The 60,948-nt window shown below is 36.5% G+C and overlaps 6 protein-coding genes and 1 long non-coding RNA gene across 9 annotated transcripts in view; 3 read left to right on the top strand and 4 right to left on the bottom strand.

Annotated features, from left to right (window-relative positions):
• The first annotated feature begins 433 nt into the window (after nt 1–433).
• Nucleotides 434–2,315, top strand: LOC103989513 (desmethyl-deoxy-podophyllotoxin synthase). Its single transcript, XM_009408381.3, has 2 exons — nt 434–1,340; nt 1,430–2,315. The coding sequence occupies exons 1-2, from the start codon at nt 447–449 to the stop codon at nt 2,063–2,065; spliced, it is 1,530 nt and encodes a 509-aa protein (XP_009406656.2). The 5' UTR covers nt 434–446; the 3' UTR covers nt 2,066–2,315.
• Nucleotides 2,316–3,882: 1,567 nt separating this feature from the next.
• Nucleotides 3,883–14,428, bottom strand: LOC103989512 (uncharacterized). Its single transcript, XM_009408380.3, has 11 exons — nt 14,013–14,428; nt 8,409–8,531; nt 8,175–8,271; nt 7,988–8,023; nt 7,716–7,903; nt 7,507–7,609; nt 6,302–6,483; nt 6,144–6,221; nt 4,843–4,945; nt 4,681–4,774; nt 3,883–4,453 (listed from the first exon to the last, which is right to left on the bottom strand). The coding sequence occupies exons 1-11, from the start codon at nt 14,393–14,395 to the stop codon at nt 4,134–4,136; spliced, it is 1,707 nt and encodes a 568-aa protein (XP_009406655.2). The 5' UTR covers nt 14,396–14,428; the 3' UTR covers nt 3,883–4,133.
• A 5,409-nt stretch (nt 14,429–19,837) lies between these two features.
• On the top strand, nt 19,838–21,136 carry LOC103989510 (protein RGF1 INDUCIBLE TRANSCRIPTION FACTOR 1). The gene is made up of 4 exons (XM_009408379.3): nt 19,838–19,970; nt 20,066–20,311; nt 20,400–20,540; nt 20,621–21,136. Exons 1-4 carry the CDS (start codon nt 19,968–19,970, stop codon nt 20,957–20,959), a joined length of 729 nt encoding a protein of 242 aa, XP_009406654.2. The 5' UTR covers nt 19,838–19,967; the 3' UTR covers nt 20,960–21,136.
• Nucleotides 21,137–22,373: 1,237 nt separating this feature from the next.
• LOC135615640 (uncharacterized) lies at nt 22,374–36,146 on the bottom strand. Of its 2 annotated transcripts, XM_065114443.1 has the most exons (6): nt 35,598–36,146; nt 31,494–31,580; nt 29,745–29,927; nt 29,536–29,622; nt 29,381–29,452; nt 22,374–24,441 (listed from the first exon to the last, which is right to left on the bottom strand). In XM_065114443.1, the coding sequence occupies exons 1-6, from the start codon at nt 35,796–35,798 to the stop codon at nt 22,534–22,536; spliced, it is 2,538 nt and encodes an 845-aa protein (XP_064970515.1). In that variant the 5' UTR covers nt 35,799–36,146; the 3' UTR covers nt 22,374–22,533. The 2 variants fall into 2 exon arrangements, with proteins under 2 accessions (XP_064970515.1, XP_064970516.1); XM_065114444.1 differs by lacking the exons at nt 31,494–31,580; nt 35,598–36,146 and adding an exon at nt 31,376–31,450.
• A 770-nt stretch (nt 36,147–36,916) lies between these two features.
• Nucleotides 36,917–43,710, bottom strand: LOC135615639 (putative glycerol-3-phosphate transporter 5). 2 transcript variants are annotated; one of them, XM_065114442.1, is made up of 2 exons: nt 42,608–43,710; nt 36,917–37,295 (listed from the first exon to the last, which is right to left on the bottom strand). In XM_065114442.1, exons 1-2 carry the CDS (start codon nt 43,536–43,538, stop codon nt 37,018–37,020), a joined length of 1,209 nt encoding a protein of 402 aa, XP_064970514.1. In that variant the 5' UTR covers nt 43,539–43,710; the 3' UTR covers nt 36,917–37,017. The 2 variants fall into 2 exon arrangements, with proteins under 2 accessions (XP_064970514.1, XP_064970513.1); XM_065114441.1 differs by having other exon boundaries at nt 36,917–37,565; nt 42,608–43,703.
• A 4,511-nt stretch (nt 43,711–48,221) lies between these two features.
• LOC135613685 (transcription factor ILI5-like) lies at nt 48,222–49,004 on the top strand. The gene is made up of 2 exons (XM_065110722.1): nt 48,222–48,481; nt 48,576–49,004. Exons 1-2 carry the CDS (start codon nt 48,380–48,382, stop codon nt 48,729–48,731), a joined length of 258 nt encoding a protein of 85 aa, XP_064966794.1. The 5' UTR covers nt 48,222–48,379; the 3' UTR covers nt 48,732–49,004.
• Nucleotides 49,005–58,559: 9,555 nt separating this feature from the next.
• LOC135615638 (uncharacterized) overlaps nt 58,560–60,948 on the bottom strand; it is a 3,457-nt gene continuing 1,068 nt past the window's right edge. The window contains exons 1-2 of the long non-coding RNA XR_010488088.1: nt 59,306–60,948; nt 58,560–59,155 (exon numbers count right to left, since the gene is read on the bottom strand). The exon at nt 59,306–60,948 is cut by the window's right edge and continues 1,068 nt beyond it. This is a non-coding gene — a long non-coding RNA (uncharacterized LOC135615638). The remainder of the gene's footprint in view (nt 59,156–59,305) is intronic.

The raw sequence follows: 60,948 nt of genomic DNA, 5'->3' as shown, positions 1-60,948 counted from the left end.
TAAAAAAGATGATTTGTGAAACTAACACGCTCGGAGTAGGAACACGTCCATGGCGGATTGCTTGTGGCGAAACAATCGACTACAAACTGAAAGTTGGCGTAGGTAGAGATTCTAGAAAAAATAATATATATAACAATTATTTATCGTATTTTATAGTTTGTTCTCATTGTAAAGTAGCTGCAGAATCTGACCGCCACCATTGCGATCCCATTTTTTTTTTGGTTGTACCATCGACTTTGTTCCAGATGAACCAGTCACAAAACATGGTGAGTCGATTTCCACCCCGGTTTAATGCCATATGTCAACTATTCTAATTCAACTCTGTGATGATACGATAACGTCTGTCATTACGCAATCGGGAAACTGCACGCGAAACTCATAACTGTCATGTCTATAAGAAGGGTGGACGGGCCTGTGGTGTCTCATTACCAGAAAACTAATTAAGCATGGATCTCACCAGCACAGCCTTCCTCTTCTCCTTTCTCGTCCTCCTCGTATCGCTCCTGCTACTCAAGAAGAACAGGTCCGGTCGAGGAGCTCGTGCCAAACTGCCTCCTGGTCCATCTAAGCTCCCTATCATAGGCAGCTTACACCATCTCTTCAATGCCCTGCCGCATCATTCCCTCACTGCCTTATCTAAGAAATTTGGCCCCGTCATACTCCTGAAGCTTGGTGAGCTCCCCACCCTCGTTGTCTCATCTGTCGAAGCGGCTGCTGAGATCATGAAAACCCACGACATCAGCTTCGCCTCTCGGCCCACCAACCTGACTCTCCAGACCGCCACATACGGTGACAGGGGCATCGGCTTTACCTCGTATGGATTACACTGGAGGGAGCTGCGCAAGATGAGCATCGTGGAACTATTGAGTCACAAGCGAGTCCAATCTTTTCGCTTTATCCGGGAAGAGGAGGTGCATAATCTAGTGCAGTCGATAGTCCTGTTGTCCAACACCGGTTCCACTGTGAACCTCAGTAGGAAATTTGCGCTGTTGTCTAATGACATAGCCGCACGGTCCATCATCGGGAGCAAGTGCAAGTACCAGAAAGATTTCCTACGGATAGTGTCGCAAACGCTGGAAGCTGCCGGAGGCTTCAGTTTGGCGGACTTATTCCCGTCATGGCCGATAATTAAACTTCTCAGTGGCGCAACTTCCAAGATGCAGAGGTTCCACCGTGAAATGGACGCGATCCTGAATAGCATTATTCAGGAGCACAAAGAGAGGAAGTCCGAGGAGCAACCGGAGGAGGAGGAGGACTTGGTCGATGTGATGCTGAGAGTTCAAGCTGAAGGTCGCCTGTCATTCCCGTTCGCAGACGAGTACATGAAAGCTATTATGCTGGTATGCTTTTTTTGAAACCCTAATCTTTCCTTACAGTCGCAGTTTCGAGAATCTAATTTCTGGTTTCCTTTTGCAACAAACACGTAAAGGATATGCTCGGTGGGGGTAGCGAGACCTCCGCAACAATACTGGAGTGGGCCATGTCGGAGCTGATGAGGAATCCAAGAGTGATGCGGAGGGTGCAAGAGGAGGTGAGAGAGACTGTCGGAGGAAAGGGAAAGGTGACGGAGAACGACATCAACGGAATGAACTACTTGAGACTGGTCATCAAGGAGACTCTGAGGCTGCACCCTCCTGTTCCTCTGCTGCTCCCCCGAGAGTGCCGGGAGGCGTGCGAGGTTCTTGGTTATCAGATACCAGAGAAGACGAGAGTCTTCGTGAACGTTTGGGCCTTGGGAAGGGATCCTCGATACTGGGACAATGCCACTGAGTTTGAGCCAGAGAGATTCGAGAGTAGGAATTCCATGATCGACTTCAAGGGAACCAACTTCGAGTTCTTACCTTTCGGGGCAGGCAGGAGGATGTGCCCCGGGATGTCATTTGGTTTGGCGAGCATAGAGCTTTCCCTGGCTTGCGTTCTCTACAATTTTGATTGGGAGATCCCAACGGGAGATGAAGGGAAGCCTCACGAGTTGGACATGAGCGAGACCTTCTTGCTTACGTGCCGGAGGAGGTCAGACCTCTGCCTGCGTGCCATCCCTCGCATTCCTATCTCCGTGACCTGACCTTTATCCAAAAACAAACACTCGTAGTCGTTTCTTGTCCTTTTCATACATGCACTTCTACTCAGGAGTCTTCATCAGTGTCGTCGTCGTCGTCGTTATTGTCATCGTCGTAGTAGCATTGTTACAGATATGTGTTGCACTTCATATAAACAGTGTTGATAGGTATGAGAGGCTCTTTCATGTAAAAGCCTCTTATGGGCAATTTAATATAATGAAATAATATTAAATTAAATAAAAAGGTCTCTGTTTTGATTTTTGAAATAATTAAATATTATTGTCAGTGATGAACGTTACGATAAAGCATAGTTTGGATACCGTAAAATTTCATCTTGATTTGGCTTGTTTTCTAGTCAACTGTATCTCCAGTCCAACTAAGAGACATTACGAACCAAGATAAATATAAGTATCCAAATAAACCAAATTCGAACTTTACAGCTTGTTCGATCATTAGTGGTTCTGTAAAGTTTCTCTTAAACACATAAGCTAACGCCTGTAGGCATAACAGATCCAATTTGTATCTATCATTCATATTCAACATGGTATATCTATTATTGGAAGCGTAAGGCAAAGGCATCTAATCATCAAGTGCATAATAGGATAACCTAACTTCAGTATCACTTTCATGCTTCACCAGTCTTAAAACTTGTAAAGCTGTAAAGGTAACAATGGAAAAATAATTAATTAATTAATATCTTATGTCTTGATGTCTAAAAAAAAAACAATTGAAAGTTAATATAACAATCAAGATGGAAGATTAGTACAACATTACTTTTGGTCAAGGAAGCATTTTCATGGCGAATCAACCAGTATTTTATTTGAAATATGGATTTTCAATGTCCCTTTATCCCTTACGTTGACCTTTTACTATGTTTCACATCTTTTTGCCTTCGGATTCAGTTGGCTCTTTGATTTGCGATCAGACGAAGGATGTCAACAAGTTTTTGCTTACATTTGATTCTGTCGTATCTGAAATTTTTTGCATTTTGACTTGTCGTATTTGAAAGCATGAAGCACAAAGAAAACCTTGTATTGGATTTGAAAGAATGAAGCATCTAGAAACCATCTTGTAAGTCAACTTATTACTTTTCTTAATGAGTCCTTTTGTTTTCTGATCGGGATGGATGGCTTAGTTTGTGCTAGTTGTGCTATTCACCCTACGGTGAAGATATTTTGTTAGAAGCTATTGCACTGTTGTCTCGTAATAAGGGATAGAATAGATTCACTACTCTTGTGATTTCTAGTAATGCTATGTGTTTGTTCCCTATGTGGAAATGTAGCTCGGTCTTCGATTCACACATTCTTTTGATAGAGAGGGCAATCACTTTATCAGGTCTCTTTGATCCAAGAGGACAAAGACATCCCTTGGTCAATTTTATTCCCTCTCTCATCTTTAGACAGGGTAGTAGTGTTGCCATTTGACTGACTAGTTTTGCCACATTTTGTAAGTGTGACAGGATCTGAAGTTCCTAGGGAGTTGTCTTTTTTTGGTTTTTGCTGTGCTCCTAGAAATGGGAAGGAAGAACAGCTGATAGACTGAACACCAGCCATATAATCTATCCCGGAGATCAACGACCATGTAATTGACTGCTACATCAGGTTCTACCAGAGGCCACATCATGGCAGTTTTCAAGGTTCATTTAGTTCATCTAGATAAGCTTTTCCTGGTGGGCTTTGAAACATGATATGTGCTCTCAAAACATTTTATAGATTTCTTTTTAATCCTTATTACGCTCCATATAAGAAAATCGCCACGAAATGTTTTGTCGCCTACAGTAAAAATCCTGGAACATTCACTTCCAACCAAAGTGGAGTGTAAATTTAGCGTAACAACTAGTTTCAGCTCTTTCCCTTAAAGCAAGATATTTTAAATATAGAACACCATATATGACCTCTCCGCTACTGGATGCACAGTGCCAGACATACATAAAAACTCTTTTGGAAATGATGATTACAGAAAGAGAAAAAAGAAACCTTAAGGCTAATTAGAAAAGAAATCACACTCGTATCTTTTATAATAGTATGTTACTTATTTACTGGATTCTCGAAGAACCTGTGTGTGTCTTATTTCCTATGTTGCACTGGCTTTTGAATCCAGAAGGGCCAAATACTCTGCTATGGCCTCTCCTTCTTTCATTACTTCCATGTCGTAGTCTGCCAATGGATCACCTGTCAGTTCTTTCGCAAGCTCGTCTTCCATGACTTCGTCTCTTGGATATTTGTGTTCTTCTCCCAGATCCATTTTATCATCATTAGTTAAAGCAGTCGATGGTGGCTCTTGATCATCTTTCGGTTGGTTGATTGTAGCATGCTGGCTGTCCTCTGAATTTGCTCCGACAAGAAGTTTCAACGCATCCTCCTTGGTATGTGACCTTTGCACAGCATCCACAACTGCAGTCGAGAATAGTTAATTCCGAATGCAAGTACTGGACAGTGTAACTCGAGCTAATGGAGATCTATGATCAAACATATGGAACTTGCTGTTTGTGAAAATAAGTATGGTTAGATAACTAGGGCAGAATTAGATGCCTGGGAGTCACCATGAGAAGGGCACCCTTGTGAAAAATAAATTCATGAAACACTTGATTGTCTAAGGAATAAATCAAGCGATGAAATACCTGATGATCGGTTATAACCCAAGGATACTAATTCCTCAATGTCTGCACCTGATGAACCCGATACTCCCAACTTCCTCCTCTTTTCAAGTCGACTCTGGAAGTCAAAAGGTCATTAGTTAGTGAAAATAATAACAGAAAAGCACTCTGAAGAAAACCAAGTACCTGAAGGGCACAATTTCTTTCAGGATTTGTCAACAGATCTAATGCTTTTTGAACATCATTTTCATTCACCCTGAGAGCCTCTGCAGCAAGATCTCTCTCAAAACTGCAAAATAGATTGACAAGTAGTGTACATGTAATGATCCTAGACACCAGAGAGCAATCTGATAAGTGCCTGACACAATCTAATGTTCCACAATCCATATAAGCAAAGCCATTACATCTGTCACAGTCTGCTATATGCCATGATTTATTAGTACTGAAAATCATGTAACGATTCCTTCGGGAGAACACAACACAAGAAATAGAAGACAAGTCAAACTTTAACTAGAAAGGATTTTCTTCAACAATGTTACCTCCCCATCTAACAAATTATTAAGAGCCCAAACATGGAGCTCATCTTCATTCTTAAGTGAACCTTTTTTGTGGCCTCAGCTAAATATGATCAAATTTTCATCAATTAAATCTTGAAAATAGCAGATTTACCACCTCCACCTCAAAGTCATACCTTGTTTGTAAATTTGCTATGACTTCGAAACCACTCGGTGCTCATGCACATTGGTGCAGTTGTAATCAGCATTCAAGTCCTTGTAGGGAACTGATTACTGCTATGAACCAAGCTGAAATCAGCCACATTGCTGTATAAGCTTGTTAAGCAAATTAGGATATTATGAAAGATGTGCGTCACAGATTTTACGTCTCCTAGCTGTTTGGTCATTAAGAAGAACCACTTTGCCAGATAACACTATTAAAGTAGTCTAAAGAAATGTATGTGGCAAAAATCAGAAAATCAAGTGAGGGCCAGTGTATAAGGGCTACAAGGAATCTCTGAACTCTGTTTATTTTAACCTAGTCCTATCTTACTCATACCCAATGGATTAACCTTAAAAGGTGGAGACCTTTAACTAGCATTTAAATTTAGTACGAAATAATTCCTGGAGTCTTGTGGAAAACATAAGAAGATTACCTAGAGATATGAGGAACATGCATTTATTCTAGGTTAGCATATGCTATATCAGATAGTCACATATTTGAAACGGTGCAAACTTTGTCTATGAGTTCAGGATATTATTACCGGTGCATATGGAAAAATATGATGTAATTGTTTTTTGGTACAATGAACCCAATAGATAATAAATACGAGGGAAAACTCACATCAGATACTTGGCCTTCCAAGGTTTTTACAATTCAATAACAACAAAATATTAATTCAGAAGTAGCAAGCGGCATATGCTCTGTGATAGAATATGTGATACTGGTAGAAATGAAAGATCATAAAGGATCAATAGCATTTACTTGCTTACCCAATAGATACCAACTCATTTAACTCTTGCAGATTAATGGGCTTGTGTTTGGGGGTTGCACCATAACTCTTCTGTTCTCTACAAGTTCATACAATCAGCAACAATCATTAATTAAAAAATAAGATGAAAACATTCTATGGCAAGGTATAGAGCTATACAAAATCTCCGCTTGTCGCTGAATGTTCTCCTGTTTCCTGAGTATTTTCCTAGCTTGCTCTTCAACCAGGAAATGAACTGCTGATTGAACATCTTGACCAGTCATTCTTAGGGCCCTTTTTGCTGCATTTTCTTTGTAACCCATTCCCATAAGCAGTGACAAAGCTTCATCGGGTACTTGAAGCTAAAGGTATTGGCACATTGAATTAGTATATAAGATGTTCCTTAAATAAGTGAAAAAGGAAAATTCCACAGCTATTAACGAAATATGATAAAGTGGATTTCTTGTCAATCATTGAATAAATTATAAATGCACACATTCATATATACATATGTGTATATTGACAATTGCATATGCACGAGAATGACATACAAAATTTCTCCTTCATCTTCATCTTCTCAATGTTTCCTTCCAATATGCTCGAAGTCGTCTTTTAGATATTATTCTATGCATATTTATGTATGATATGCAAAGAGAAACTACCAAGGTCGAGTTGACAAAAACTTGATTTCTAACTATCATATTTAATAATGACACAAGTGTTCAACCAGAAAACATACTTTAAGAGTAAATTGAAAAATTAGAGGGCTCAAACATCTCCTTTGAGGCCTTAATAGAGTTCACCACAAGAATTGTTCAGATAAGTCCTAGTTTGCTAATTCCCTATTCATATATGCAGATCATTTTGTCATGAATGATAGGTTTTCTCTTGATAAAAAGGTAAAGATCCTCACTGATAAAAGACATTGCCCCACTAGTTCTACAACATCTGCTATATGTCATATCCTATTTATTAAAATTTTAAATCTACTTATGTAGGTTTTCTCTTGATAATATGCTAAAGATGCTCATTGATAAGATCCTTGTTCCACTAATGCTACAAATACTGATATCTATTAATCAAACCATATCCTATTTATCAGGATTTTAAATCTACCTAGTACCTATGCTATATTATACCAGATCTTGTGACAATATCCAGTAGTAGGAAAAAAATTAAGTTTTTTCTAGAATTTCTGAAGCTATTGTAAGATATAACCACCAGGAAACAAAAATCTATTTGCAGTATTAAATTAGGATGCCAATAAAATTTTATTGGATATTTTCTTGACAAAATATGAAGAGAAAATAGTACCAATAATAGACATATCAATAGTAACAATTGATATAAAATGTTATTCTCAAGCTGATAGAAATGTAAGGGACCTGCATATATTTGGCCTGTGCAGAGCTTAAAGCTTTACGAGCTTCTTCATACTTGTCACTATGATAAGCCACTACCCCTTCCAAGAGCTCTAGTCTCAGATATCTGTCTCAAGAAGTCACAAAACAAATGTGATTTAATAGGAGAAAATTCCAAGGAAACCATTGAGAGATGTAATAGACATAGTACATGTGCTAAAAAAGAACCATACGTGGCAAGTTCTGCTCGATAACCAGCTTGGAGGAGCCTCAAGCGAGTTGAATCTTTACCATGGGAACGTTCAAAACCTTTTCTAGCATTTTCTAGCCGAATTCCAGCCACTGCTAAACACGATATGTCCTGGAGCATGAAGTAGCACCACACAATATCTAGTTGAAGTATCGGCACGTTGTCAATCATCTAGGTATCAGCAGCAAAATGGCCATGGACACATGTTAGAAAAATGTTTTACATGCCAAGAAAAAACTCAATGACTTAATTTACCTCAGTAAGTTTAGGATCACAAAGAGAGAAAGCCTCCTGCATGTACAAAGCTAAAATGGTCAATTTCATGCATATTGTAGTAGTTCCTACAACACAGAATTTTCCTTGCATATTCTCAATGAAGCATAATGGAGTATTGTCAACGTTCTTGACAGATCAAAACAAAAATACAGTTAGTGCAACTAACCTCTCCCATGTACAGAACATCCAAGGCCTCCTTGAACTTCTGTTTTCTAACGAGGCTTCTAGCATTTGTGTGCAGCATCAAACCCATCATCAAAGCCCTGTCAGTCAATATCAATTCTCTCGTTATAATGATTATCATAAAGAATTAAAAATTCTGTATAAAAAATATTCTATTCCACAATATTATACAAATATAAAAGTATAAATATGATTTTTTACAGAATAAACGAGATACTTTTTATCTGATTCAGATCCCAACATCAATTTTTGACCATTCTGATCCTCTAGTTCTATATTGTAGTCCTCCAGAGGAAGTGAACCATCTGCATGCCTTTCACTTAAAGCTTTAGCAGCATCCCTGTCAACGCAGAGGCATGAAATAACCAACAAGGATTAATACTAACATCCAATTTGACTTTGAGATAAAGTAAACTTATCCTTCACTCCATGGCGAAAGAACAATGCATTATAGAAAAGGAAAGGACATATATCATAATTATTCTCGTGGAATAATTATATTGTAATTGTTAATTATAAAAATAACTTTTTCCTCAAGAAAACAGTGGATTATGACTATTGACAATTTGACTAAACTAAGACTTGACTGCACTTGTAAAATGTCATACCGAATGGAATAAGTGATGGAGATAACTTGAAGAGCTAAAGATCCTTGGTTTTAAAATGAACTAAGTCAAGACCAAAAGTATAATTTTAATCCTAAATTATCTAGTGAATTTTCTCAAGATATTTTTCTTAAACATGTATAGGAATAGATGCTTGATACGACTAAAACATAATAAGTTAACACTTAACAAAGGTTGAGTATCTCTGGTTCTAGTGCTTGGTTATCTATGTTTTTTGCTTGTGGTCTTGGCATATTGATTAAAGCTTCCTCCATTATTGAGTGCATAAGTTTCTTAGTCAGTCATTGGGTTTCTCCCCAAAAACCATAAAAAATTATGCAACTCCTGTGTTTCATGGTTATCAGTGATCCTTCAACAATGCAAGCCCCTATAAGTCAATAGTTCTGCTTGGTCTTTAACACATTGTTCAAGGATAGCTGATGAAATTACTGACAACAATTTAGCAAGCATAAAGCACAAGGAATGATAAGTAACACTTTTAAGTGTAATATTGACTATTGAGAAGGCTAATACTAGATAACGTCTACAATGGTTATGCATTGCAGAAAAAGACAATGTTAGTAAAGCTGATGTTGAAGCCCTCAAAGCAATGTTCCCAACTCCAAATGCAATCTACAAAGATTATAAACTGCAGAAAAAACAAAGTTAGTCAAGCTGACGTTGAGGCCCTCAAAGTAATGTTCCGGACTGATAATCCACTTCAGCATTTAAGATTGAAAATTCACTGACTCTTACTATAAGATAATTAGAACATGCTCCCTACCCTAACTGCATTGGAAAAGGTATAGAATGGAAAATTATTACATGTGATAACTAAGTTTTTAAGTGTCCTATTGTCATGTCCTTATTCAGGGTTGCCTAAGGATTGGACTGCATGAGGTTAAGATCTAGGCCAATCCTTGCAAGAAGGTATCGCTTAGATGTCATCACGCCTTAGGCAATCCCAACTAAGCAGGTTAAAAGGGGAGTAGAGAGCTATTGGAGAAGGAAGGTGTGGTGGGCAATCGGGGAGGAGGAAGGAGAGGGGGTTATTAGAATCTAGGGAGGCTCTGAGCATGGTGGAGGAAGGAGAGGTGGTTGTTGGGGTTTGGGGAGGTTCGCACAAGCGGAGGAGAAGGTAAGGACCGCGAGAGGGCACTCTTAGAGAGGAGAGGAGGAGGGAGAGGGGGGCCATTGGGGTCCATGGCGGCTCGACAGGGAGGGGTAGGGGGCAACAATGGAGGAGAAGGGATGATAGAGAGTGAGTTATCACTAGAAGAGCCTGAAGATCCGCTCAGCACACATAAGTCACTTGCCAACTTCATTTGTCGTAAAGAGGAAGATGTTAACGTCGTTCACCATTGGAGAGGAAGATGTTGCCACCATCAATTACGTTTTCTAGGGGAAAAGAAACAAGGTTTCATGCGCGAGGGGAGGGGGGTAAAGGGAAAGGTTTGGTGTGTGTGAAGGAATTGGGCTCACATTGATCTGGTTTGATCTCAATTTGGTTTGGTCCAGGCTCGACTCAATTGGATTTGATTCAAGCACATGCTTGAACTGCCCGACGCCATGGCTTAGGCACGTGCATGGGTTGCGCCCAATTGAAGGTGCCCTCTTAAACTTGATATCGGGCGCTTGGCCTCACCTCATCTCGCCCAGGTGCCTAGGCAAGCGCTCGAGTACACAGTGACTTCACAGTTGGGATTGAATAGAGATGTGGTGTGAGTTAAACCTTCCCCATTTCACCTAAATCTTTGCCCCTAAGATAGGGATTTTAGTGTCCTACATGTTGTACCTATTCCTGTGATACCTATTCAAGCTAAGAATATGTTGCAATAGGCCCTGTCCCAAGAGAGAAAATGAATGCCAAAGGTGTGATGCTATGTGTGCAAGAATATAATAACTAGATATACTACATGGGCACCATCCAGAAGGGGCTCATTCTACCGCCATCATAACCAAAATCACATGCATCTTCTCTTAAAATACATTGAGCCCTATTAGAGTCAGTTACATGATCCATTCCCACTATTGAACTCTACAATGAGCCATATCACTACAAAACTTAGAGCCATAACATCAGTTTAGTCTTCTTCTATCTTGTATGACAAATTGAAATTGACATGCCTTGTTTAACCAAAGCATTTAAATATGCAGCTCCTACAAAGCTAGGACTTGAATGGGTTAATGTATAAAATCATATCCTCTTGCCAGCAAAGAGGTTGTTATTGTGAAAATCATCCCTAAGAAACAACCTTACGATGATGCCAAGGTTGAAATCCCCAAACTCACTTAAACAATCATCACTTATCTATCCTTGATGAATATTAATCCCAAAGATTTCTTATTCTAGATATTCTAATAACTCATAAATTCATCTCAACTAAAGCATTTCTGATTTGTTATTTTCTAATTGACAAATATTTTGATCAAAGAAACTGTTGACCTTACAATCTATTGAAGTTTCTTATTCAAGGGGCACAAAGTAACATGTTTCTCCACTTTAACCAAGTTTGTAGGCTCATTTGAAAACCATATGGGCAGACATAATTTTATGAATATGTTAATCTAAATATTTCTTATTCTAGCTATTCTAATAACTCATACATTCATCTCAACTAAAACATATCTGATTTGTCATTTTCTAATTGACAAATATATTGATGAAAGAACAAGCTCAAATGCAAGCTCATTCGAAAACCATACAGCTAAATGCAGGCTCAAATGAATGACAGCTAACCCAAATAAAAGATGCAGATCATATTCAGATATGGAGTCAGAGACTTTAAACAATATGAATCATTGAAAAGAATCTTAAGGATATGTTTTTATCCAATTGCTTTATAGTTACACATGAGAAATAGCAAACATAACCTGAAACTTTCACAACATACTTTCATATTGGTTACATACAATTAACAAAACAAGGAAAAATGTAGAACCTTACACATTGCTTTCATACAATTAACAAAACAAGGAGACATGCAGTACCAAAGAAGGTTGCTACAAGTCAAAAAAAAATTTATTAGAACTTGTTGGAAGTAATATGAAAGACTTGAATGAGATGATGTTTTGTGACAATAAAAATCAAACTTAAGTTCATTGAAAAATTTCCAGAGATCTTTGAACACAAAAAGATAACTTATGCTAGGGGTCAAAATGAAAGGAAGGAGATCAACATAAAAGAATTTGAGATTTACTTTACTTTAAGTGCAATAGGAACTCTAGTTTTAGTCATTTATATGGATATTAGACAAAAGGTGTTCTACCATCCTAACAATCATCAATCAAGTGTTGCCCCATAGATGCCATTTTGCAGTTGCAAGTTGTAGTCTACAAGGGAATTTCATTAAGAAAAAGGATCATGATTCTAACTGCTAATCAAACAACAGGTGCATTTTTCAATTGAAAATTAGAAGCGATTAAGCCTTTAAGTGACATGAGATGCTAATTTCAGTTTACTACTATATTTTGAATGACTTGTAAAGTGTGGCGATTAAGCCTTTAAGTGACATGAGATGATAATTTCAGTTGACTACTATACTTTGAATGTTTTGTAAAGTGTGAATACAATTTTTCGCATTAGCTTGAAATATTTGCAAAGGATTTTAAGATGGATGTGAGGAGTTACTAGGAAGGATAGGAAAAAATATTTTACTCGTGAACAATTAGATAGCTTCAATAAAGGATAGAACGAAAGAGAATCTTTCAAAACAGTATGGACATATGTAAGGAGATCTATAGATGCTGTAATTATAAGAGATGAGATAATTACTATTAATGGCATGAGGAAAGATAGAGGGAGACCTAAGAAAACTTTCCTAGAAACACAAAATAAAAATTTAAATGCTCTTACTTTAACTAAAGATGTTACTTTTTTATAGAGCTCAATGACAGCAATGGATTCATTTAGCCATCCCCAAATAGTTGGGTCATTATAGCTCATTGTTGTTGTTTGTTATTGTTGTTGTAACTTGAATATTTTTGCTGCAAGATATTATAAAACTTTTGAACAGAGAATTGGATCAATAATATTTCAAGGAGATAATAAGGGTAAGGTCTAATGGATGACCAAATATTTTGACTTAAAAGCCTCAAGATCAGATCTTTTTGAGCATAAGCAACATATAAACATGGATATTCCATAGTCAATTGGAAAGGTGAATAGTGTATTTGGCTTAGGAAGATTAAGGCTAGTACTCCCAGAAGGAACAAGATTGTTCGGTAACTACAATTTCTGGATCAAAAGTAGTAATAAGACTACAGTCCATAAATCCACAAACATGTCTTTTACATGCAAGACACGAACGAGGCATGTGTATATTGATAAACAGCATGAAGTATAAAATATAAGACGTCACCCTCAAGATGCACTTGTGTGCATCTGAACATATTTTCAAGCAAAGGAGACCTGAGTTAGAAAATGATACCATACTTCTCTTTCATGTGATCCTTATTCTTATATCTCATCAAGCAATCTTCAACATGGCTACACAACTACACCACTATCCAGACTTTATCCAGAATGTAGTGTGGTTCTGCAAGCCAAATTCATAAAAATAATACGAATCCATTTTCTTTTTGACAATGGTATTAGCAGCTCCCATAGTTGGATTCATGTTGCTCTTCTATGACCTACGTGACTAAAATTCAAGCATAAGAATAGCCTCTGATTGCAGAGATGAGGTTGTTGACAATTGACCCTCGTTAGCATCAGTGAAAGCTACGAGTTGGGCCATCTTATTTTATCAATAGTTGTCTCAAGGAAGTTTCTCTGTGCAATGTGAAATTTGAATCAAATGACTGATGTAATTTTCTCACAAGTCAACCGTTCAATGACCCGGTCAACAACCAAAATCTATACTAGATTACAGATTTCACCCTCAACCAAGAAAATATCAATAGTTCTCTCTTAATTGTTTGAGCAATCGGTATAATTACAAGCATTCAACATGAAAAATGTTTTTCGCCTATGTCCCTAAGCAAGAAACGAACTACACAGGCCTAATCTAACACATATTTCAAAGAATTCAAGTGGTCTAAAATAATGAACCGATTTCAATCAAAATCCTCATTTAGCTAAAGCATAACCAACAGAATAATTCACAAGGAGCAGAACCTCATCTTTACAAAAAGCAGCGGACGGAACCGAAAAGAAGAAAGGAATTAACGCAATAGAAGTAAAAGATGGCAAGATCAAGCGATTGAATTCGCACCTGATTCTCGCAAGCTTCTTCGCATGCTCGGCCTCAGAGGCCGCTTGATCATTGATCGCTTTCCCCCGGTCGCCACGCACGACGGTAGCGAGCACTTTGGCGTTGTTCTTGAGCCCCAACTGCCCCAGCGGCTTCGCCCGGCTGTCGTCCCTCAGGACCTTTCCCCCGCAGATCAGATTGACGCAGTCCGGGGCAGCGCCCGCCCGCCGAGCCACTTCTTGGCGGAGCATCGGCAGCGTCCATGCCTCCAGTTCAACCTCGATGACCCCCGACCACGCTCCGGCGATTCTCACCTTCGCCTCCGCCTCCGACTTCGGGTCGCCGCTGCCGACCGACGGTGACGCTGAGGTCGAAGTCGTCGTCGCCTTTTCTTCTTTCTCCATCGCGATTCGCAACCAACCGGTGAAGCCTTCGAGGGTTTTATAGCCTTACCTCTCTCTGCATAAAGTTCCCCGAGAACTGAAAACAAAATTATAATTATTCCTAGTGATATATGAAATTACTGTTTAACCCTTAATTATGATACGTAGATTCTATAGTGTAACAAATTAATATTCATTAAGGATCTTTTATGTGAAAAATCCCGGATTTTGGCAATAAATGAGATGATGAAGATCATGAGAAGAGAGATCATCAAAAACCTAATATCTCTATGAGAAATCCAAATATTTTTGTAGCAAATAATGAGTCCAGGATTTTTTAATTCTCGATCGAATAAAAATCTTATTTTTGATTTTTTTTAATTTGATCGATCGAATTTGATAGGGTGTTTTACAAATATATCTCTATAATTAAAAGAGATGGGCTTAAGAGACTTTCGACGCATCGAGATCCTTATTAAAGTCGTCTTGAGTGGGCACGTCATCGAAGAAGACTTGGTTGGGAAGTCTCTCTTCTTTAGGATTCTTGGGTGGTAAGTTAGCCTTCCAAGTACTCATGCGGTCAGGGAAGCAAAGATTAGCGAGAACATAATATGTAGTCTACGTTCTAATTGTATGAATCATATTAACAATTTTGTTAATACGTCTAGGCTTTGAAACAAAGGTAATCGAAAGGTGCTCTTTTAGGGGTAGATAAGATTGCATAATTAAAGTCATGCTCACCTTCCTATGTAGGTTGATGATTAATAAAAAGTGGAAGAGTGGAAGAAGTGTAACACTGTGACTCGATCTTACATGGAAAGTGAGGTTATGTTAGTAGCAAAGTTATAATAAAGTTAGTAGATAAGTTATTCTTAAACTACAGCACCTTAGCACCTTAGGTAAGCCAAGCTGGACCACGATGAAAAGAGATAAAGATAATTAAAAATAAAAAGTAATGGATGAAGAAAATAATGGCTTTCTCCAACTAATTAATGATTCACGTCCAGATAAATTTTACTTTTATGGTTGTAAGATTATGTGATCCTATTTAATTAAGTAAGATATATTATAGATATGATTGGATTCTTATGGTTATTGGTCAATAGAAAAAAAGTCCATGTTAAAATAGGATTCCTTAGGAGATAACCTGGGAAAAACTCTCCTAATAACTTATCATAGACTTCTTCTCTCGCCTATAAATAGATTCAATCTCCCTCTCCCCTAATTCCCTAATCCATCAGGTTCTATGAAAAGATAGGAAGAGAGGAGAAGGATCTGGATCCTTGCAGATCCTTGCAGATTGATCTTGTAGATCAGATAAAATTTATTTTTCTGAACAACAAGAAAAAGGTACATATCGTAATATTGTCAGATCTAATTTATTTGATTTCAATATTGACATAAAAATTTTTCGCATTACAGACAACATAATTACAGATTTTATACTTACAATAGTTTCTTCTCTCTTCATAGGTAAGTTGTGGTTTTGCTTTGGTTCATCAAATTGGTGCACCATCTCGAAAGTGCCTTATCAAATACCTCTTTAAAAGCTATTAAGCTTATCAGTAACTCTGAAAAGATCTTTGCAGCAATATGGCTACAAGCAGGAAGAAGAAGGGCTGCTAAACTTGCAAACTCCCTTCTATCTTTGTTTTCTCTTTTCTTAACTTAGGTTACAAGGGGCATGACATAGATGCTTCAGTCATATTGGATTGGAGTTTGAATTCAACTAAATTTAAGTGAGACTTGAGCTGATTTGAATATGATTCTTTGAGCTCAAACTTCGACTTGATCTTGGTTTAGTTTGATCACGATCAAAAGAAGTCCGATTGGAACTCTAGTTAGGCCGAATTGAAGTTTGTCGTCAACTCTACTAAATCATCCCTAACATTGGTCATGGCTAACCATTGGATGACCAAACTTGATCGAAACAGTGCTATCGGCACCTATTGCTTGATAGAAGATAAGATTTCTATAACTATACAATGAAATCTTTTCATTTCTTGAATAAAGCTTTTCTCTTCTTCAATAAAGCTTCTTCAATAATTGTTCTTATCTTCTATTATTTTCATCATGGTATCAGAGTAGTGAGAAAAATGAAGTTTCGTTCTTGCCTTTGGCCAGCGACCAGCGTCGTTGAGAAAAGCGAAGCTTTGCCCTTGTCTTCGACCAGCGACCAATGTCGCTACAACCACATTCCTAAGAGGCTCCACGGCCAATCCTCATCTTCCTCACCGCGGTAGCCTTCACTGATCTACCAAAAGTCGGTAGACTTAAAGAGAATGAAGGGCGGACTTAAGGAGAACGAAGGGAACGCCAATGCCCTCACAGCAACGGCAATCGCAACAGTAGCAACGATCTGCTCTTACCCTACTCACGAAGTCTCTCCTAATTTGTATAAATAGGAGAGGGAACATGTTAATGTATAGAAGCATTTTCATTTCTTCAATAAAGCTTCTTCTCTTCTTCAATAAAACTTCTTCAATAATTCTTCTTATCTTTTATTATTTTCATCATTGCTCCTAAAAACAATATCTACCAACTTTTGACACTCCACGTGAACTCGGGTTCCTTGATTCCCATCGTTAATGCTTCTGGAGTTGTGATGCTCATTAATGAGCCTGAAGACCTTAGCTAATGTGCTTGCTTGTTTAGAGGCGCAGTGCATTGATAGCTTAATAGAGGAGCTATATCTATATGTTAGCAGATATGTTAGGATTCGATATATGAGGCCTTGGTTTCTACGGATTTGCCTTTAAATGCTAATATTGCACCTCCCTCCACGTACCAACACCCGACACAAAGGCACAATGCTCCTGAGGAGGGTGATTTGGCCGAGGGTCTCTCACCTTATGCTTCCCCTTTGAACACCCTGATGGAAAAGGTTGGCTATGTTCTATGGAGCTTGACTATGGAGTTGTCGGAGGACGGATCTGGTGGAGTGGAGATATAATCAATTAATCTACTAGAAGATACCTTGTTGACTGAGTCTTTCAAGAGTTGTAAGGCTACGATGGCTTTGAGGGCTAAGATTGTGGCTATATAGTTGAAGCCAAAGAATGCTTGTGGTTGCAGACAATATTCTTTAGAAGGTGTATTGACGAATGCAATTGTCCCGAATGAGAAGAGTAATGTTGTGTCATCTTCTTCTAATTAATGAAAATTATTAACTAGAATTATAGGGGGGCTAACTAAGGAATATCTAAGATTTTTGTTGATATTTGTTTCACCAACTATAATCCAACATTCTATTTCTCTCCTGGAAGACAAAGAGACCAATTTTGAGTTGAGTGAGGAGGAAGATAAAAGGCTAATTTATTTATAATAATCTTTCGAGCTATTCTTAAACATCCAAATGAATTTTGAATGATTATTATAATACATAATTTTATCATAATCTTATCATTTCTCACAAAAAGTTAAACCATATTAAATCTATTAAATTTAATGATATTGTTTTTGACCAACCTTAGGAGATCAAGGAGAAGTTTGTTGATTTTTACTATAATTTATAGTTAGATCCGATAATTATTGACTTTCATATCGACAACTATCGTCGTAATGATCTAATTAAAATCTTTCTTCGTAGTGAAATTTAGGATAAGATAATCATATGATTAAATTTTATAGAGGTTGTTGACTCTTGTTTAATCATTTTTATTCTATTTCAATATTGCATGTTTGGTAGGTTCAAACTTTTATCACTTTTATCTCTAATTGTCTCGAATCCAAATATAGACTAGACTTAAGGGTTTCTTATCGAATTTAATTATCATAAAACAATCTATTTTTCTTCTAAATAGAAATATTCAGGATAATATTTTAGTGATCTATCTCATTCCACGTAAAAGTTCAAGAGCAGAAATTCTTTAATTATTATTAAAATATTTAGATAAGTTTATCTTGAAAAGCTATTACTAATATTATAAATTGGAGAGCTATGACTAAATATTAGACGCGCATATTTTCTTGATTTATATTTTTATGTCCTCTCTCGAGTCTGCACTTAATTAATGGGAACCCTCTGAGATGGTATTAGTTGTCGGGTACGCAGTGTCATTGACAGAGGAAGCCATCAGAGTGAACTGACCTTTGCGGCACCTGTGGGAGATCACAGCCATTACCACTCTCAAGCTGACAAAGCGAGATTAAAATCACCCAGTTGGACAGGTAGGTGATGGAAAGATTTTGCTCCCATCATCTCTCACGGCTGTAAAGCCACTGTCCAGATGATTTGACTAGCATTTAACTGTTTACTGTAAAATCATATAGTTGTTTACTGTTCAAAGCTTAACTCATTACATGAGATGGGATTGCCGAAGGTTTCTCCCTAATCCAAAATCATTATTGTGATGCATATATTACCAAATCCAGCTTCTTGGTCAGAGGACTGCACATACTTGGATTTTGTTGTAAATATAAATCGAATACTTTTTTCCCTTTCATAAACTATCGAACTATACCACCGATTAGAAGGGATTCTAACTCTAGTCGTAAAGATGAATGTTAAACAATTCGATGTTTATCTATGTTAGATTATGTGATTCTATTTAATTAGGTAAGAAATATTATGAATATGATTGAATTTTGATTATGATTATTGGCTAATAGAAAAGAAGTTCAATTAAGATAAAATTCATTCGGAGACATTTTTGATGGAAGAAATTCTCACAATTACTTATTTTAGACCATTTACTTTCATGTATAAATAAATAGAAGAACACATGAGAGACTATAATAAGAGTACGTGACATAGATGAAAAAGATGAGTCTAGTTCTTCTTGTCGATTCAAATTTCAGATTTATATACTTATACATCAGATAAAATTTATTTTTTTAAACAACAACAAGAGGTAGGCTTCCTAATATTGTTTAGATCCATTATTGTTTGATTTCATATTCTAATATGAAAATTTTTTCACATTACAAATAACATAATTATAGAATTTATGCTAACAATCTAAACTTAAATTTTATACTCAAAGTTCTCTTATCTAAATTAAGCCAGCATTATTATCTCCAAAAGATTCACGTAAGTCTTGGCAGAAGCAACGACATGAAGTTGATAGAGATGAAGGTTGAAAGTTTGCCACAGGATGCGTCGAGTTTAGCTGTCCATGGACCGGGCACCACAATCATGGTCGACCTCCTATCTTCTCCGGTAAAACAATTGAAACGAGAGCCTCAAGTTGTTGTCCATGGCAAAGTCCGAGGCAGTGTCTTGGTGAGCCTCAGAGCCCCAGGCAGTGCCGCGCACGAATGACGAGAGAAAGAATTAAAACTCCTCGGGCTACTGCCTCTCTTGGAGTAGTTTACAGGGCAGAGCTCTCCGGCCAAGGAGAGGTTGAGCTTTGTTAATGGACAGGCCGAGGGGACATGGAAACAGCCCCCACGTTCTCCTCCTCCCTTGCTTTCTTTATTGCTCTCCCCACCCCCACAAGACTCTCTTCCCCTTGACAAAATGTAGTGTTCCTCATCACTAGGGTATTAGGATATGCCCTGTGCACTCTTCATAAAGACCTCCTCTAACCCTAACACATCCCCTTCGGTTTCGCGCAGTTCTACTTCCTCCTCCTGAGTTGCTGAATTCAAGATGGTCTGCGCCCTATTCTCTTTACATCAGTGTATGTTGACAGATTCAGCTGATCAGTTTATTGATCAATTGCTTTCCGGCTTCTTCGTGGTCATCAGGAAGCTGGTAAGCCGGCGTGGTTGGAGGCCCTCGATAAGCAAAGATTCTTCGTGAGCTGCTCCGTGCACGAGAACGCGAGGAAGAAGGAGAAAAACATATGTTGTTTGGATTGTTGCACGGCGATTTGCGCCCACTGCTTGCGGTCTCACCACGGCCACCGGCTTGTGCAGATACGGCGATACGTTTACCATGACGTCGTCCGGTTGCAGGACCTCGACGAGCTCATCGACTGCTCCAGTGTTCAGGTTACAACCTATAAAACCAGTGTTGTTTTAGTAGAGCATATAATCCGTGACGGTATCTAAATGATACAGTCTCATCTGATGCATGCAGTCGTACACTATTAATAGCTCGAAGGTCGTCTTCCTCAAGAAGCGTCCACAGAGTAGACAATTCAAAGGATCAGGAAACATATGCACCTCCTGTGACAGGACCCTCCAAGAACCTTACGTTCATTGCTCACTGGAGTGCAAGGTCGGCAACACAGTAAACCATTTTGCGGGTCACATGGATTGAACGATAAGACTCGATCCGATTGTCTTTTTTGCTTGCAGGTGGATTACATATCAAGAGAAGGCAAGGATTTCTCGCCGTACCTCAGGACATGTCGATCACTGCAATTGAACCCTGAGCTCATCACGGCGCCAGAAGCCGATGCTGGTGGAGATGATGGAAACGAGACGACACGCTCGACCGTCGTCCAAGGTGAGGATGATGCTATGTGCTCGTCGGACTCGGAGAATTTTAGCATGCCATTTGTTAGTTTCATCCGGAAGAAGCGAAGTGGGCTACCATGTCATTGTTCGAGGTCAGCTAATAGAATGAGTCACGATGGCATAGCTGCAAGCAGCAGCAGGAGGAAGGGCATTCCACAGAGATCTCCTTTGTGTTAGAAGAAACTGCTGCCATTTTTGTCTGCCATCATCTTCTTGCTGCATAATAAACCACTCGTTGAGGCTGTAAGTTTAGTGTGTAAATGGCATCACGTGACCCTCAATTCCAGGCTTCCATGTACAGTTTCCGAAGAGCCAGTTAAAAGACCACTTAATTAGTCTGCATGAACTAAAGAACTCGAGTTTAAATGTTTTTGGTTTCCTTCTCTCTCCCTTCCATGTGTTTATGGTGTGGCCGATGTTTACCGTCATTACAACTCTTGCACGCTTTGTGTATCGTGCCCATCTTACTCTGCCATGTCCGACTGTGAGGAGTGAGCTTAATTTGGCATGTTCCTGAAGCCATATAATTTGGAGCAGCAACAAGCGCAGCTGGGAAGCTCGGGAGTTACACTCTTACCCCATCACGAGATTATTAGAACATAATACCAAATACAAAGACATAAGCGCTTTGCTACATGATAATTAAATAGTAATAAAATAACAATAAAATGTATTTAAATAATAAAACAGTAAAATACCTCTATTTTATTAGATAAATCCGGATCAAATCATCAACATTAAACTCCATATATTTTCTGTGTTTGTTGGTAGCTTCCATGTACCTCTAATTTATGGAAGAATGAGATTCCACTGTTTAATATTCTTACCAATATAGTTTGTCGTTTATAGATAATGCAAGCGGTTGAAATTAAAAAAAATATTCAGTTTCCTTCAAAAAAAAATTCTTCAAAAATGATTAAAAAATTTTGAATCTCGATCAACAATAAAACATGAAACAGTATTATACTAATGAAATATTCAATAAAATTTTATATACTTACATTGATGTTTTATGTATGATGATTCATAAGGCTACGGAAAAAAAAAAGATAAAGGAGGAAGAGTAGAAAAAAAGAGGAAAATAAATTATTAATTAAAATTTTTAATATACTTACATCGACGTTTTATTCAAAGGAGAAGGCCACCGGAAAAGAATGATAGGCCCTAAAAAATGCTTGTTCTCACACTTCAAACAGAGCTGGAGAAAAGCTTACCGATGACATTTCCAAAGAAAAACAAGTAATCCAACCAAGTTCTAAAACAAAAGGTTATTCAGGACAACATTTTAAACTAATGAAAGTCTCATCTACGCCAGCCAAATGAGATTTATTTGGAGAAACGTTCTGAGAAATAGATTGAATTGACAACCGAATGAAGAAAACACCAAAACATGCCAAGCCCTATGTGTTGACTATAATTTCGTCCGATTCCATCCTCATCATATCATATAAGAACTATGTTTCATGAGTTCAAATCGAGCTGTGAAAATATAACAAGTTGCCAGAGCAGACTCGTTTTCCTGGATGAATTGTTTTCCACCAATTTCATAAAGGAGCTCTTCCCTTTGCCTGAACCAGGGCTATAGTTCAACTACAACGAATGTGCAGCGCCGCCGAGCCTATATAAGAAAGAAAGCTTATTCTACAAACAATTGTTTGTATGGTACATTTAAGATTCTAAAATTCCAATCAGGTCAAAAAAAGAAGGCTTCACTAGGATTATGAGAAAACGTAATTAGCTGACGGGTACAATCATTTGCTGCCCATTGTAACATGAGCGGGGAAGAATCTGACATGTCTACACTGTCTCAACTTAACTACAGCATCTGGTGTTCTCCCTGATAGAAGGTCCACATAGATGGCAGCAAGCACAGCTCTTGGATTGGTGGGCAGTGCAGACAGGGCTTTCTTCACCAACAGGCTAGCCTGTTCAACATTTCCTTGTACTGCAGAAATTGCAGCAAGATTTACATATAGCACTCCACGAGCCTCTTCAGGCTTCATAAACATCATACCTTGGAATTCTTCACTAGTTTTGGCATTATGTTGACCATTTAACTCGTCGCCATCCCCATTTCTGTCTATTCTCCACTTCTCCCTTTCTTCGTCACTGTAAGGCAACTGGACGTCGTTTTCTTCTAAAACATAGAATGACAAGTACTCAGCTGCTTCTTCTGGTCGGTTCAGATAGCAAAGTGCTTCAGCCGCATATACATGACTCAGAAATATGTACATTCTAGAAGAGTCTGACAATTGCCTAAGTTCTTTTGCAACAGATAATGCTTTCAATGGATTTCCTAAACTCAACTCCACATAAGCTAGATTCCCAAGAACAGCCTGCCTTATCATGTTGTTTTCTTTTCTGCATATTTCCTCGTATGAAGAAAGAGCGCTCTGCAATGTCATGTTCAAGATTACTCCTCCCTTGGTTTCTTTAAAATCGCCATTACTAGCAGGCATGGAGGCTGATGCTGCACTAGATGCCTTTAAATCACCTGCCAACACATTATTGTGGTTCCAGTTCTTGGCACTTGCAGAGGTTTCATGATTGGAATCATCATCTTCGTTTCTAGAGAATGAAGCACTCGACTCTACCTTTCCATTATTATTCAGTAAATACAGAGCATTAAGGAGACACCGCCGAGCAAAAGGAAGAGAGAGTCTATGTTGGCCATCAGAGGTGATTAGACCATCCTCTACTGAGCGGTCAATATATTTATGTGCTGAGCTGAAGCCATCAATCACCAACCGTCTCAATCTGCCAGATCCAACAACATGAACCTTAACCTCCTCCTCATCTGATAATGAAGAACCACTCTTTCTCGGAACACCCTTTTCTAGAGCTGACACGCAGCATTCAGCAAATCGGAGCCAGAGAATGGGTCTGTTACAAAATATTGGTTGGGTCTTATCAAAACATCGAGCTGCAACCAATGGCCTTCCGCGCAGCAAGTATTGCAAGCCACAGTTGTACATTATAAAAAGTGATTTATCCTGAGAAAAGTTAGAAAGCTTTAGTGGCTTCTCGGACCGCAGGGACACAGTGCATTCTAAAGCTTTAGAGAAGAAAAAAATTGAAGTGTGATGTTTCCCAAGCTGGTGATATATGCACCCCATATTGTTGTTGAAGATACAAAGCATGCCTGGCTCAGACCTATTACTTGATGTCATCAGTAATTTGATGGCTTTCCGATGGTTGCCACGAGCATATTCTAACTGAGACTTTAAAAGGAGTGCTGTAGATGAATCTCCAAAACGTGCTATGTTCATGGCAAGCTTGATTTCACGTTTGGCAGCCTTCAGGTTCCTTGCATGCAGCAACAATCGAACCTTGTAAAGATGTAAATTTAGCTTCATATCGATGGCAGATGCTGCTTGGTCAGCTGATAATTTCAAGTTATCAGTTAGGATGAGCCTCTCCAAGTTCTCAGCACCAGTATCTAGTTCTGAATACAAGGTTTCATATTCTACTGTCTCATCAGTATTTTCCGGAACATTTCCATTGATGCTTGATTCTGCAAAGGAGACATCTGGAGCAGGGATGTTACTTGTACTAGCAACTTTCAATCCTGGGTTTGTCTGTTGTTGAATGCTGCTTCCACAATCTCCTTGTCCTACATGACCAATACCAAAAGATTTTTCCAGGTACTGAATAACATCCTGTAACATAAAAATAAATTCTTTGAACAAACCAACATCCATGCCCACACAAATATTACTCAAATCCATAGATCATAAATTGGAAAGATAAATCACCTAATCACATTATAAAGTCAGCAAGATGTAAAATTATATGTAGCAGTGTATGACCATATGAGCACTTCTATAATAGGTTCTAAAATGAAAACTTTGGTGCCAGCCTAAATTTCGTTGCCATGAATTATCACCTGAATTATAGGTTCTATAATAGGTAACGGTGGCCCATCCATGAATTATCTCCTGACATGTTAACTCAAGCAGGTTTTGATGCCAGAGGGAGTGCCAAAGAAATAAATAAAGGGAAAACTTTATGCGGAACTAAAATTAAATGCGTAAGGCGCAGGTATTCAGGGTAGCTTTTGAGAAGTTTCTTGATCCATGTTAGCAGCAGTGATGCAAGACAATGGATCCAGACTCTCTAAACATATGTGCAGTAATGAATGAAACGATTATTGGATTATTCAAGGCAAACAGGAATGTAGACAATAATCCCAATTGTCACAAATATGAAGTTAATATGAGCATGATAGTGTCAGCCGAGAACAGAAAAGAAATATCTCAAGCAGCACAAAAATGTAAAGATTCACGGAGTAACATCAGGTTGTCAACATCATTACATTACCCGGTATCAAAGACTTCGAAACTTATGCAATTCACATGCTTAATCTAAAGCATTATATTAGACTGCTTGTCATAATTATATATATTGAATTTAAGATGAGAGAACAGTAACAAAACATATCTAAAAGAGTTGGCATTTATTGTTGTCGGGTCAGAGAAAACCTGCCGATATTCTTGCTGTTCGGATCAAACTAAGAAATCATTTGTATACAATTTTGAGGGCTAGAGTTTAGGGTTCTAGAAGCGTGTCAAAGGTGATTCCAAATGGACATGGAGCCGTAGAGCTGATTAGACTCTAGCTTAGAGGAGACAGTTTGATAGGAAACATGGTGCAAGATAAAATGAAATATGTGATGTTGGAAGTATTTAGTTGGACTCAGGATGCTGATTTATTGTTTTTATTGCCAATGTAAGGAGAACTGCAGTAATATGTCAAAAAATGACAAAAGTTGTTGCAAAGAATTCCAAGTGTTGTATTAAAGATTGAAGGAAGGGCATGGCAAGTTTTTCACATACATGATCAACCATAGAGGGTGAAAGGGTGTGAGAGATAGGCTGTTTGAGGGGATAAAGAAAAAAAAATGAAGATATCAAATGAGTCAAGGAGAAAAATAGGGAGGTCGAGAGAAACAAAATCCAGAATCTCTCCAGGATTTCACAGATTATGAAAAAAAAAGCAAAAGCTCAAACACATGCTGATTCTTGAAAATCACATCCGGAATGAGCCACTTACTAATGCCTTCAGTATAAAATAAATCAACAAAGACCAAGTACGGCAAACTCAGACAAATTCCTCAGCAAATAACAATGAATTCCATCCAAAAGCATCACAAATAAATCTCAAGTAAAGATTTATTTTCTGTGGCTTGAATCCATGCTGATCAGCTGGCATGGTTCTGTCCCATAGCATGTCAACCCATTATCAAAATCCCATCATAATTCAAAAATTCAAATCTTGGAAAAAGAAATGTCGAGAACAGAATAATTTAAAATGGTGAAGAGATAACAGATGAAACCCCACTTGATTGATCAAAAGGCATGGCTCAGAACCAAAAAAACAAAAGATCAAACATGCCATGCTAAGCATCATGCTAGTTCAAGGGCTTGATCTCAGACCAGAGATAGGCATTCATGTGAACATCGTGTTGGCACAATACATGCCAATCGGCAATGGCAATTGACAATGCAGACATCAAGATGTATCATCTATCCAAAGATGTATCATCAGGCCAATCGGCAATTGGCAATTGACCAATCACGTAGTTAATCAATCATCTTAAGAAAAGACTACATAGCTCCAAAATTCATGTATCATCTATCCAAACATTTGTTAGAAATTGTGGGTAATGCATAAATCACTACTTCAAGATGGTCTCCATCAACTATTCCTGAATAAAATTGAAGTAAAATTGTGTTTGGATTGACTACAATGATGAAAACAACAAGAAGCCAATGAAGAGGTATCTGAGTCAATTGAGCTAAGTTAATGACAAACCTTAAGAACTATAGAATTTCGATTAAGTAGGACTAAGATTGAATATATGAAATGTAAATTTAGAAACACTAAGAAAAGAACCAAGTTAGGTCAATCAGTTTTAACAGTGAGTGATAGAACATCACCTAAAAAGAAAAGTACCAGAAACGATAAAAAGATATATTTTCTTTTAACTAGATATACTTTCTTGCACTGAGCTAAGCTACAAGAAAGATATACGTAACTGGAAATATCCATTTAACCGACCCCAACTAGTTGGTGGACATTAAGCTTCTTCTTGTATCATACTTTATAAGTTAAAAACATATAGACTATATATTTAGTAATAAGTTAAATATAATTTACATACTAAATTAATAATTACAACTTACCTATATTATATTTTATATATTATATATGTTAGTTTATCAGATAAATTGGATACAAAAAATATAATTCAATGTACAGTCTTGGTTCACAGCCAAAACCAAACTGAACTAAACAATCATTATGAGCTGGACCACTTAAGACTTACACAGAAATTTGTACAGTATTCTTGAGCCAATCCAGGTAATTCAGAAATCGACCAAGTAGACCAACTCATGTTTTATCAACTGACTAGGTGTCATTAAAAAGACTAAATCTGCCCAAATCACTCCTCTTATATTAACTCGGTTCAACCCAATTCATTATATAAGCATATTAACAGTGCCGAGCCAACTCTCGTACCAACCACGATCCAACATATTATTATATTTATCCAATTCATTATCTCTATATGATCTCTTCACTCCTCTCACCTTTAATAAGCTACGAGACTCCAATAGGGCACATGCAGATGGCATTGGTCAATCACAGTGGTGATAGCAGTGATGGCGGCCCCAATGGCCAATGGTGATGACAACAAAAGACAACAACAACAATGGCAAATCAAGAAGTTAATCAGTCTGCTTTTCCACTTATTTTCCTAGGTCCACTCTCCCACTTTTCGTACCTGCCCATCTGATCTCCTTCACAAGCCCTTCCCTTCCCATTTGATCTTCCTCCCTCTATCCCTTTCTCTTCTCTTTCTTTACTTCAACTTTTCATCTTTTTTTATTCAGACAACGAAATTCCAAGCTGAAATCAAATAATCTTTTCCAAGATAGACTAACTTAATTCATTCCCACCAGATCATTGATTATTGGCAGCCAACTTCTCAGTAACCCAAGTAATTGAGATACTCAGATTACCAAGGGTCAATCCCCATAGTCATCTACTTCTAAAGTTGAAGTACCAGATCAAGGGGTCAATTACCACAAGACTTTTTTAAATAGTTATTTTAGAACTCCAAGAAATAAAAAATACATTGGCAACAAGAAAAAAGAAAGTAGATCATTTACTTAAATCCATCCATTTTGGTCTAGTTACATACTGACCCCTCTGCTATTGCTATTTACAACATGATACCAATTTTTTCTTCAATTTTACATCCTCTTTCTGTGGCAATAGGCATCAACTTTAGCCAAATATTATAAAAATCTAGAGTTTTGTTTACCCTTTCCAAAATCAATATTTGGAAAATATGCCCATATAATTATGTATCTCTAAACTTCCAGTCCAATCCCTCTACCCACAAATGGCTGAATCCAATCTTCTCAAATTGGCTTCTCGATCATCGTAAAAAGATTGGTTGATTCGAAGTCAATTCCAAGTATTAAACCTAGACCCACAAGGAGGAACATTCAAATTGAAAGCTTAGATCTGAGAATAATATTGGAGAAAGATGGGCACTTATCCCTCTTGACTGCAGCAAATTGTTGAATGAACTTCAAGCTGCTATTACAGTAAGTCTCTTTCAACTTCACATAACAGTGGAATAGAGCAAAGGTTGGCAGAGTAAGGGACGAGGGTAGTTTGTGTTAGGAGGAAGAAATACTGGGGAGGAAAGTAAGGTAATCCATCTACAAAATACAAGCCTAATTATGGTACTGTACATTTGTGACAAGCTACCGAAGGGCAAAAGCTTAGGCAGCAGAACTGGTTGGGAGTGGTCCACACAACAAAAGGAAACCATCAGTGTCATTGTAAAAAATAGTGAAGAGAGAAGTTTAAAGATTTAATAAAACAAATGGAGGGTCAGTTGTACAAATAATTAGTGCAGGTTACATCATACTGAACAACTACCTCTATCCCAAGATATAAGTCAAACATAATCATCAAAGATCTTTGGAGAAAAAAACACGAAGTGCTCTTTTAAGTCAACGAATGTGTTTCAAAGTCATTAATTATACAAAGGCCTCAAACAATAAGAATGAAGTTCCACTTATCATGACAAAGGCAAGCTAACTGTGACCAACATTTTGCCAATGTCAAATCAATCATGCACAAAATTATTGACCCCATTTATTTATCATAGCTTTAAATTTAAAATAACAACAGCTAAATGTGATCATAGCATGCACAAAAACAGATATTACAACTTTATACAAAAATGCATAATAGTTAATGGTTTCAGAGTTCAGCTTATGATGAAATTGGTGCAACTCCAATGGATCAGTCAATTAACTCCAATTCTTGTTTCCTTTATTTTTATCAAGATCAACATAATTATTAGCAACCATACTATTGGTAGTGTATTTGATGAAGACACAAAAAATTGAGATATCGAAGGAAGGATCCCAGCATCTCAAACGAGAGCTCTGTATCATAATCAATACACTCAGACAATGTGTATCGCAACATTTTCATGTTGTGCTCCACACCATAGAATGTAGAACCTACATTGGGGCAGCAAAAGAAATGACACCTCAGGTGTAAACTTACTGCAGCTTTTGAAATGTCTTGGCAGGCTGATGCAATATCCAATAGAAGAAGGCACACATTAAGAGCTATTCTCTGCAAAAACAAAAAGAACTAAGTAAAGAAAAAAAGAAGAATCACCATATGAATACATAAGATGAATACGAACTGAGAAAGACCTCATCAACAGGCTCAATATTCTGAAATAATTTTTCAAGAACCGATAATGCATGTGCATATTCATGCACATGGTAGAGAACGACAGCCTGTGGAGCACCAAAATTAACAAACATATCAGAATGCTTTGATTTGTGCATTCAATGGTGCTGGTAAAAGGAACTTCTACTCAAAATTTTAAAAAAATAAAAAATAACATAGATATACATACAATGTTCAGCATTATTACTGAAGTGCCACACTCCTCTGCATAAAGAATTCTGCCACCATTTATAGCAGAAATTTGCTGTAGTGAAGCATTATTCACTTTAGATCCAGAAATCATAACATTCCCACTACCATTCCCACATTCGACCTGTTTTCCAGAAGAATGTGCAAGTGCTTCACTTTGCTCCTATATAAGAGATAATTAGTCCAGAAAAATAAGCAAGTAAAGTGCGTCAGATAATTATTAAAAAAGATCTATCACTTTGGATGTTAAAAACAGACTCTCACTTACAAGTATAAAATGTCGGTCCAAAGAGTGAGATAGATCATAGAAAAATAACTAGACAGGTAATCAAGACTTTATTATCATTTACAAATTTTGTCCAAATGTAGAACAAATGGTGAAAATATGCAGTCTGAAGAAACATAGAAGATTGGCAGAAATCAAAGGAAAGGTGATAGATGACTCCCAAGTAACCACAATAGCTTCTGGTATAGCAGAGACAAGAGACTTCAAAGATTACCTATCATAAACCTCAAATTTACAATTGATAGCTAAAAAGAATAGTTGAATAGGCACGAAAAGAAACACCATGCTAGTTCTATATCAACAGAGGGCAGAGATTTTGTGGAACAGTTTAAAGTCACTGGAAAAATACATCAATGTTCATCTAAAAGAGTGATTTTTTCAGGAAAATCACTTCAAAACAAGCAATGAAAAGTCTGTTACTATAAAGAACTGGAAAATCATTACACAACAAAATTGCATCACTTGAATTTCTTAATGCGTATCTTGAAATCCAGTTCATCAGAAACACCTACATCACATGAATTAAGTGTATAACTATTGGGTGTCATGCACATCCAAGAAGCAAATCTTCCTGACGTGGGAATACAATCTAGGCGGTAGTCTTGTAACCACATCCTTGATTGGTCTGATCATAATTCATAAGAGCAACTTAATTCATTTCTTAGATCCCATTAGGCATCAGTAACTCACCATACCTCAAATGATAAATGTTCTTACCATAATTATCCAAATAGTACTTAGCTTTAGTTACAAAAATCTAAAAGAATTATATAATGATTAAACTTGTGTAAGTATATATTATGCCTAAGCTTTTCTAAACTAGAAACAATGTACAAAATTCCTCCAGTGGAGTGAATGGAAGGAAACACTTTGAGCTTTCTTTGCCAGAACCTAATGTAATGGTTGGCATTTCTAAAAACTGACTTCTTGGACCCTCCAAAAGTCAAAAACAAGAAGGGAAGCAAGGAAGTTTCAACAGTGGGAATCCTTGTAAGCTACTTAAACCTTAATGTTCCATTTGTATCCTTCTATTACATCAGAATTGATTCATGCTATATATATATATATATATATATATATATATATATATATATATATATATATATATATATATATATACTTTAATAAAATGCTAAACAATGTATTATTAATTGAATAAAATTTGCTTAAGTTAAGACTGTGTTAACATGACGAGTTTTTGACATGCTCTCTGAGATCAATAGTTAAAGCCGACAAAAGAAATAATCTTGCAACAAATCCATACAAAATAATAAGCCTTGATTATCAATATGTCAAAAATTAAATGCAAAATTAGCATTACTTACTTTAACCTTACAAAGGAACTAAAATATTGTGATGAATATATGATTCCAAAAAAGATTCTTCCATTAGAATGATAAAAAACCCAGGAAGTGTAATCAACTGTAGAACGCCATTACTTACTTTAACCTTACAAAGGACATCAAGCAGATTCCTAGGATCAGAACAACCATCTCGGTAGTGTTCTGCAACAAGAATGTTATGAACAACCTGAAATTCAATACAAAAATGCCAACTAAGATTACACACTCACTTGACAACAAATCAGCACACCAAAAGTACTAATACTCTTTTATATGCAAGTCATCAGAAAAACATAGTACTGAATAGTTCAATAACACAATATAAGTTGAATGAATATGAAGCAGATCTTAGGACACACACATTCTAATTTATACATATTCAATTACGGAAAAAAGTGCAGTTAAAATACTCTTGCTCCTCCCTCCTGCAGAAATGACATACCACATTTAATCAAGCACAAATGCTACCAAGGAATATATCTTAAACAGACGAACAAAAGGTTTTCAATTTCATGGCAAACCTCCAAGCTTGTAACATGCAAAAAATAATTACCAAATCAAAGGAACCACAAAAAAGAGCTTACAATGTTCCAAATTCATGTAATGTAAAGGCTCTAAGGTGATTCATGTAAACATTGAAAAGTAAAGATGTGACAAAATTATACATTAAATTAACGAAAATTTCTATATAGAGCTAATGAACCAAAATTTTGACATTAATTAGTTTATTCTTTTAACACAATGCACCTAGATAAAAAATATTTATAACTATGCAAAATATAGCAATCAACGTATGAGAAAAAAAAAACTGAATACACAAAAAAGAATCAACTTTTTCCATGAACATCTGCTCTCTTCCATTAAAGGACCTTGAAAATTACAAGGAATGCCTGAGGCCTACACCTCCTGGATCAAGGGCATCAAGTAATAAAAAGAGGGAAACATATGATTAGAACTCAAAAGCAAGTTCACCTGCAATAAAGTTTCATATTAAATTATTTGGCAGCTACTGAAGATAACCAGAAATATATGAGGGAGAAGGGAGGAGAGAAAATAAGTAGTAGTTGCAAATAAAGATAAGAAATCCATTACAGCATCCTCTTCAACAAGTGGTTCTCCAATATAAGGTGAAAGAAAGAAGGCCTTCCCAAATATTAAAATTTTAAAAAATACATATTACGATTGATAAATATGATAACAAAAAAAATGACACATTGATATAAAGTACCAAGTTACAATGTAGGAAATAATAGCAGATATCAAAGTTGAGATGTTCCTACCTAACATGATTTATAATTTTATATAGAGGTCCTGTATGCACAAGTTCGAATCACCAGCAACACAAAAACAATCTCTCCACATGGAGATGTCAGGGAGGGCTTAAAAATATTAGTAATATTTAAAATAGAGAAAGACGAAAAGAAAAGCAACAATAAAGAGAATAAAATAGAACATCAATATAACAAGGAAGAAATGCTATGAAGTGCAGCAGACATGCTGTCGGCCATATTAGTAAAATTGATAATCTAACAAAGTCATAAGTAGTTGAAGTCCCAAAACTAACTTGGTCAAAATGCAGATTCGAGAGAACTGATAACTACAAGATTTTGTGTAAGAAATTTACATACATTTGGACCATGGATATGAGCTGCAATATTTAATGAAGGGTCAGGGGGGAGGATAGTGGCAACCAACGGCGAAATGAAGTTGGTCGATGACATAAGCTCACACGTCGAAGAAATGAAGCTACAGAAGGCGGCATAGGAGGAGAGGCTCGAGGTCCGGTGATGTAGGGAGGAAGAGGCACATGGTCTAGAGATGTAGGGTAGAGGAGGCTCGCAACCTGCCGACATAGAGCAGAGAAAGCTTGTGATCTTGTGGCGTAGGGTGAACAAAGCTCGTGATCTAGCAGCGTAGGGTAGAGGAGGCTCGCAACAGGGCGGCATAGAATGGAGGAAGCTCGCGATCCGAGAACATAGTGCAAAGGCAGCCTGTAGTAGGGTTTCTGATTCCTTACACTGGGTCAAGCACGTGGGCTCGGGAGTGTGTGTGTGGAAGGGGCGTGTAAATGCTATGAATAGTTGGTTTGGTTGAGCCAACTATGTCAACTTGGTTGAACCTGGACTCATTTTGATCAGGCGCCCGCCTGAGTCGCCCAGTGCCTAGGCCCAAGCGCACGCTGGAGGGGCACCTCCTTCAAACCCCTCGCTTGACCCAATTATGAGGAGCTCGGGCCTCACCTCACCTCGCCTCGCCCGAGCCCCTTTTGAAAACAAAATCCAATCAATAGGTACCGATTTGGATGGACAAATTAACAATAAGCAGATGGTTGATTCTCGAAATAGAAGGTGTAAAAATGGAGAATTAGAAGCCAGCCAGAAACTTTAAGCCTTTTTCAGAACATTGTGAGTCCATACTTATTAAATTATCAGTTGAATACCTTGAAGATTAACAATAATAACCAGGCCCCCTTTTGACATATAAGACTCTTGATGTTTTGCAAGTGCTTTGGTAAGCAAGAATGATGCTGAGATGGAGAGGAAATAAGTGGAATGGATTAAAGGGAAGATAAACAAGCTCACCACCCAAGAAAGACATCCAAGGGAGATGTTAGCCCCAAAGAGTCTAATGAGATTTAGGAACTCACCACTCTAAGGAATCCACCTAAGAGATGAGAACAGAAACCACTTGAGAAACATTGTGCGCACCCAAAGCTTCCAAGACATGATATATATAGTGGTAGGCTTTGATCGACCCTCCAATGATTAAATCTAATCAAAAGAAATGAAAACTAATTAAAGACTCATACAATAACTAAAAGTCATCTACGAACTCCAAAAGGTGAGCATTTTCTTCCAAATCGGATAGAGCAGTCATTATGACTTTTCCAAAAAGGAATGAACATAACTTCTTTTAGAAAACTTTAAAATTGAACACCGTAAAATACCTCGGCTTCCTAACTGAATAAGCTTTCTAATGATGTATAATTTACCTCATGAATATCTCAGAATGAATCTCGAAATTAATCTGAAATAAGTCTCAAAATTCTGGTTTATTAGACAACTAAGGGACCACTGACACTTGACTTCTCTTGATTCAAAGTTTAATGACACTCCTGTGTCAAAGAAGTAGCCAATTACTGACTTCTAGTGCACTATAGCTCTGAAAGGATCACATTTGAATCTCACAACACTACAAAACTCAACAGGAAGCTACACGTTTAAGAGTTTAAAATGCACTTTACATGACCTAGTCCTAGATAAATGACTCCACCTATACAGAAACCTAAGCCAACCTAATTCCACATCATCCTATTGGGTCATCCATTTCTCATTTACTTGTTCACTTCCTCTAAAATCTCAATCAATAGCTGCTGCTTATTCAAAAAAGAATACTAGGAGAGATCAGCAAATACACAGTTAGAAACATTAAAATTTCTATTATAAATATGAAATTGCCAGGCACTGAGTGATGATACAAAATTTTCCAAGGTATCCCTAAAGAAAGAAACATAAAAAGAACAAACCTAAGCATACGACTGCATCAACAGCAGATCCATATCTATACAGCCAGTGAAAATTGAGTTTGCATTACAGCTATCTAATAACCATTTTTTGGCATAATATGCTTTCTATTTTTAGCACACAATACATAAGGCAATGGCACGGGAAAAGGACATGGTGCTTGTTAAGTATCTAAACACAACGAAAAACAAAACAATAATAGAACTTATTCAAGTTGTCCTAAATTTTTCTTTTAGTAGGAATTAAGTCGTCAAATAACTGAAAATTCATGTTTGTGCTCAATCTTCCAAAGTTTTTTCATCATCAGGGAAATTTTCTTTTCTATACAGTCTAAAGAACAAGCAAAAACATGAATAAGAACTCATTTCTAGAAACGTAAAACCAGCAATCCATGCAAATATTTCTCAGAAGTTAGAATTGCTCATTGGATCAGTAAGGGAGAAAACAGTAACCTAGAAATCCAAGTCAAATGAGCATAAAATTTCAGAACAAGTATCAGGATAGAGAATATTAATTTTTTCTATATAAGAAATGTTAGCAACAACGAACGAATCAAATCAGACAGCTAAAAATGCAACCGAACCAGTAATTTTATGACGCGTGACCAACTTCCGGAAAACAGGAACTCTCAGAAATCTCGCCACACAATCGTACAATTCAAGAGATAAACCCCCACACACCTTCGCATCGTCGTGCTTCTTCTGCAGTAGCTGATTCAGGACATCAATGCACTCTTGGAGCCGCCGGCTCTGGAACAGGAAAGCTGCCTCCTTGGCCAATCCCCTGGCGTCAGAAAGACGACTTTCATCACTCACAGGCCCATCCTTGCTTCCGGCCAAAGCCGTTGCCGCGGGCACAGTCGACGATTCCTTTGCTTCCATCCTCAAATCAGACTGGTCCAATCGAACTTCCAAGTGACGGATAAAGTAGAGGGACGGACACGTGGGAGAGATGGGGATCAGTTGGGACGAATCGGCGAGATTAAGGCGGAGAACGGGCGAGGATTTCAGAGGCCATGGTAGGGTTTTGGGGAGAAGAGGGTCGGAATTGGGGTTAGGGTTTGGAAACGGGGATGGAGAGGAGAAAGAGTTACGAGAACAGCTTGGTCTATTACACTTTAGGAGGCCGTCAGCGAGAAAGGGAGAGGCCGATACGAGGGGCGGAAGCGGAGGAGCTTTTGTACGTAAATAAGAAAGGAGGGAGATGCAGAGACGCAAAAAGAGAGTCGGGGAAATGCACCGAGAAGATAGAAGGAACGAAAACGGGAAAGGCTTTGATTGGACTTCCATCATCGTTAGCACGTGATAATCACGTGATTTCGATAATAAATTATATACTTGATTTATAACCAAACGCCCGCTTCATATCTTTCGAGCACTACTCACGTGCCGAATATATATATATATATATATATATATATATTCTTTTTTTCTTGTTACTAAAAGCAAAAGCACTCTTGGTAGTACTGCAAGGTCCTCCCGCCAAAAAAATGGATCTTCAAGTCCTGACATGTCTGGTTGCTTTGTTAGCTTCCATGGACACATGGTTAACTGAAATTTCATCCATGAAGGACATCAACACAAAAATATCCTTGAATAGAGTCACACTCATCCTCATATTTGCTGGTGAATATTAAATTTTCATTCTATTAATAATACAATCTATTGGTGTCAGTGTACATGTAAATTTGAAGGTAAAATGCACAATATAAGATGTAGTTACAGTCATAATGAATGCTGTAAAATTTACATTCAAAATCAAGCTGAAAATGTGCTAAATCGAACAAACACCATAATAAATTATAAAATCACTTTTTTATATTATCATCAATCTATTGGAAAATTTTGAGACAAAACAACAGATTGAGGAACTGGAAGATCACGCTTAGATAGTACAATCTCTGAGGGGCAACCAAGGGATCAACCGCAAGGAAACGTTATCCATGGAGGTCATCCTTCATCCAGCTCCAAGAATGTGCATCGAAAACAGACTCAAAATGGATAAAGAAAAAGCAACTATATTACTAGTACAGTTGGTACAAAGAATAACAATGTGACACATAAGCACGAGAGTTCTCAATACATGCGCGGTATGCCTATCTCACTGTGTTTGATTGTTTGATGTCATAGTCGACTTTCTTTCAAACATTTTGCTACTAACTTCAGCTTTTGCAAGGTGTATCAAGAAGGTAATTGCTAGAGAAGTTGAACAGATTAGCATCAGAAATACACTGTTCCATCCTCTCGTTGAAATATAGCCTGTAAGCAAAGGTCCCAATGCTGCCCCTACAGATCCAGTAGCATCTATAATTGCTGTAACAGTAGCCAATGCTCGAGAGTTCCCCTTAATCACGTCTTGAGTACCCAAATCAGCTGCAACTGCCGTTGTTATCAGCGAGTAAGGCCCATTAACAAAATATCCGGAAAGAAACATTAAGCTAATGTTGAGTTGCATTGATATGCTTCCATATGATCTGTAAGCAATAAGCGCTGGGATTGAGAAGAAAAGGAAAAAAATAGAAGTACAAGCATGGGCATCGAGCCTATCCGACATTAATCCAGCTGAAACTCCACCAAGTACACCTCCAATATCAAAAATTGTTGAAAGGATTCCTGCATTTTTATGTGATACATGCTTGCCAGCAACATCTACAACAAATATTTGCATGAGTTATTATTACAATCTTTCAAAAAAAAATTTCTCACTGACATGTAGCTTTAGGATAATAATGTATCACATGACTTGTGCTATTTTCTTGACAGTAAGTTTCAAAATAATCTAAAATTTATAAGATTCCAGTTAAAAACTTGAAAACTAAATTATATTTTGTTACAATTGGATTTATTTGAATGAAACCATCATTAGTTCTAATCACTTATTGTTTGACAACATTGAATATAGGTTAGCATATAAAATTATGATTCTGATCAAACTAAAAGAGCTTTTGTTTAATATACTAATAAGAAATGGTAAATGTTTAACACTAAGCATGACATTTAAATCTGACAGAAGATCAGCATATGCTTAGCAACAAATCCAATCAAATCCAAGCGAAGTACACAGAATTGTTACTCTGCAACATTGTAGCGAGCAACGAGATTCATTTCATTCACACTCTTAAATTTGTGAATTTCTGCATCATCACTCCTTTAGGAAGAAGCCAATTGATTGTTCTATGGATTGTGCCGTGAAATTCAGAATTATTGTCAATGTCTCATGAGCTTTGAAGTTGTCTTTGAAACATTAATTTAACGCACATATGTTCTATAATCTCAGCCTTCTTAGCTGATCCAACTTGCAAACACAACAGACTTCTGTGAATTGCAAAATCTTGTTGGCTGTTAGTGGATTTATTCAATGTCCATCTTCTTGATATGTGTGTGTTCTTCCAGTCTGTTTGAGCAGGGTCTAGCATGCTTCATATGATCATTGATGGAACTACTACACATTCTATTGGTTGAAATTATCTTGAAAGCAGCTACTTTTGGTTGTCGAATTTCAGTTCCTATTACATTCTCTTAATACACACTACCTAGTCTCAGGATCATATGATTAGACTTTCGGATGTCTATCTACTTGTCCCACTTTTGCTGGCATGTCCATGTTTCATACTTTGAAACAAGGTTCGGTGTGCTTGTTTACATCATCCAGAGTTTATAATTTGTCTGTCGCCTTCAACCCCTCAAGAGTCCTTCACAAAGTGCAGACTTTCTAATACGTGCAGCACATGCCCATCCAGGCATGTACCATGATGCAAACAAGCCCAAATAAGGGTGGTATGCCACATGAGAACCTTTTGGTCACACGATAAGATTATCACCTTCTATTGAACATCTATTTTCAAGAAAATATGATACCGTCCAAGAGACATAAGACACAGATAAGTTTAAAAAATAGGTAGATTAATGGGCAGAGTGAAGAGATGGATACAAGAAGAATTATAGGGGAAATAATCATCAAGACATCACCCAATGGCTTACCACCATCATGTAAATAGACTGCTAAGATTAGAGACCCTACTAACCTGACTTAGAGCAAAAATGTACCATCAGCACCGATCACCAACATCATCCTTCCCTCGACTTACTCCTACTCGGGTCTATAGGGGTGGTTAGCCATCATATAGAAAAGAATAAGCCTCTTTAAGTCCAAAAGGGAGTCCAAATTGTCATCCATTTTGGACTTACCCCTAACCTCGTACAAGCAGGTCGATCTTCAAGATGACCTTTTATAGATTTGAGACTAATATTTAGACCTTGAAGATGACTTTTGGTAGACTTAAGACTGAAATAAGTATTTAAAAATCAAGTTGTATTTAATTAACTTCTAATCTAACTAACTCATCAAAAGTTGAATGAAGCCAGTCAAACTATTACATAAGTCAGAATAGACATCAATCCAGCATCCTTGCATGCTCAAATAACTAAGGTCAAATCATAGAGCTTGGCCATCAGATGTGAACAACTGTGTTTTTGCTGGAGTTGGAGGCTTTAGCAGACTGAAATATTTGATTGCTTGCTGAGATGTATTGAGTTGATTCTAGGCCTGCTACTAGTTTGTGGTAATGGTAGTACTATGTAAGTCGCAATATGTTTAGAGATAATTCCCAGAAACTTCAAAAGCCTAGAGCTTGGCCTTCAGATGTGAACAACTGTGTTTTTGCTGGAGTTGGAGGCTTTAGCAGACTGAAATATTTGATTGCTTGCTGAGATGTATTGAGTTGATCCTAGGCCTGCTACTAGTTTGTGGTAATGGTAGTACTATGTAAGTCGCAATATGTTTACCATTCCCACTTTTTGGTTTTTCGTCAATATTCTTCAACTTAAATTGCTTTCTCCTGTGAATGAAATTGATTGACATCTTCTCATAGTTTTAAGTATTTCAAAGCTACTTTTGGAGAGACATCCAGTGCTCACCGGTCAGTGGTTGAAGGCATCCAGAGACATGGTATGGTTGAAGTCTTGATGATGCTATGCTTCATATACATATATGTGAGTTAAAAAAGGCTGATCTTTCTGATCAAAGTAATAAATGCATTAGTCTCTATTAATTCTTAAACCTCATTATCTAGGGGGAAGGATCCCCTAACAACCCCTCAAATAGGGGAGGACTCCAGAAGCAAGGGCTACATCAGGGGAAGGATCCCCCTAACAACCTCTCAAAAGGGAGAAAAATTAAACCACCAATATCCTGCCTAACAATTCTCTGAAGGATCCACTTCTTGTTGCAAGGCATGAAGGTCTCTCTGTTATTAAAACTAAGTCAACATTATATCCACTAGAGCAATGACCATTTGATTCTTAATACAAGTCATGAACTTTATAACCATAAAAGTAGAGCTTCATGGAATGCAAAAGTACTTTTGTAAAATCAGTTTAGTAAAACTGTTGGGACTGCATGGAATCTCCTTGAGGCTCTTCATTTTATTCTATCAAGCATTCACGACAACCAAGTCTTCTCCTCATCTTTAAGGTCCAAAAGTATTAATTTACTAGGCTCTTTACATTTGTGTCGTAAAATCCACTGCTATTCACTTTGGCAACTTATATTGTTCCTTAGCCATTCTATAAATATGTTTTTGGGTATCATAAGAGCCTAACAAGCCTAATATGCCATGGCCAAATTTGATATTTTAGGTTTGAATAGATTTCTAAGAATAATTATACTGGTCTGGAAAACCTAAGGCATGGTTAGCCTAGACTCAACAATGGGCATTCTTGGACATTAAAATTGCTTTGAGGATTGACAATATTGGAATATTTTTCAACCCACCATCACTTCTAGGAAGGCCTTTAAGACACTATCTGTCAATAAACAGTACTTCAATCTGCTAGGAAAAGATTTAGACCACCTTATGGAACTTGCAAGCAAAATTACTATTCTTATTAAGATCACTTGATATCACATCGCGTGAACTATTATGCAAGTAGATTAAAATCTGTCATCTGGTTGACCATAATTGTACGACCAAAGTGCACTAGGATAGCCTCCTTAAACAGAAGGTAATTGATCTTCACACTCTATGTAGGCAATGATTGTACCAAGCAAGTTCAGTGCCAAATGTAAGAATGCTGAGGCAACTTTTTAGTCTGCAAGGATCCTTACATAATCCAAGAAAAGGTCAACCTTGAAAATCCACATTATTAAATTTGGAAGAGTCAATCTTCACCTGTTGATGAGTAATATGTCTTTGCTCCACCAAATGTACCATCGGAAAGTAGCAAAGAATCGACAAAGAATCTATTGAGGATTCGGTATTTCCAATTGGTGCAAGGATAGCTACTTGGGGAGGATTTAGGAGCGCAATATGGTGATGACTTCGCTTCCAGAAGCAGCATATGAGGCCCGTAAGGCCGTCCTTGAAGGTCAATAATTATAAGTTGTAGCTCAAAGGATAGCCATCAAGTAAATATTTTTCTCTACACCTACCAACTAGACAACCACTCCTCGGACCTTTGCTAGCCACAGTGAACTAGTGAAGTGCCAAGGATGTCAGGTTGATACTGATCATATGCTCGAGACATTGATTTAGTCATTTGACATGATGGTGTTAAAGTCAGTTCAGTGTCCATCTTGGCTTTCTGAGCTAAAGGTACCACTTCTTACAGCTAAAGTCAGACATTATTAGGTCTGACCACTTGGTGGGAGCTATCATCCTCATAATCATCCAATTGATATCAATTCCTCACTAACATGTGCTAAATAAGGGAGAGGGTGTATTATCTTATTGAAGCTAAAGGGATTGGTTGAATCATACTTTTATCTTGTAGACGCAAAGAAGATACTGCAGTCACCATCTTGTTTACAACAATATTGTCAAAATCGGAGTTGATTGAAACTTACTATGTTTTGATCTCAGCGTTGATCATTTCGTATTGGTTGCTGATAACTCACAATTTAATTGTTGAATGATCTCATCATGTCATTTTTTGGTGTATCTAGTGATGAGTGAATCATCACCTGAAAATACTCATTAAGAGGTCTAGAAAATTTTAAGAATAAAAGTTTAACTGAAAATCATAAAAAATATATAAATCCAATATATTAAGGAAATCAGTTAAAACATCAACTAGAATTAGCTCTTCACTGTCTTATTTGAAATCATCTCCATCATTAGCTCACTAGTTCTCCACCCTGGGCAAAAATATAACGGATGCAATGTTAGCCTTGAGGCCAATAAAACACTAGCTATTTCAAAAGTGATATCATTCGCATCTCATCTCATTGCATGGTGCCTATGCCAAAACCACCATTGTGGACACCATGGCTGCTGCTACGACTGCCTTCCGCAAACACTAGCAGTCGAAATTTTCATGGTAGTAAATAGCACATGTATGACATAGAACTGCAAGATTTTACAATTGATAAATATAATGAACATGCATACTTCCTCTCTGTGTTTGCGAAGTTTTCTTGTAGGCATGGATTTGAGGGGTAGCAAAGCAATCTATATTCATGTCTCCAAAGTCAAAGTCTCTATTAAATCCAAATCTATGCTTCAGATGCTTCTGATGTTTTCATGTTATATTTCATAATATCGAAAGATCTTTTGTTATGCTTATCTCAAGTAGTTTGTCCAAAATTTGAACTTTGCCATCCGCAAAAATTTTGGGACATGTAAACATCTTCTATAAATATAGCAGAGTTTAAGTGTATCCCCAAAAGCTGAAATAACAGAATGCAGACGTACCAGTATGGCGAATATAGAATGGCAACCAATAGAGGAATGTGTATGCCACGAGCTTGGAGAAGAAGAGGCAAAATGCAAATGGTGCCACACCGGGCAACCTCCATGCCTCCAAGAATCCAATTGCTGTCACCGGATCCGCCTCATGCATTTCCTTCGATTCAAGAAGACCCATCTCCTCCCCAATCGCCTGATCTAAATCTTCCAATTCTGCAACACCAGGTTCATTCATCTCGATCTCCATGGTAACAGATTCAAACCCTAGATCTCCTGGATCAGAGACCAAGAACGCCCAGACAAAGACTCCGACAACGGTGATGAGAAGCCCCGGAAGAAGGAACGACCAACCCCACCCGAAATCCAGCACAGAGGAGGCGATGATGGAGCCCAGGATGTTCCCGACGGAGGTGTTGGAGTTCCAGACGCCCATGATAAGCCCGCGACTCTGCGACTTTCCGAACCAGTTTCCGACGACAGCGACAACGCACGGCCAGCCAATGGACTGGACGAGCCCGCTGATCACCTGGACGGCGAGGAAAAAGCTCAAGCGGTGGACGCCCCACCAGTAGGCGACGCCGAAGGCGGAGGTGGAGGCGCCGCTGGCAAGCATCCCGAGGGCCAGGAAGCGGCGGATGTCGACGCGGTCGGCGACATGGCCGGCGAGGTACATCCCGAAGGAATAGGAGGAGAGGAACGCGAGGTCGAGCTCGCCGAGGCGATGGGGTCCGCGAGGGCCGTCGAAGGGCGGCCATCCGCCGCCGCCGGAGGATGAGGACGGCGCCTCGGGGCCAAGGACGCTCTTGACGATGCTGGGGGGCTTGCGGGAGGCGTGGAAGGCGGCGTATGCGGAGAAGGTGAGGAGGAGGACGGAGATCTGGTGTAAGAGAAGGCGGCGCCGCTCCCGGGGCGGCGGCCCGACGCTTACCGCTTCCATCGCAGAGCCGGATCTCTCGGGTTCGGTGGTTCGGAAAATAAGTAAAAGATTAGAATTTTTTTCGAAAAATGTATCTAGAAAAGTCCTACTTCCTTTCACTTTTCATAAATATGATAAATTAAGAGAGTCTTTGAACCTCTGTTCATCTTCTAACATCCGACTGCAGTCCTCCTTATTTCTTGAGGGGTTCAAATCGGTTCGAACAGAACCGAACCGAACGTTATGGACTGAAATAAGAAATAAAAGCAGAAATTTATACTTTCATAATTCTATTGTTGTTTTATTTCTAAGATGTTTTTATTTGATATATATTTTTCTCTGATAAAAAATATAAATTGTTTCATATTTACTAATAATAATAATAAAACTGGAGATTTTGTCCTTATAAATAATTGTTTTAAATATATTTAATTATTTGTGTATTATCTGAGATAACTCTTCATAGATTTTGCTAGATGACAAGAATAACCTAAGGTTTGGTCACTATGGTTTGTCAAACATGACCTTATGGTAGGTGTAGTCATAATTTTAAGCTCACCATGTCTCGATTGGACCCATATGACTGGCTCGTGTTAGTCTATACACGGCCGTGAAGCAACACGAAGCTTTGCAATGCCTAATTTATGGAGTGTTAGGTAAAGGTTGTTGGTATGTTCCTCATGCACTCTTATGGTTAGTCAAACATGAGCACAATATAATTATATTATCTTTCTCGTGTGCCTAATTCTGCAAACAGATTTGTGCTTATGTTGGCTTGTATTTGGACTCAAGCCTTTGCCCGTGCATAAATATTGGGCCATGTGAAATCTAGCCATAGTTGCATTATTATCATCATGTAAGCTACTCTCTGTGGTGATTATTGATATAAATGGGACATGGTGTGCTACAGTTGCAAAGCTTGGAAATAGAAACATTGTATTTGATTATTGTTTTTATTGTGTACATCTAAAATATAATCTAATCAATCTTATAAATTGTGAGATTTACAAAAAAAAAATATTAAGGGATTTGTAAGATTTAGGAGGAATATCTAATCTTCTCTAATGGTAAGAATTATCATGATCAATCAAGAGGTATGAAATCTCTTTTACATAGGAACTTTGATGATGATACTAATAAATTGATTGATTGACCAAAGAACATAATTGATGAGTATCTTAGTGTACTATATATTATAATTTAAAATTTATCCCTATAATGATTAGTGTTCGTATATGGAATGATAGAACATAACTCTAAAATTTAGAGATTTAAAAAAACATTTTTCATAAGATATAACTCTACACATATTTCTATGTCTTTGGTAAGAATTCTCCTGTTTAGATTCCCAAAAAATAAATCATAATTACTCATGTCACATACGTTTAGATTCTCAAAAAATAAATTATAATTACTCATGTCACATCTTAAGAAGTTATAATCGATCATCTTCTACAAAATTAAAGCCAATTTTCCACATACTTAAAAACTAAAATTCATATGGGATCACACGATGATGATGAGAGATCTGTTTGAGATCCCTCATCACGAGGATCATGCACTGAAACATAAATCGGGCAGGGTAGGAATCGCAACAAATGGTGGTATATCGATTAAATCAAATTGGGTGGAGAATAATCGATTAAAAAATTATTAGAATGGAGGATTGGATTTCATTGGTATCTTTTTATACTTAACGATCAAATTGTTAATAATCTATCTAACCCGTTTTACCATTCAATCTTATCTTTTTCCTCGACTTCTCCAGTGGCCTTCTGTCACAGTCACCTTCTCTTCTCTCAACTCTCATTTCTCTCCACTTTTATTGGAGGCTAATCGAGTATTATAAGCATAAAATTATAATATGATATTTTTATATAAAAACATGTAAAGTCATAAACTAAAATTAAATAATAATAAATCAAATATACGATATGTACATTTCGTATATTCAAATGTCACAACTATATCGTAATGAAAGCTAGACTTATTTTCTCGGACAAAGGAAAGATGAGAGTAGATTTATAATCCTCTCATTAACTGGTTAAGTTATTTCGTCCTTAAAAAGTCTTGTTATTTTATAGATGAGAGTAGAGGGTCTAAAATAAGTAATTAGAAGAATTATTTCCATCAATATCATCTCCCAATAAATCTTATCATAATTAATTTTTTTAATTTACTAATAATCATAATCAAAATCTAATCACATCTATAATATATCTTGTCTAATTAGATAGAGCCACAAAATTTAACATTCTCCCATTGATAAGATTAAAAAAAGGTTAATTAAAATAAATAAATAAATAATTTTATTTACTTAATTAGAATTTAAAACTTAAAAAAATTATATGTGCTTATTATTATTTTTAAAATAGACCAATAAATCTAATAAATATAATACCGTATTAGTTTGACTATCAATGTGAGTCAAAGCGGTTATATGCAATTGATCATACTTTCTTCTATGTATCTAATATTATTAGCATTTCGTTCAAAATGACCTAATTAATTTATCTTGTTAAGATAATTTTATTATTACTTTGAACCATAATAATTTTAATCATGTAAATAAAATATTAATTATAATATCCACTCACATTATTATATCTTTTATAAGTTGCTTATAAACTCAACCATAAGAATATATTTGCTTTGTAAAACCTTAATGAATGGATTAATAATTAATGCAATGGAACTAAAATTTTTAATTGACATTAATTATTTTTATAATTTTTAATTATTAAGTATTTTATATCATAATACATATAACTGTTAAAGTATTCGTTATTCTTAAAGAAAAAAATTACTATAATATGTCATAAAGCATATCTAATGGTTTGTCAATTGAGTCTTATTACACTAAGTTCTGAGATAAAATTTCATAATTAAAAAAATTGATTAATAGCGTCAAAAAATATCACAAAATCAGCTTGCAACCTTACTGTTATTTAGGAAATTTACAGAATTAACATATAAAGATGATATATATATATATATATAATGAGCATATAATCCTTATCATCCGGTAACAAACATCAGTTGATATAATTGTATGCATTCAATGATTCAATGAGTAGATATATTAATGAGAACATAAAAAAATCTAAAACAAGCTTCAACAATAAAAAAATTCCATCAATGACAAAATTTCTGTCAAAAGAAACATATTCTAAATGTTCAAAATTAACCAAGCGTTTCATTAAATTATTAGCTTAGAAAGATTAAATGTTTGCCACAAAAAAAAAAAGCTACCAAATCTACTAAATCTTGATTTAAAATTAATTTACAAGAGTCTCAGATGAATTCGGATATATCGGTTTCGAACGATCCAAGTTATATTGATTTTATCCCCCATCGATGCTGTACAAAACGTCAAAAAAAGGCTTTCGACGAAGGCACAATGGGGTAAAGAGACTATCCACTCCGGTGCTTTAACCTATCACGCACCTGCAACAACCAACGTGATGCATTTATGGCCGACATCGACACCAACATTAGCTATCTGCAACGGGACATCACAGAGTCTTGTTTAATCGCCACCACATGAAGCCAGCCACCAGTCCCAAAGCCTTATCTTGCATAAAACCATGGGCGTACATGGGTGAAATCCCTTTATGATGCTGATATTTTAGGTCCATGATCACAACTTGTGGTATCCAATCTTAAGTGTATATAGAAACTCTCGAACATTATTCTAGCCAAGTTGCAACGATCGATGAGCATTTGATATGCTGCATCACCTGCGACATGTCATATCGCCATCTCCACGGCTTTAGCACCGAGGGAAGACATGGACATTCAACCCTATCGACCCCTCGGAGTTGTGTACGCTCGTAAAGCTTTTTACAGGTTGCATAGTACAGGTTTAATCTGGAGAAGACAGTGGTACCCAATTGTTCGTCCCTTGCTTCACGTGAAGTGGCGCCATCACGCTTAGGTGAACGCCCTTCTCGTCAGCCGCTTTTTCTGCGTCCTCGTCTGTGCCGTATGCATGCATGCAGTTTATGTTCAACGCAGCCGCGAGACAATCACATGTGGGTGACAACGAGGAGTGAGCAGCCTAAGCACGCAATGCGAGTGCGCCTTTCGCAATCATGTCCGACGGAGACGTCGAGTTTGGTGTGCTCCTCCTCCGCTTCTTTCTTTGATCGATCGATCGCTTTCATTTTATTCACTCATTCTCCACTACATACGCATTGGTGAATAATGGTCGGCTGTTGTTTTCCAATCACACAACACATTAACTTGCCAAAAACACAACAATGGAAAATAATGGTTGTGTACTTACTAATGCAACACGCAAGAGTTGAAATGAGCACAACACTCCTCCTTCGATCTTGTAAACATGGAGTCCCGCAGAATGACGCCCAACCCAGTGGGCAACCATCGCTGCCACTTGAAATGAGCCCATGTGCGTGACTACAGAGAATCCATCACGCACGCGGTGAGCCACTTGAAATCAGCCAGTTGCACCCCTGACTGCTTAATTAATGCAGACGACCGCAGGGGGGCTCCTTCGTTTATTGGCCATATGCTGCAATCTAATCTTTTCACCTTCAACCTTGTAAAAAGCGATGGAATGTGACAGACGCGAACATGAAAAACACATCACATCATTGTATTTTGCGTCCCACTCAATTCATTATTGCAAGGGTAAATGATCAATTTGAATCCATGATCCAAGTCTTTACAGGAACTGTCGAGAGAGAGAGAGAGAGATTTGGGCCTCCCAACGCCAGTGCGGAGCTCTTCAGCTCTATTTCACAGTGAAAGGAGTGGGTGTCACTTGACCACCTCACACAAAGTTCTCACACTCTCCCTTGCTTGTTTCTCTCACCCCGATCTCGCTTCGCCTTCCACCGATGTCTGGCAGAAGGTCCAGGATCTCAGAGGAGGAGATCAAGGAGCTAATCTCGAAGCTCCGATTTCTTCTTCCCGAAACCCGCCGTCAAGGCGGAAGCAGAGTAAGTTTACTGAACCGCCGTGATCGCTGCATGCTACAGATAAAGCTTTCAACATGAAGTTTAGACTTGCATGCAATGCATGACTGATGTGCAGGCTTCAGCTGCAAAACTACTACAGGAGACATGCAACTACATCGAGAGCCTGCACCGGGACGTCGACAATCTTAGCGACCGCCTGACGGAGCTGATGGCGACCATGGACATCAGCAGCGCGCAGGCTGAGATCGTGCGGAGTCTCCTCCGCTCCTGAGCCGAGTTAGGCACTTTGCTTCATCGACTTATAGCTACGGAAGGACAAGGTTTATCTCTCTCTCTCTCTCTATATATATATATAGGAGGAGCTCTTAGGACGACTAGTTATGGTACTGCCTGTTTTCTTCCTTGCTCATCTACATTTGTCTTTGAGGTCATCATTCCAGTGTTTACTAACAATAATGTCCATTCCATATATATGATGCAAGAATAATATATGATGTGAGAAACAAGGTTTTAGTTAAAGATCCATTTCCATTATAACCTGTTGTGCAATAGGCAATCAATCCTCAGGCTTGCTTTTAAACTTATCAGCATTTTTGTGGATAATCATCAAGAAAATATATTATTGATTATGATGGGAAAACATGTGTAAGGTAGAATTTGATCTCAAGATTTTACTTTTGAGTTAATCACAGTATACATGCCACCTCTATTTTGGATATAAAAATCATTTACGATGAGGATTTGAATCTTCAGTCTCAAATTTTTTGTAGGATGAGGATCTAAACGTTTAACATAGAACAATTAATTGGTCCGATAAGGAGTTTAAAGACCATTCCTCTCTCATAGCCATCTTGAGAATGATAATTTTAGGTGAGAGATAGTATCATATAATTAATGGTTGGATGGTTGGTAGAATATTATTCTCTATTAATTAATATTATCTAATATGTATTCTTTCTCGGTGTAACAGTTACACTATGTTATCGAGACAGTGAGCAGCTATATGACGCTTACTAAGTGTTTATTAACTCAGTATTGTTAGATTTCGAATGTACAAAATAAAAATAGGAGAGACGAAGATGAGAGACCTTTATTACTCAAAAGCTTAATTCAATCAGGTGTTGCCTCTTTCTATCACGTCTACATCATCCCTCATGTCTCCGTTTGAGACGATTGCTTCCTCTCTCCTCTCTATTCTCACGAGCATAAGGTCCTGTTTCTAAGCCTAAATTAATATTCTTTTCTACTTCTAATCGAACAGACGCTTTTAATCCAACTCAAAATTTGAATTCTAATCTAATCCTAATCCTAATCAAATTTAAATTGCATTTCTAATAATCATTATAGATGATATAGTTTATTGGCTTCATGTGGTCGATAAGCGACACATTGGCAGAAGATGGTGTGTCTTCCAAAGCATTCTATAGCTAAGTGACTACGGGAAATCGTAGGACCAAAAGTACCTGATGACTTATATGATCGACGTAAATCTCACCGTTCGATCGGTGGTCATGTCGATGATAACCACAGCGAAGAAGAGTCCCAAGAAACTGAAAAATAATAATCAATAAAAAATATAAAAGATTAAAACGTGAAAAAAATATAAATAAAATATTATCGATTAAAAGGAAAATGATTCTACATCTCTGTTCTTTCAGAGTTAGAAACCGCATATTTGTCCTTATATATTTATATTAAGATTATATATGTCATATCCCTCGCATTAACCTCCTGAGAACTTACTTGAACCATAATTAACTGTAGTTAATATTAGACTATTCGAGTTGAAAATATATTCATGTACTTAGGATATCCCTATTTTTATAATAATAATTAGATCTTAAAATATATTAATATCATTTAACATAGATTAATCATCTTTGACGAGGAGACATAAGATACATTTAGGAACACATTTGCATTGAGGACCGAATGCATATGTCAAATATAAATTAATATTTAGTAAATTTTTTTAAAAAAATCATATCTAATTTGGATATTATATTGAAAATGTTCAAATGCTGATGCTACCTCATGGTATTATTAGCATTTATGCTAATATAAATTTTTAAATTCCAAAAGTACCTTATGACTTTATCTAAAATTATAAAAAATAATTTAGTGATAAATCAACATGATTTATATTTTCTATAAATTAAAATTTATTTATTTATTTATTTTATATGAATATATTTATTTATTATATATTTAGATCATACACAAATTTTATAAGATTATTATTTACTTATTAATTTCAATCAATATATATATGTATTTATTTTTGAATAAATGTTAAAAAATATTAGAAGGGTACAACATTTATGTCAATACATATTTAAAATATAATTCTTATCTATTATTTACCAAGCACTCAGTATTCTACAACTACATATTTCTTTAAATATTTTTTAATTATATATTAAAATATAAATATATTTCCAAACACGTATAGTCTGTGATACAATATGTTGGGATCTCCTTGGAGTTAAGTTTGTTCATTTTTCATTATAAAAAAAATCAAAAATAACAACATCAAGTTAATATCCATGACCACTTTTAATGTGAATCATTTTAAAAATCTTTTCACTTTCAATTTGTCTACAAATTTGATAAAAAAAATTATATTTTTATTCTTCAACAAGTGAAACATCAATAAAAGCCATGAATTATTATCAATGTCAATGTGACAAAATATTGTTTTACTATTGTCATCAAAGGTCATACAACCATGTTCTTTAACTAGCTGGAAATACAACCATGTTGTTTAACAAGCTGGAAGCAAACAAAAAAATATATGTATGCAATTTTACTTTAAATATATTTTATAAAATAAAAATCTATTTTATAAATAAAAATACATTACACTTTAAATATATTTATAAAAATAAAAAATACATTTCATGTCATTAAATTTTAAATCTAGGATGGTTACTTTGGAATCAAAAACAAATTTTGCATTCAAATCAACATTCTTAAGAAGAACAAGCATAGTGATCATTTTTACCCCCAAAAACACACTTCTTTGGGTAAAAGGTGAGTGAGTGTAAAATCAATTCATTCACAAATTTTATTATCCGATGAAAAAGAGTTATCTTGTAAAATCAATTCTCTCTTTATTTTAAATTTTTTAATGTTTGTAGCACAAATTTATTTTCCTTTCTAAGTGAGTTTATTAATTCATCAAGTTAGTTGAGTCTTCTAACCTTGCAATTATATCAAGTAGATATTTATTTACGATGAATTTTGATGTAATTCTTTCTTAAGTTCAAGATTTGATACTTTTAGCTCCTTTATAGTTATTTAACATACTATATGATGATGATCTACACTTACCATGCTCTAATATTAGTTCATCATGATGAACACTTAAGTATCAAGATTATTTTTATGTGACACATAATATTTTATTAGTTAACCATAATTTCTATTTTTTTTTCTGATTCATGAAAGACTTCATGTATAGGGTAAGGAAATTTGATAGCATTGATCGTTCATCCTATATTATCTTGAATGGTCTTTTTTTTTTCTGTTTGAGATATAAACTTCTTTCCTTTCTTGGGTAAGCTTTTTTTTTCCTCTACCTCTAGATAGAAAATGGTATTTTCTGTAGGATATTAATCCTAATTTCGAGAGAATCATAATCGATACTAATTGTTTGTTAAGATCATAATGATATTAAGAGTGGATAAATTATAAATTTAATATACGTATACTGAGATCAGTGTTTATCTACCACTAGTTAAATAGTTTAACATTAATTAAATTTATAACAAATTCTATTGTAACTAATGGGATTACAATATGAAATGGTTATATTATTTATTTTTTTCTGAATATTATTTCTTGTAGGTGATGTGAACTTTGGTTAGTTCATTTTGAAAACACAATTTTGATGTGAAATAAGAATTCGTATCAAGAAATGCATAAAGGCATATGATGTGCTGAATTGAACTACTTACATAGGGAGTTAGACATAAAAATATATATAAGGGCATGTGGACTTAAGCTATCCGAAAGAGAATATTAGATATAGAAGATATGTGAAATGTTAATGCATGTTCATTGAACTACATATGTAAAGAATATTGGAAATAGGAGAAGTAGTAAGTTTTGAGACGTGCTGATTTGAACTTTTCATGTAGAAAGAGTTTCAATCGTGCACGAAAATTCAGTGCTGTTCAAAAGAACTTGTTGTGGCTATCTTGAAGTATCAATCATAAGGAGAAGTTGTAGCTCTTTGGAAGACATGAGATCTCAAACATCGTGATTGGACATTCAGTAAACTGGAAATGTTACTACTACCTATTGACTTGGTAATTTGACGATGAATAATTAAATTATTGAGTTTCTTGCTCTAATCCTTTTGTTGAGTAAATATGAGATAAATTGAGTTGATTTTCTTTTTCTTAAAAAAAAAAAACTATCTTGACTCATTTAAAAGAAGTGCAGATAAATCGACAAACGAGATTGTGAAGGAAGAAGCTATAATTAGACTGCATAGGGTCGAAAGATTGAAACTTCCAAGATTGTGGTGGTATCACTTATTAACTGCAGACCGCATAAGACACATTATATTGGGTGTGATCTCTTTTTTGAGTTATAAATTTTTTTTTTTTTATAGTTTGTGAATAGTAAAGTATATCAAATTACAATCGAAGAGTTTAAGATTCTCGAAGAAAGATGATTTGATGACATTAAATTATCAAGAATCACAATTATAGTGCTTACATATCTCTTTTCTCTCTCTTCTCTTACTTGATGTATGATCGATTATTTTATTTACAAAAAAAATTTATCCTCATCTTAGTGATCCCAACAAATTAAATGGGTAGGAAGACATTCAAATATTAGAGTTTGATTACGAATATATTAGTCAACTTAGATTTATCGTAACATCGTAAGTTCGAATCTCGTCTGTACTATTTATCTTTCGTAAAAAAAAATATATTTATAATCGGAACTTAGTGATTGCCTTTCTCGTGTGCATCGCAAGTCGATCGTAGCTCATTATAATCCAATTAATTTCATTATAGCACAACTAAGAAGCCCTTTTCGGTATGTTGTGTGGGGTTCAGTCGTTGCATTTGGTCCTTTTGTTCAGTATATCCATAAACTTTGGCAAATGTTCCAACATTAGCACACACACAACTCAAATTAATACGCCAAGGAAGAACGACTGCAACTGTTCATAACAACAAATAACTCGCCGGCAGCAGCAGGTGCAGCGTAGACGGAAAAGAGCAAGTCTAAGCATGGGATAAAGACTAATCTATTCTGATGGCCTCTTTCGGCAAGCAAGCAAGCAAAGGCTTTCTAGCTTCTTCTTCCTTCGTCCTTCTTCAAACTCTGCTTTCCTCATGTCAGCCTCAGTATCCGTCCAAGACTAGACAATACAAGACCCGATGACACCTCTTAGATAAAGGGGTGCCACAGCAGCTGCCCAGCCATTCCCCTTGCTTTTGAATTCCAAGAACATGTGCATGGTTTGAACAGTTTTTGCAGCTCCTTTCATGATTGGCCTCATAGTGCGTTTTCTGGTAGGCCGGCCATAATTCGACGCTGTCCCAATCTCACCAGCTATCACCAGTTGGGCATCTCATCACCCAAATTTAATAGCCACTTCCTTACCACGATGCGGCTTTCTTCTTACCTTGTGATCTCAGCTGACGACGTTCGGTCGTTCACCCTATCATATCGAGCTTCTGTAACGTACGTACATGCATACCAAGTGTGAAATATGGAGAGCCAGGCGACTTGATGAACTGTACTGTGCATGTCAGTCGTGGGTTACCACTGATTCGATCCTAGCAACAGCGGAACTTGGAACATCGAGTTACCTGTCTTGGAAGTAATGCTCTAGATAACATATAAGCGTCACCCAGCAAATAACATGGGCAGGACTGTGTGCGGGAAGGTAAACCAAACTAAATGTTCCCTACAAAACCAGTTGGTGGCTTGAATGGATCCGAACGCCACACACGCATCTCCAGACTAAACGTTGGGCTGAAAAGACAAAATAAATGATGAAGAGAAAGGAACGTGGGGCTGCATATTTACGTCTCCAGACAGCCGTCGTTGCTAAGCCTTCTTTCGAAGCCTCGGCCTTAATAGCATATCCTTAGCTGTTCATGCCTTTGCACGACCAATCAAAGTGGGGGCGTTCAAAAGGTGTCTCCCTACCTGTGTAGGGGTTTTCCCTGATGGTCCAAGAATTGTTTCCTTTCGCCCGGATGAGGTGGAATTGGTTGGACCATCAATTCTGCCGACCCCTTCGGTCTTATGCTCAACCATGGCCATGAATGAAGGTCATGTGCACCTTACCCCAAGAGTTGGAAGCATTAGGCTTAGGAGGAAAAGAAATTGGGATTATATATATGTATATATGTATGTATATATATATTCAAGGTAGGTAAGGAGATCTGTCCACTGGAACAAATCTACAAAGCTCAGCTTCTTCTAGCTTCCAAGTAGAAAGAAAGCGGCATCACAGCCTTGTTCACGAGTATGCAGCTGCCCTAGTTGGAGCAGAAACCAAAACCACTCGATCGGAAAGTTATCTGAGCTTGACGGAACTTGACATGAAGAGGCACCTCCTAGTATTGCGAAGATACGAACCGGTGGTGCGCATCCATGGCGGCCGGGCAGAATTCTCTAGGAGAAAGTGTGTGAAGTATGCGGAGTGCCGAAAGAACCATGCGGCGAGCGTCGGAGGATACGCCATCGACGGCTGCTGCGAGTTCATTGCCGACGGAGAAGAGGGGACGCCGGGGGCGTTGAAGTGCGCAGCATGCGGATGCCACCGAAGCTTTCACCGAAGGGTGCAAGACGCGGAGGGCGAATGCGAGTGCGCACTTCACAGACCGTAATGAGGCAGCAGTAAGAATGCGGAGGCGAGACAGATGCCTTTTGCCTTTGGTCAAACAATTTCATGCCCTTCCTTTCCGTTTATTTATTTGAGATCGTCGTGTTCCCGTATTTTCTATCTCTTCTTGATTATTGACTGCATATATATCTGTGTGTTGTTCTCGTAACGTATCTAATTTAAGCCAAAATAAAATTGTCATTTTTTTTCCTTTACTTTGTGCACGGATTGTTCTTATCTCAGAATGTGTTCTTATGGATCGAGTGAGTGCAGTTGACTCTGAATGTTGGCTACCGTGAATAAGAAGAAGAAGAAGAAGAAGAAGAAGAAGAAGAAGAAGAAGAAGAAGAAGAAGAAGAAGTGAGACAAAAAACACATTGTTGATATACCTATGTAATTAGAATTTGATCTCCTTTAGAGGTTGCATTTCTCTTGCTTCGTCTTTGGGTAGGTGTAGCTTCCCCTCCACTTTCAATTTAATGCACAAGCGCTACAGGTCATGTAGAGAAGGAATTCAGAAATGTAGATCTAGAGAATAACATTTTTCTTTTCTTCGATGCCAACACAAGAGATGATTGATGTGTGAAGATAAACTAAATTATCGATACTAGAATTGCAGGTAGAAGAGAGTCTCTTCCCTGTATTATGTGTTGCAAAATTGGATAACCTTTTGATAGAATTACTCTCTGAAGGTGTTCTCTCCATTGCTCAGATGAGACAGAGAAAATGCATCCTTGTACAAAGTGCATTTACACAAGTCATAGGTGTTCTCCATTGCTTAGTGAGATGATAGTCAATAAGGAGTAAAATCCAAGAGCACAAAAAGTCAATGCTTATGGCTCTTAGAGGTTACAAAACTAGGGTGCATGGCCATGAACGATCGATGTAGAGGTTGCATTAATTTCTTGTCCGGTGTCGCCCTATGATTGACTGACGGGGGAAGCCTTTTTGCAAGGACTCCATCAACTCCTATGATTAGTAATGATTTCATTCTTTTTCTTTCTTCGCTTTTCAGTAACTCTCTTCCATAAACCCATTAGATTCTATCAGTATTTTACCTAATTTTCTTTGAACATTTTAAATGGCTCAATAGTCGAATCTGTTGGGTCTTAACATTTTCTTGCTCTTTTCATTGTATCTGTTGGGCCTTCGAGTACAGCCAGATAGACAAGGAGGTGCCCATTAGGCTCTAATGAAGAGAGACCTCAAGCTCATTTCCAAGTAATAAATATATTTTTATTTGCCTATACTATTTTTGATTCTGGAATACCAAGAGACTTTGCTAAGGCTCAGTAATTATGATGACAAGAGGGATAATCCCAGTTGTTGATGGGATAAGGATCTTAATAAAATGCATATGAAGAGTGAAATTTTACTTAGTTTTCTTGATTCATTCATTTAATTTTGTTGTTATATCTTAATCGGATATGTTATTTTGAAATTATGTTCCTTCCATTTTCTTTGTGCTACCTTACTATCAATTAGGTAATATATATTTACTAATTAAATAACTATTTTTAAAAAAAATATATTATTGAATGAGATATCAAACCTTCAATCTTTCATAAGTGAATCTTGAACACCACCATCGAACTATTATTTTTGATATAAGACTTGTCCATTGAGGTTTGGCACTTGGCAAGTTCATATGTGGATCTAATAAATAGCCATTGAACCAACGTTAGGTGCAATTGAATGAGGTTCTAATCCAAAAGCTTTGATAAATGGGTTTAGAATATCATCATTAAATTAATATTTTATATAAAAAATTTGTTGGACAATATTTTAAACTCTCAACCTTGTCCACGTACTCTTCTACGGAATTATCATTTTATATGTAAAATTTATTTGAGGAGACTTCGAACCCTTAACTTTTAATACATGACTCTAACATATCATCATCAAATCAATATTTTATGTGTAACATTTATCGGATGAAATTTGTAAGTTTGACACATTGTTGCTAGACTAATATGTTAAGTATAAATTTATCATTATCATCAATCTATCATTTTATATTTAAAATATATTGAATGAAGATTTAGAATTCTCAACCTTAGAAAATATAGTATACCACTACAAGATTGATATTTTAGGTATAAATTATCATACGAAGTTTTGAACTTTTGGTCTAGCACACCACCACTAAACCAAAACTTTTGGTGTAAAATATGTGGGATGATATCTTAAGGCTTCAAATTTTAGCAAATGAATCTAGTAAACCATCATGAAATTAATATTTTATATGTAAAATTTATCAAATAAAGATTTCTGTTAGAAAAGAGATAGAAAAGTAATTATTAAAGATCATATGTCCCTATCCTATTTATACAAGTTAGGAGAGAGGATTTCCCTAAATAGAGGATTTTCCTCTATAGAGTAGAGAGATATCATCGTATAGTTAAGGAAATCTTATCGGTTATCAATTTTGATTATCAAACATTTAATAAGTGATTTTGATATACTATCAACTTTCGTTCTTTAGTAAATGAATTTGATACAAGATCATCAAACTAAGTTTTAGGTATAAATTTTAAAGATCCGTTTTGAATCCTTAACCCTTAGTAAATGTATTCGAAACACTATGATCGAACAAATATCTAAAATTTTAAGCACAGTCGTACAATCGGAGGGGAGCTTCCTGTAACATTCATACTGTAATTTCAATTAGATTTTAGGTGGCTTTTACTCTAGACAGTGATGGATCTTATCGGTCTAATAATTGTGAGTATTCTGGACTTTGACCTCTCGATCAAGGGTATGCAGGGCAACACTGAGGTTGCTGGTTGCAGTAGCTACAGAGCTTCGTCCTCCATTCAAGCAAAATATGGCACCATCTTGGAGGGTCCGAACTCTTAAGTTTGCCAGACAGGAAGGAGTCTCACGAAGGTGCCTTGGTTTCACAAAGACATTATTTCAGATATTTTTGAGCAATCCATGTTAATCTTTAGACCAATGTTTCTTAATAGGTGATTGTAATATTTGGAAAGGTACTTCTTGCAGTGAACTACCCTCAGACCTTGTTTTGAATCATATCTTGAATAGATACTTCTTTTCCTTGTTTTCAGAAAACAATTTCATACTCATGATTTAGATTCTTTACAATAAGATATAAAATTAAGGCATTTAAGCTCTTAGGTTGAACCTTTTAGAGGAAGTTCTAACATGGCAAAATGTGAGATAATCCTCTTCAATTTTCACCCATTTAATGTATTAAATTGTATTCGGAGCATTCAATTATGGTAAATAATGCAGAGATATATTAATGCAGAGATACATAGTTAAGAATGTAACAAAGAGTAGCACCATTCTGTACATTCTACACATTTGTAATCCATTTGATGCAAGATTAAATGGCATCAATAAATCTCATCTTACATTATAGAAATCTCATCTCACCAAGTAATTATAGAAATCAAGCTACAATTTACTATACTACATCTCTTGAATCCCCAAAGCTCGAATAGCTTCGGCTGATCACAATTCAATCAGGAACCTAAAGCTGTAACACCATTAGTTGATTCTATCACAACCATAAAGAAGAAGAGAAATTAGAAGGAAATGAGCCAGTGAGCTATGCTGAATCGAACACATTTATAGCACGCAAGTCTCAGAAAAATAAAATAAACAGACATAAGATTAAACTCAAACAAACAAAGACAAATGCGGTCCAACATGATGCAGAAGTACCACTTGTTAAGATTCTTCGTAGGCAGAGATGCAGACCATGATTCGGGCGTTTGGAAGATTCTTGTTCCATGTTTTTATTGCACCCTTCATCCTCTTCTTCCCTTTTGTTTGTTCTTCTGAAGTCTATCAGAAGTATCTAATACCTGACTCAGTGGTTATGGAGCATGTTCTTAACAAGACTTCATCAGGTAGCAGTAGAGATAAAGATACTAGTAGTAAGTTTCTGAAACACTGTAATTAAACCTCAAAATTTCCTTTTCTTTATTTATATTTAACAAATTAATTTTGTTTACCTAAGTCATCAAAATCTTTGTTGGTGCCTCAACTATCGACATTACTGTTTGATTAATCCATGCTATACTCCTCTGCCATACACATGCAAAAGGAAGTCAATCAGACTTTATTATAAGGGCAGAATGTTTTGCATGTATATGATTCAGTGGATAAGGAGAGGCATATGCGGTTGCACTGGAATCATGAGAATATTACTGTTAAATTAAAAGCTTAAATGACTTTTGTAAATTTTTAAGGTGATTTCAATGCAAAATTAGTTGAAATTGTGCTACATTGGGTGGATTTTATCATTTAGCCCCAAATTTCATAGATTTTTAGGTCAAATAATCCATTTTTAGAAAGCTTTAGAATGAATTTGGGATAAAAAAAAACTCCTCGACATTGAATTAAATTGTTTCTTAATGGGGTTATAATAATTTCAGCAAACATTGGGAATAAGTGTGACTCAATTCAAAACCAATATAACGAAGGTCATTTGATGCCAAAAATACCTATAGTATGAACCCTTAGGAATCTAGATTTAAGAGTTAAAAAAAATTGAATAATAGATTGCATTTTACGGTGATTTCAGCACATTAAAAGCTGAAATTATGCAAAATTAAGGGTCTTTTATTATTTAACCCCTAATTTAATGGATTTCAAGGTCATAAAACCCTTATATATATTAATAAAAAGATTTAGAATGAATCTGGATAAGAGAAACTCGAGTTTCATTGATTTTACTTTAATTGAAGTTATTAAATGTATATTCAAAATCATTATAATTTAGTTCATTTAAAAATAAAATTAAATAAACAGGTTGGACTACATTAATTTTGAATAAGGTCACACTGGTATTTGCCCCTCTTAAGAATCGGTATAACCTCTTTTAAAATCCACGTAATTTGGGTCATTTGAAGCAAAGAAATACCTTAAAAAGATATAAAAGTTTAGGAAGTTGGTTCCAAATTGAGATTTAAGAGTTTTGAGAATTATTTTAAACCTTAAAATGATATTTTGAAGAAGAAGTCAGCATATTGTAAGATGAAATTGTGACAGGATCTTTTATCATTTAGCCTATAATTTCATTGATTTGAATGTCAAAAAAGCCTTTCATATATTTTTAGAAAGTTTGGAAGGAATTTTGATTAAAAAAAGAAACTTTTTGACCGTTGAGTTACACTGATTACAGTGCCTACCGAGAATCGAGGTAACATCATTTAAAAAAAAAAAACTTGTGAAGCTACTATCATTTGAAGCCAAAAAATACCTAAGATGGACTAAAATTCTAGGAATTTAGTTGTCGATTGAGGTCTAAGAGTTTTGAAAAAAAAATTTAGTCATAGATACATTTTACAATGTTTTCGACATATTCAAAATGGAAATTTTGCCAAATTGGGTCTTTTATCATTTAGCCCCCAATTCCATGTATTTGAAGGTTAAAAAACTCTTATGTAAAATTTATCGAAAGTTTTAGAGTCAATTCGCATGAAAAATCCTTTTAAGGTTGAGTTACATTTATTCTGAATAAGGCTATAAATTTGGCCCATATTAAGAATGTGTCTAAGCCCTCTTACTATTCATGTATCTCAAGTCATTTGAAGTAAAAAATATCTAAAATGATATGAAATTCCAGAAAAATAGTTCTGAAATGATATTTGAG

The sequence above is a fragment of the Musa acuminata genome, chromosome BXJ2-6 (genome assembly GCF_036884655.1).
Source record: "Musa acuminata AAA Group cultivar baxijiao chromosome BXJ2-6, Cavendish_Baxijiao_AAA, whole genome shotgun sequence".
Lineage (NCBI taxonomy): Eukaryota > Viridiplantae > Streptophyta > Magnoliopsida > Zingiberales > Musaceae > Musa > Musa acuminata.
Note: the sequence above shows the minus strand (reverse complement) of the source record. Positions and strands in the feature narration are given on the sequence as shown.

What these genes read in the sequence shown, in the direction of transcription:
- LOC135615639 (XM_065114441.1), bottom strand. Translation starts at nt 43,538, where the DNA reads ATGGAAGCGGTAAGCGTCGGGCCGCCGCCCCGGGAGCGGCGCCGCCTT. An exon ending in ATTCTATATTCGCCATACTG is followed by an intron (nt 37,566 to 42,607) that starts GTACGTCTGCAT and finishes TATTTGTTGTAG; the next exon opens with ATGTTGCTGGCAAGCATGTA.
- LOC103989513 (XM_009408381.3), top strand. Translation starts at nt 447, where the DNA reads ATGGATCTCACCAGCACAGCCTTCCTCTTCTCCTTTCTCGTCCTCCTC. An exon ending in ACATGAAAGCTATTATGCTG is followed by an intron (nt 1,341 to 1,429) that starts GTATGCTTTTTT and finishes AAACACGTAAAG; the next exon opens with GATATGCTCGGTGGGGGTAG.
- LOC135613685 (XM_065110722.1), top strand. Translation starts at nt 48,380, where the DNA reads ATGTCTGGCAGAAGGTCCAGGATCTCAGAGGAGGAGATCAAGGAGCTA. An exon ending in GCCGTCAAGGCGGAAGCAGA is followed by an intron (nt 48,482 to 48,575) that starts GTAAGTTTACTG and finishes ACTGATGTGCAG; the next exon opens with GCTTCAGCTGCAAAACTACT.
- LOC103989512 (XM_009408380.3), bottom strand. Translation starts at nt 14,395, where the DNA reads ATGGAGAAAGAAGAAAAGGCGACGACGACTTCGACCTCAGCGTCACCG. An exon ending in TATCGAGCAGAACTTGCCAC is followed by an intron (nt 7,610 to 7,715) that starts GTATGGTTCTTT and finishes TTCTTGAGACAG; the next exon opens with ATATCTGAGACTAGAGCTCT. An exon ending in CAGCGACAAGCGGAGATTTT is followed by an intron (nt 6,222 to 6,301) that starts GTATAGCTCTAT and finishes ATGAACTTGTAG; the next exon opens with AGAACAGAAGAGTTATGGTG.
- LOC135615640 (XM_065114443.1), bottom strand. Translation starts at nt 35,798, where the DNA reads ATGGAAGCAAAGGAATCGTCGACTGTGCCCGCGGCAACGGCTTTGGCC. An exon ending in CAGTAATAATGCTGAACATT is followed by an intron (nt 29,623 to 29,744) that starts GTATGTATATCT and finishes GGTGCTCCACAG; the next exon opens with GCTGTCGTTCTCTACCATGT. An exon ending in ATATTGAGCCTGTTGATGAG is followed by an intron (nt 29,453 to 29,535) that starts GTCTTTCTCAGT and finishes TTGTTTTTGCAG; the next exon opens with AGAATAGCTCTTAATGTGTG.
- LOC103989510 (XM_009408379.3), top strand. An exon ending in TCGACTGCTCCAGTGTTCAG is followed by an intron (nt 20,312 to 20,399) that starts GTTACAACCTAT and finishes TGATGCATGCAG; the next exon opens with TCGTACACTATTAATAGCTC. An exon ending in ATTGCTCACTGGAGTGCAAG is followed by an intron (nt 20,541 to 20,620) that starts GTCGGCAACACA and finishes TTTTGCTTGCAG; the next exon opens with GTGGATTACATATCAAGAGA.